This window comes from Carica papaya, chromosome 2 (assembly GCF_054855325.1).
Source record: "Carica papaya isolate Zhongbai chromosome 2, ASM5485532v1, whole genome shotgun sequence".
NCBI classification, from domain to species: Eukaryota; Viridiplantae; Streptophyta; class Magnoliopsida; order Brassicales; family Caricaceae; genus Carica; species Carica papaya.
In genome coordinates, this window is record NC_142310.1 from 4,196,568 (window position 1) to 4,263,890 (window position 67,323).

The 67,323-nt window shown below is 36.7% G+C and overlaps 9 protein-coding genes across 12 annotated transcripts in view; 4 read left to right on the forward strand and 5 right to left on the reverse strand.

Annotated features, from left to right (window-relative positions):
- The first annotated feature begins 6,829 nt into the window (after nt 1-6,829).
- Nucleotides 6,830-10,112, forward strand: LOC110819345 (protein yippee-like). 2 transcript variants are annotated; one of them, XM_022048502.2, is made up of 6 exons: nt 6,830-6,964; nt 7,228-7,352; nt 8,829-8,872; nt 9,278-9,386; nt 9,484-9,539; nt 9,835-10,112. In XM_022048502.2, exons 2-6 carry the CDS (start codon nt 7,257-7,259, stop codon nt 9,917-9,919), a joined length of 390 nt encoding a protein of 129 aa, XP_021904194.1. In that variant the 5' UTR covers nt 6,830-6,964; nt 7,228-7,256; the 3' UTR covers nt 9,920-10,112. The 2 variants fall into 2 exon arrangements, with proteins under 2 accessions (XP_021904194.1, XP_021904195.1); XM_022048503.2 differs by lacking the exon at nt 6,830-6,964 and having other exon boundaries at nt 6,974-7,352.
- A 14,348-nt stretch (nt 10,113-24,460) lies between these two features.
- LOC110819329 (arginyl-tRNA--protein transferase 2-like) lies at nt 24,461-28,644 on the reverse strand. The gene is given in 6 exon segments (XM_022048485.2): nt 24,461-24,807; nt 24,809-25,046; nt 25,834-26,967; nt 27,280-27,430; nt 28,135-28,173; nt 28,353-28,644. Coding segments are annotated over 6 exon segments (1,866 nt in total). The 5' UTR covers nt 28,471-28,644; the 3' UTR covers nt 24,461-24,621.
- On the reverse strand, nt 28,553-34,169 carry LOC110819384 (arginyl-tRNA--protein transferase 2-like). 3 transcript variants are annotated; one of them, XR_015816834.1, is made up of 7 exons: nt 33,573-34,169; nt 32,784-32,822; nt 31,989-32,217; nt 30,552-31,688; nt 29,772-30,118; nt 29,412-29,467; nt 28,553-28,692 (listed from the first exon to the last, which is right to left on the reverse strand). XR_015816834.1 is itself a non-coding variant. In XM_088212827.1 (5 exons), the coding sequence occupies exons 1-5, from the start codon at nt 33,895-33,897 to the stop codon at nt 29,815-29,817; spliced, it is 1,956 nt and encodes a 651-aa protein (XP_088068953.1). In that variant the 5' UTR covers nt 33,898-34,169; the 3' UTR covers nt 29,525-29,814. The 3 variants fall into 3 exon arrangements, 2 of the variants coding, with proteins under 2 accessions (XP_088068953.1, XP_088068952.1); XM_088212827.1 differs by lacking the exons at nt 28,553-28,692; nt 29,412-29,467 and having other exon boundaries at nt 29,525-30,118; nt 31,989-32,139; XM_088212826.1 differs by lacking the exons at nt 28,553-28,692; nt 29,412-29,467 and having other exon boundaries at nt 29,525-30,118.
- A 740-nt stretch (nt 34,170-34,909) lies between these two features.
- On the reverse strand, nt 34,910-40,046 carry LOC110819342 (arginyl-tRNA--protein transferase 2). Its single transcript, XM_088212828.1, has 6 exons — nt 39,765-40,046; nt 39,230-39,268; nt 38,502-38,652; nt 37,077-38,219; nt 36,038-36,365; nt 34,910-35,219 (listed from the first exon to the last, which is right to left on the reverse strand). The coding sequence occupies exons 1-6, from the start codon at nt 39,904-39,906 to the stop codon at nt 35,103-35,105; spliced, it is 1,920 nt and encodes a 639-aa protein (XP_088068954.1). The 5' UTR covers nt 39,907-40,046; the 3' UTR covers nt 34,910-35,102.
- A 1,362-nt stretch (nt 40,047-41,408) lies between these two features.
- LOC110819327 (flocculation FLO11-like protein) lies at nt 41,409-46,574 on the forward strand. Its single transcript, XM_022048483.2, has 5 exons — nt 41,409-42,131; nt 42,380-42,491; nt 43,953-44,067; nt 44,662-45,756; nt 45,997-46,574. The coding sequence occupies exons 1-5, from the start codon at nt 41,942-41,944 to the stop codon at nt 46,258-46,260; spliced, it is 1,776 nt and encodes a 591-aa protein (XP_021904175.1). The 5' UTR covers nt 41,409-41,941; the 3' UTR covers nt 46,261-46,574.
- Nucleotides 46,575-47,661: 1,087 nt separating this feature from the next.
- Nucleotides 47,662-50,600, reverse strand: CLC2 (Clathrin light chain protein). Its single transcript, XM_022048540.2, has 3 exons — nt 50,192-50,600; nt 49,094-49,247; nt 47,662-48,202 (listed from the first exon to the last, which is right to left on the reverse strand). The coding sequence occupies exons 1-3, from the start codon at nt 50,512-50,514 to the stop codon at nt 47,861-47,863; spliced, it is 819 nt and encodes a 272-aa protein (XP_021904232.1). The 5' UTR covers nt 50,515-50,600; the 3' UTR covers nt 47,662-47,860.
- A 1,540-nt stretch (nt 50,601-52,140) lies between these two features.
- On the forward strand, nt 52,141-56,563 carry LOC110819243 (uncharacterized). Its single transcript, XM_088213543.1, has 3 exons — nt 52,141-54,871; nt 55,579-55,936; nt 56,419-56,563. Exons 1-3 carry the CDS (start codon nt 52,156-52,158, stop codon nt 56,561-56,563), a joined length of 3,219 nt encoding a protein of 1,072 aa, XP_088069669.1. The 5' UTR covers nt 52,141-52,155.
- A 2,893-nt stretch (nt 56,564-59,456) lies between these two features.
- LOC110819133 (Pleckstrin homology (PH) domain superfamily protein) lies at nt 59,457-60,247 on the forward strand. The gene has a single exon (XM_022048213.2). The coding sequence runs from the start codon at nt 59,576-59,578 to the stop codon at nt 60,005-60,007; it is 432 nt and encodes a 143-aa protein (XP_021903905.1). The 5' UTR covers nt 59,457-59,575; the 3' UTR covers nt 60,008-60,247.
- A 2,839-nt stretch (nt 60,248-63,086) lies between these two features.
- The window catches only part of LOC110819369 (anthranilate synthase alpha subunit 1, chloroplastic-like), a 6,939-nt gene continuing 2,702 nt past the window's right edge, over nt 63,087-67,323 (reverse strand). The window contains exons 4-11 of the mRNA XM_088212830.1: nt 66,489-66,640; nt 66,011-66,126; nt 65,664-65,910; nt 65,497-65,553; nt 65,169-65,321; nt 64,889-64,969; nt 64,276-64,362; nt 63,087-63,785 (exon numbers count right to left, since the gene is read on the reverse strand). Of these exons, the coding sequence (XP_088068956.1) occupies nt 63,462-63,785; nt 64,276-64,362; nt 64,889-64,969; nt 65,169-65,321; nt 65,497-65,553; nt 65,664-65,910; nt 66,011-66,126; nt 66,489-66,640 (1,217 nt within the window). The 3' untranslated portion in view covers nt 63,087-63,461. The remainder of the gene's footprint in view (nt 63,786-64,275; nt 64,363-64,888; nt 64,970-65,168; nt 65,322-65,496; nt 65,554-65,663; nt 65,911-66,010; nt 66,127-66,488; nt 66,641-67,323) is intronic.

The following is a 67,323-nucleotide window of genomic DNA, read 5'->3' on the forward strand; positions in this document are numbered from 1 at the left end:
ATAGGTGGAGAATGAAATTAAAAATAATTTTAGGAGAAAGTGGTGTAAATTTAGGTTCTGGGAGTATTTTTGAAAGAAAAATCGGAAACTGAAGGTCAGAACATAATTTTTAAAAAATATACCACGTAGGATGTCCAGTCAACAGCCCCGACGAGCCGGAGCACGCCGCGTGGCAAGGCATGCTGACGCGGTGCCACGTGGGAGGTCACGCTGGCGATCCACATGTCTGCGATCGGACGATCCGGATCCATTCACTCCTCAGACGAGATCAGACAGTCGTGATTAAACGCGATGAACGGTCCAGATCCACTTCCTATTTAAACGTGATCAGATGACCTATATCAAATCGCGATGAACGATCCAGATTCACTCCTATTTAAATGCGATCGGACGGTCCAGATCAAACGCGATGAACGACCCATGTAACACCCAACATTTACTTTTATTTTTATTTTTATTTTTTTTAAATATAGTTATTTATTTATTTATTTTATTTTATTTTATTTTAATGAAAAAAGAGGTAAAATTTTGTTAAGGATTAAATTGAAAACAATTTTGGAAAAAAAAATGATGAAAATTTGAGTTCTGAGAGTATTTTTGAAAGAAAAATCGAAAATCGGGGGCAAAATATAATTTAGAAAAAATTATGCCATGTCAGATGCCCGGTCAGCAGCCCCGACTAACCAACACGCGCCAGGTGGCAGAGGCGCTGATGCAGGAGGCCACGTGGGCGATCTACGTGCGCGCAATCGAATGGCTGAGGTCCATTCCCGCGCGCACGGATGGTCCAGATTGAATCGTGCATGGACGGTCTAGATTGAATCGTGCACGGACGACCCAAATTGAATCGCGATGAACGGTCCAAATTCACTCCATATTTAATCACGATTGGACGATACAGATCTCAAAAGCGATGGACGGTCCAGATCAAAAGTAGATGGGTATAAATAACCCCATCTGCACCTAAACTCAAGCCCTAGCCGCCATAATCCCTCACCGGAGAAGACAATCCAGCAGCCGGGGAGCTAACAGTTGCCACCCGCCACCGCACCGGAGCAATTTTCGACCGTCAAACGAGGTATAAATTTTACTTTTTGCTCAAAATTTAATTTTAAACACACCCATGACCAAATCAGAGCAATAAGATCAGTCGATTGGCCAGAAAACGTTGGCAAAGCCCAGCGGCGCTGACGCGGAGTATTTCAGAAATCAGTTCCGATGAGGCCCTTCCTGATTCTCGTTCAATGTAATTTTTCCACCGTTGTGATCACCATTTCCTTCTCTACAGGTTGATCGGAGCAAAATACCCAACCGCAATGTGAGCCGGAGGAGCCACCGCATCCCCATTGCCGGTGAGTTTTGATTTTCTACATTTTTTCGGCCAATTGAGGGCCTTAAGTGTGTTTTCTCACAAGAACTGATGTAAATTTAGCTGAATTCGGCCAAAAATGACTGAAAACAGCCAACCCGAAGTAGATCGCAGCCGCAAGCGGCGGCACCATCGTCAGAGTACGGCGGAGCCGCCGTGCCAAATTTTTGAAATTGGCCGAGTAGGCCATGAGACTGATTTTTGGATTTATTTGGGATATTTGTAGGTACCGTAAGTGCGTTTCAGTTCCCGAAGAAAAATTTAGGGAAACCAGGGACCACCCGTAGGCGCAGTAAACTATTTAGCTTTTCGGTGTCAAATTAAGTAAGGATCCCTCGTCCTATTTCCTACAATGGTATTGAAGTTTGAATAAATAATAATATTGTATTTTATACAAACTAAATAGATGTGCATAATTAATTACAGATTGCTAAGAGAGCGCGAATCGGATATCGTTCTCTGTTGATTTCTGTTGACTTATTTTACGATCTAAAAGTATGATGGTATCTATTTTATCTATTTTAAGGTTTAAATGCATGTATTACTGTCTTACTTGATCATTGTTTGATTTTGAGATTTGAGACATGATTGCATTACCTGATACATGCTTATCTGTTTATGTGATTATATTTGATTTGGTAACGAAAACTAAGAAAAAATAGGAAAGAGGTGTGATCAAATAAACATATAAGACGACAACCACACTAGATATCCTGAGAGATGGTAGACAGACCGAGTTCATAGAGAACCCTACTGTAAATGTTGTCTCATACCGGATGGGGTATGGAGACTTGGTTATTTGGCGCCCATACCGGACGAGGTATGGGGGCGGCTGCTTCACCCTCATACCAGACAGGGTATTGAGATTTAATATCTTGGTGCTCATACCGAGCGGGGTATGAAGTCGGCTATGTAATTAAGATTGTTAAGGAAAAAAGTTCACGTGTAGCGGGGATACCTCTATGGATCCCCATGGATACTAATAGGCTGGTGAAACGAGAAATAGTTATGATTTAGTTTTTTGTTAATAAATGTAAATTTATGATATGTTCTATGTTGCTGATCGTGCATGAAGTTATGATCTGTTTGATATTATTGCTTCTATAATTTGTTTTCATAAATTTCCCAATGGTAAGTAAAATGGTAAATGGTTTTATTTTTAATAAATGTATTAGTTTAAATTTAGTGCTCCATTGGTTGTTTTCGATTTTCTACAAACATTTACTTCTGTGTCGGTGATATAGTGTGATGTCTTTATTGGGCTAGTATAACTCACTCCTTATTTAACCATTTCAGATCAAGAGGATTTGGTTCCCGAGCCCGGTTCGCAAGAAGATTGCGAATAGATGCTAGATACTTTATATTTTTCTTTACTTTTCTCATTTCTTGTGTTTCTTTAAAAGGATTCATTATATGATGTTTGTTTAGTACTTTTAAATTATTATGTAAGGAATGTAAACTTTAACCTTTTATTTCGTTTCTGCACTTAAATATTATATATTTCTTTTTGGATTTTCGGATTTGTTACAACCTAGATTAAAAGGAAACGGATATAAATACCTCTCTACACACCAAACCATAATCCTAGCCACCAGATCCCCCTACCAGAGAAGAAAAGTCAGTCGCCGGGAAGGAAGTCGATCGCCATTGCGCTAGAGCCACTTCCGACCGCCAAAAAAGGTAAAAAAAAATTTATTTGCCCGAAATTCAATTTTGAACACCCTTATGGCCAAATCAGAGCAAAAGGACCAGTGGATGAGTCAAAAACTGTAGGTAAAGCCCGGCAGTGCTGCCGCAAAAAAAAAAACAAACAAAAACCACCTCTGATGAGACCCTTCTCGATTCCCGTTTCATGTAATTTTTTCACCATTGTAATCATCATTCCTTTTTCTACAGGTTGACCGAAGTAAAACACCCAACCGCGAAGATGAACCGACGGAGCCATCGCACCGAAAAAATCCACCGCCGATAAGCTTCGATTTTTTGACTTTTTTTTACCAACGGAAGCTCCTTAATGTGTTTTCTCGCAGAGATGGGTACAAAACTGGCTGAAATTGGCCAAATATGGCAAAAAACGGCCAACCCAAGGTGGCAGAGATGCCATGACAGAATTTTAAAATTGGCCAAAAGGGGTTTCTAACACTAATTTTGGATTTTTGGAGGGTATTTCTAGGTATTTAAAGCGTGTTTTAATTCTCGAAGAAAAATTTAAGGAACCAGGGGACCACCAGTAGGTGCAACTGAAAGTTTAGCATTTCGGACATCAATTTAAGTGATCTATCATCTTATTTTCAGTTATGGAATTGAAATTTAATTATAAATAATATGGTATTTTATGTAATTTAAAAATATCGATAATTAAAGGTTACTAATAGAGCCGAAACTAGTTATTTATTACTGTTTGCCATGTTTCATTAATTGATTGATTTTATAGTTTCAAATGCATGATAATACATTAGAATTTGTATGATAATTCGATTGTGTTTTCATGATCCATGTATTACTTGTTTTACGTGATTTATAGTTGATTGGGAAACTGGAAATTAAAGGTAAATGAAAAATTATTTGATTAAGTGAATGAATGAATGGTAACCTTACTGAATATCTTAGGAGATGGTGGACAGACGGGTACATAGGAAATCCTACAGTGAACGTTGCCTCATACCAGACGGAGTATTGAGGATTGGTAATTTGGTGCTCATATCTGACAGGATATCGAGGATTTGTAATTTGGCGCTCATACCGGATGGGGTATGGGGACGACCCGTTTTACCTTCATACCGGATGAGGTATTGATGGATGATATTTCTTGGCGCTCATACCGGACGGGGTATAGAGACGGTCCGTTAGTTGAAAATGTTAAAAAATGGTTCACGCGTAGTGGAGACATTTCTATAGACCTCAATGGATACCAGTAGGCTGATAAATGAGAAAATTGTTGTTCTTGCTGATTGAATATGAAATTATGATATGTTTATATTATTGACTCTATAGGTCGGTTTTAGAAATCTTATTATGGTAAACATGCGGTAAATGATTTTATTTATATAAATGAATTTTATCTAAATTAAGAACTTCATTAGTTGTTTTATGATTTCTACCAACCTTCATTTATGTGTCGACGAGTAATGTGATATTCTTACTGGGATAGTGTAGCTCACTCTTTCATTAACAATTTCAGATTAAGAGGACCAAGATCTAGAGTCCGATCCACAAGAGGGTTGCGAGTAAAACGTTCAGTTTGTTTACTTTTCATTTATTTCTTTGATTATTAGTTGTTCTTTTAGAATGGACATTCTCGTAACCCTATTGGGTATCCCGTTTATTGTGTAAGGAATGTAAACCTTAATTTATTATTTCGCTTCCGCATTCAATTTATAATTTATTTCATTTCAAGTTCACGAGACGTAACAAGAATGACCCCTAAAATTTCTCTTAACTCATGCCTCAGTTGCCTCTTAACCTTTTTAGAGAAAGAGATAGTAGATTTCTGAAATTTATGTACTAGACGAAAAAATGTGACTACATGAATAAAATCTTTAATACTCTCCTTACTTTTTTGTGTGTGGTACGATAAAAAAATAATATCATCTACAAACACATATGTGTTAGATAGGTGATACAGATCAATAGATTTTATTATCATGTATTAGTCTGTTTCTCTCTACTTAACATAACATAGATGAAAGAAATAAAAAAGTATTTACACATATTTTATTACTAATGTTTCAGAAAAATTATTTCTTTTTCTTAAAGGTGAATTTTATGAGATAATAATGTTAGAATAATCATGTTTAAATGTAATATTTTTTTTAATTAGTTTAAAATTCATTTTGTATTTACACAATTTTCTCTTTTTTTTTTTAATTTTTAACAATTATATTTAATTTTTAACAATTATATATAATTTTACTCTATAAAACATATATACATTTAAAAATTAAAAACTGAAATAATTTCTTACAACTCAGCCCAAATGATTTTTTAACTTTGTATAAGACTTTAGATGATTCATTATTAATAATTTGATTTTGAATTTTTTATATTATATTTGAAAGTTGTTGAATATTAAAATTATAATATTTATTGATAAATAGTAATATTTATCTAAAATAAAAATAAGATTTATAATATTTTCAAATTAATAGAGTTAAATAAATATAATAAAATTAAAATTTATGTTTCCATGCTTTAAAAAAAAAATATATTTCCACTATATTTTAGAATTATATTTTTATGATTAGAGATCACGTGGCAAGCTGGAGATGGGCCTCTTGGGCTGCTTGGGACACCAAAGGAAATTTAAATGCAGCAGACAACTCGACCTACTTTCATTACCTCACATACATGTATATATACACACACAAGTACATGTATATATATATATATATATATACACACACACACATATACATACACACATATGATATACATACATATGTAACATGTGTTCCACTTTACATTAATTCTTTTTTAAAATTAATTGTATATATCTTGTCACAAATTTAAATAAAATTTTCAATTGAATTTACCAACTATTCTCTTTTTTTTTTTTTTTAATTTTTTCAATTCCTTTTAGATAATAAAACGTTTATATTTAATTACTTTTTAATAGAAAAAAGTATCACTCCAAAATTAGATGGTATAATTATTAATGTTATTATTTTTGTTCCATTTTACTTAACCATGTTAATTTTTAGTGGTAAATCGGTATTTAACTATTAATTTTTTAATATTTATTTCAAACATATTGTCAAATTTGTATATATATTTAAAATATATTTATGTATTTATTAATTATATGACATATATATTAATTATAATACAGAATATAAAAATAAATAAACTATATATTAATCATACAACTATTAAATTAAATATAAATTAATCATTTGTATATATTCGAATTTATGAAAAAGTATGATGGCTCTTTTTATATTTAATTTTCAAATTGAAATGAGATATACAACAAATCTTTTTAAGCATGGTAGTAGAATAATTATATTGAACATGTATGCATTTTTAAGAAAATAATTAAATGTTTTGAGAAATTAAATTAATTGAAATCTACATTTCATCTCCAATTGAATTTCTCATTATACATTAACCATAATAAATTATTAGTTTAAAATTTAAATATTAAATTATGAACTTTGAAAATTATTATTATTTAGATATTAATGTTACAGTATTAGCTACAAAGATTAATATTTTAATTATTAAATTATTAAACTACAATATTTCAAAAAATAATAAATTATAAAATTTAAAAGGATGAATTACAATCAACGTTCTTATATAGTTATATTACAATTTTGGATTTTGGTTCAGTATTTTTTGGGATTTGGCACATTTATTTTTTAGTAGCAATTTTAATAATTTATTAGGCAGTAACCATTTTAAAATTTCGTAATTTTTAAAAATTTATAATTTGTAAAATTAATATATGAGAGTTATATTTTTTTTAAAAAATGTATATTAAATTTCAATTTTTAATAATTTTTTTTTTTCGGGTCAGGTTCTCTGCTTTAAACAGAACGTGATGGCTTCTCGGTCCACATTTCTTGCAAGCTACACAACGAGACCAAAAGCAAGGTAGGCAACAAAATCCAAGCTAATTTTATTCAACGATTCTTCTCATCGTCTCTCCGTTTTCCCCCTTTTCTTCTTCACTTCTGCTTCGTTTTCTCCGTCAACACCGCTCTTCCCTCTCGATTCCATTTCCTATTTCTGATATACACTTGTGTTCTTCTTCCTCAATCTTTCTTACCCTTTTGATTTTCACCGATTTTCTAGAGGACCCAGTTGTTTTTTTTTTCCTCTCATAATTTGTTCTGATTTGATCTTTATTGGTTTAGAGAGGTGTAGGTGGGAAGAGGAAGAAGAGATGGGGAGGTTGTTTGTGGTGAATCTCGAAGGGAAGATCTATAGTTGCAGGCACTGCAGGACCCATCTTGCTCTATGTGAGGATATCGTCTCCAAGGTTGTGAAAAAAAATAATAATAATAATAATAATAAGAATAAATCACTGTTTTTGGAATTTCGAGAATCTGATCTTCTCTGGTTTTTGGTTGTTTTGAGATGCTCTGGTAAAAATTTCACCTGAGTAGTGTCAATTTGTCTTGGTTTTATGTGGGTTTGCTTTGTGATGGATGGGATTTTCTGTTTATGATGATTTAGGTTAAACTTTGACTATGATGGATGGATATCTTACTATCTTTGCCCAAAATGGATGAAGAGGAGAAGCTTATATAATTAGTAAAGGATATATGTAGTTGCAGCAGTGTATAATAGTGGAGCATTAATTGTGCGGATGGGCATGTTTTTTATGAATGAAGGACCTAATTGGGTGCCTTCTCATAGTTTCTGATGCTCGATTGATGAGCTTTTTCATTTGATTTTCATAGTTGAATTTGGGGTAATTGTAATTGGTCCTTTATAGTTTCTGTAGAAGAGCAAAATAATTTCGGGTTTTGCCGCATCTATGACTTTATTGTTCCTTTCTTTGGAACTCAATGCTGGTTGTATGTTCAGATATTTATTGTAAAGTGACATCTGAATGCCAGCAACGTAAGGATTTATTTCTTTTCTCAAGGATTTTACTTGTGTTTGATTGTTGTTCATGATTGTGATGGAAATTTATTTAAATATATGGATGTTGTAATCTTCATTACAATCACCTGTGGGTTTTGCACTTGGCAAGGACTGTAAATGATTTATCTCCCTTGGCTTTGGAAAGAATGTAATAGTTGTTTGATTAGATTCTGAATCTTAACTGAATCATGAAGAATGTGATGATTAATACCCTGTTGAATGTCTCTCTTGACATGTATTGAATTTCCAATCCTGATTAATATTTACCATGACTGAAGTGGATGATATTACATTAGCAAAACATGCTGGTTGCATGTACATCAAGTGCATATATGATGTGTGCTTGAGAGCAATTCGTGTGTCTTCTTTTCTGATTTTGATGCTGGTGTGGTGCGTAATGGCTTAAACATTGTTAATCAGAAATGATCACTTTTTATATATTCACATCTTTTGTGGGGTCAAGTTGTGTTTTCCTGCTTCAAAGCCTGAACTTGGATCTAGTTTCACGTCAGTCACATGCATTAGTCTGATTTTACATGCATTTATGCATTCATGGAAATGTGCATTCATCTATATTTATGTCGTTATGGTGCATTTTTTGACAACCATTGTTATAATACTAATGGTGGGTGTTAAGTAGAGGGAGTTGCAGCGGGCTTTAGCCTGCAGCAGCTTCTATGTTTTGATGAGCCTCAAGAATTTATGCCCTTTAGACACATCTTGGTGATAATTTGGCATCTAGGGTCCCTTTTTCTTTTGTCATTAACATTTGAAAAGTTTGCAACACATAACAAATATTGATTTAGGGTATATACAAAATAACATACTGACAATTTGTTTGTTTTGCCTGTTGTCTTTTATTCAGTCTTTCCACTGCAGGCATGGGAAAGCTTATCTCTTCAATAAGGTGTAAGTTTTCTTATTTTGGGCACCTTATCCTTATATAGCAATTGGAAAGTCATACAAAAACATTGTGTTGAATGAGACCTGTATTTGTTGATGCCATAAGGTGCCACTTGTGTTGTGTGCTATTGCCAGCCAGCCAGCCTGTAACAGGACAAGGAAAAAGGAACTTTTGTATATGTGAAGATGATTGTCTCTATATTTCGTATGAATAAGATGTTAGTAATAGTCTCTTACTCAATTGACATCTATCTGCTGATCTACCCTTTGAATTCACCGAATAAGCTCTTACCATCTTGGATAATTTTGTATGTCAATGGATATCTGGCTGACTGTTCTGATGGGATAAGCTGTATTACTTGTTCTCAATTGGTCGATTGATGGGTGAATTTTCATCTTTCATGTTGACAGTGTGAATGTCTCGGTTGGAGAGAAAGAAGAAAGAATGATGATGACTGGACTGCACACTGTGGCTGATATTTTCTGTGTCGGGTGTGGATCAATCGTGGGGTGGAAATATGTAAGAATTGGTGGAAGAGACTAACAAATAAGTTGTAACTAAAAGGAAATCATGGTTATATATGTTCGTTGTTAGTTACTTGGCTGGTTTGTTTCAGGAGACTGCCCATGAGAAGAGCCAGAAGTACAAGGAAGGAAAATCGGTGCTTGAACGGTCAGTAGACCACTAGATTTTCAAAGAGAGAAAAGTTATCAAAAGTTCTGTTTAGATAGTGTCATTGTAAAGCTCGAGCTGACAACAGTAATCTAAACACTAGTGTTATAACCGTTAGCTCACAATTTATGAAAACTGTTGTTTTTTGGATATCAACATCTAACGGGTAAAAACCTAGTGATCACAGTTAATGTTGTGAGCTCGAGTTTACAGTGACATTCTCCTTGTGGTTTTAGCCGTATAGGTGATGTTCTTGACTGAGGTTGTGTCTTTGGGATATTATAATGTTGAGCAGGTTTAAGGTCTCAGGTCCTGATGGAAGCAATTACTGGGTTACTCATGAAGCTCATGTTGGTGGAAGTGATGCAGATGATGCATGATGACTACATTTACTTCAACCCTAAATTGTACATTCTTTGATCTCCAACCCTTCACCCAGAATCCTGCATCTTCTTCTTTGTTAATTCTGAAAACTGATAGATTCCTCCATTTAAGCAGCTTGCTTAGTTTGCTGTGAATAACATCATTCGTAACATTCTATTGTCAATGATGATTTGCTTCGTGTTTAAACTAGAGTTGATCTTGTTATTCTTGCCAGCATATTATCTCATGCTTCTGATGGCCAGAAAAGAATGTGAGGAAATGGATTATATGTATATATATTATTGTGGAGAAAACTTTGAAAGTACATCTTGAAAATAATGGAACTTGAAAAAACAAAAGCATATTTACTTGAATTAGCAATGATTAGTCAAGGTTTCACAAGGTTTATATTCTGAAGTTATTAGATTTTTCCATCCAAGGCGAACCCGTTGTTAGAAGAGTAAGGCATTGTTTGGTAGATTCCTTTTATTTCACGTTTGCAGGCAAAGAAAGGTGTTAATAGAAATGATTTGTTTTGTTCACGTGAGAGGTTTAGTTGTTTCCTTGCCATACACGTCTTAAAAACTTGGAAGAACAGGTTGGGGTTTCTAAAAAGAGTAACCTTTTGACCATGTTCAATTCACTGAGAAAAAAAAAAAAAAAATTTGTTATAATAATGTGATTGAGTAAATTTATTCATCATAATACCAATTTAATCCATTATTTTTCAAAAAATAAATTAAAGAGTTGAAGTTATTCAGATTTAATACATAATAATAATAATAATTATTATTTTAAAGGGGTGCACAGATTTTGGTAGGTGGTGTTGTTTGGTACGTAATATATGGAATTAATGGAGGCATATGCTGATCTTATCCAAAATTTTTAATTAACTAATTAATTGGCTTTTCTGTAAACACCATGATGAATCCACCTAATCTGGTAAGGCCTTGTCATCTTTTAATAATTATTCCACTTAAAATAAATAATATTAATTGCTTTCTTAATTAATGAAAATTTTGTTAATGAAAACTATGGAATACAAAGTTTAATAACAAAATTTCTTATTATGCTATGAACAGAGTTATTGTTTACTTAAAAGAGGAGTTATAGGGATTGACATTGCGTTTACTATTATATTCTGATTCAACTACTATATTTTAATATGTAAAAATTATCATAATTTACACACCCATTGCATAATTAAATAAAATTTATTTAGATTTTTAATTAAATATTAACCTATTTTTTTGTATTCCTAGTTGTCAAAGTACTACACTGGTCGTATGCTATATTGAACAAGTAAAATGACCAGAGTAATGTTCCAAAAATTTATTACTAATTGAATTGGAAAGTAATGTCTTTCTCTTGATCATCTCCAGAGTTAGAAGATTTCTTTAACACCTAAGTTTTGGATTGGTTTAGAACTCAATTTGGTGTTATTAAAGCTTCCACTATAAAGTATACACCACTCTTGCTAACAGTATCTGCCCCACAGTTTGATGACTTGATCAATAAGTAAAAAGCATCCTCCGGCAAGGCACTAGCGGCTAGGGTTTTGTGGTCAGGTGTGGGTGGGGTTATTTATACCCTTTGCCTTTTAATCTCAACCGTCCATCAAGATTAAATGTAGACCGTCTGATCGCAATTTAATTGGGATTAAATCTGGACCGTCCGTGCGCACATTTGATTTGGGCCGTCCGTGCGCGCGGGAACGGATCTGGGCCGTCCGATCGTGCGTACGCGGATCGCCCACGTGGCTCGTCCCATGTCAGCGTTTTTCTTGCCACGCGGCGTGTCCTGGTTGGCCGGGGCTGCTGACGTGGCACAACTTTTTTAAATTGCGTTTTGACCCCCAGTTTCTAATTTTCTTTTCAAAAATACCCCTAAAATCTAAATTTTCACCCATTTTTCTCAAAATCAATTTCAATTAAATCCAAATAATAATTTTACCCAATTTTATCATTATTATTATTTTTATTTTTATTTTCATTAAATTAAATTAAATTAAAATCTAAAAAATTCAAATACAAAAAAAATAAAAATAAAAAAAATAAAAAAAATAAAAAAAATAATACAAAAAAAAATAATTTGGGTGTTACAACTCTCATCCTCTTAAGGAAATTTGGTCCCCCAAATTTATCTCTCACTCTTGGTCGAACAAATGGGGATATTGAGCTCTAAAATCCGATTCTAGCTCCCAGGTAGCCTCCCTGGGCTTGTGGTTCTGCCACACGACCTTTACAAATGATATTTCCCAGTTGCGCAGTATCCTGCTCTTTTGGTCCGTGATACCGATTGGTACTTCTTCATAAGACAAGTCCTCTTGGAGTGGAAGCGGTTCATGAGCTAAGACATGAGAAGGGTCCGGGTTGTACTTACGTAGCATGGTTACGTGGAACACATTGTAGACTTTGGAGAGCTCTGGAGGCAGTGCTAGTCTGTAGGCAGCAGTACCAATCCTGTCTAAAATTTCAAAAGGTCCGATAAATCGGGGGTTTAATTTTCCCCTCCTGCCGAACCTACTAATTCCTTTGAAATGAGTGACCTTAAGAAACACCCAGTCGCCTTTCTCAAACGCTAGGTCTCTCCTCCGGGTATCTGCATAACTCTTCTGCCTACTCTGAGCTGTCTGAATGTTCTTTCTGATTTTAACTATTTTGGACGTGGTCTCCTCTACCAACTTCGGGCCGAACAATATTCTATCATCCACTTCCTCCCAACAAATCGGTAATCTGCACGGGCGCCCATATAACGCCTCATATGGAGCCATGCCGATGCTTGTTTGGTAGCTGTTATTGTAAGCAAACTCTATCAGGGGTAGATGGCCGTCTCAATGGTCCCTAGAGTCCAGGACACAAGCTCGGAGCATATCTTCAAGTATACGAATTGTCCTTTCTGATTGTCCATCAGTCTGGGGATGGAAGACAGTATTAAGAGACAACTTTGTTCCCATAGCTTGCTGAAAGCTACTCCAAAATCGAGAAGTGAACCTGGGATCCCTGTCGGATACTACTGTCACTGGAACTCCATGTAATCTGACTATCTCTCGGATATACATCATTGCCAACTTGTCTAAAGAATCGGTCATCCTGATGGCTAGGAAGTGGGAAGACTTGATAAGTCGGTCAACAATTACCTATATGGCATCATGTCCTGAATGTGCCTTGGGTAGCCCCGATACAAAGTCCATGGTGATATGTTCCCACTTCCACTCCGGGATCGGTAAAGGCTGAAGTAACCCACCTGGACACTGATGCTCTGCCTTGACCTGCTGACATACCAAGCATTTAGATACAAAGTCGGCTATGTCTCTCTTCATCCCATTCCACCAAAACCGGGGTCGCATGTTTTGGTACATTTTAGTGCTTCCTAGATGCATGGTAAACTTCGAGCTATGGGACTCTGTCATGATGTCTCTTTTTAACTCACTGTCATCTGGGACACACACCCTGTCTTGGAAACGAAGTAATCTATCGGCAGAGATTCAGAATTCTGAGCTCACTCCCTGTTCTGCATCCTTCTTGCGGGCTACCAGGGTGGGGTCGACTGACTGGGCTTCCTTTATTTTCTGGATTAACTCGGGCTAGACTGTTAGGCGGCCTAAACATGTGACTCTCTTCAGATCCTGAAGTCAAACCTGTTGCGTGGCCCCAATTGGCCTACATTCTGAAACCATCAAATGGGCTAAGATACCTGCACTTTTTCTGCTGAGAGCATCTGCTACCACATTGCCCTTACCCGGATGGTATAAGATATCACAATCATAGTCCTTAAGGAGTTCTATCCACCTTTTCTGACGCATGTTAAGATCCTTATGAGTGAATAGGTGTTTCAACCTCTTATGATCGGTATAGATCTGAAAGGTCTCTCCGTATAAATAATGGCGCCAGGTTTTCAAGGCGTGTATGATTGCGGCAAGCTCTAAGTCATAGGTGGGATAGTTTTTCTCATGATTCTTTAATTGTCTGGACCCATATGCTATAACATTTTCATGCTGCATCAGAACACAACCCAACCCTACATAGGAGGCATCACTATAAACTGTATATCCTCCCGATTCACTCGGTAAAGCCAGCACGAGTGCAGTAGTCAGCCGCTTCTTTAATTCTAAAAAACTTCTTTCGCAGTCCTCATTCCACTCAAACTTGGCATTCTTCTTTGTGAGTCGGGTTAGGGGAGCTGCTATACTAGAGAATCCTTCAACGAACCTACGGTAATAACCTGCCATCCCCAGGAAGCTATAGATTTTCTTAACTGATGTAAGCTTCTCCCAGCCAAGTACCGCTTCAACCTTTTCGGGATTCACTGATACTCCTTCCTTCGATATGATGTGTCCTAGAAAGGCAGTCTACTCAAGCCAGAATCCACACTTACTCAACTTTGCATATAACTTCTTGTTTCTGAGGACCTACAAAACTTGGGCAAAATGGTGAGCATGTTCTTCTCGGCTTTTTGAGTAGACTAAGATGTCATCAATGAACATGATAACAAATTGATCCAAGAACTCTCTGAAGACCTTGTTCATCAGATCCATAAAGATTGCCGGGGCATTGGTTAGCCCAAATGGCATGACCAGAAACTCATAGTGTCCGTACCTGGTTCGGAAGGCCGTCTTGGAGATGTCTTCTGTTCTTATCTTCACCTGATGGTAACCTGATCACAGGTCTATTTTAGAGAAGACCTGTGCACCCTACAACTGGTCAAAGAGGTCATCAATCCGGGGAAGGAGATACTTGTTCTTGATCGTAACCTTGTTCAATCCTCTGTAATCAATGCACAGCCTCAACGTTCCATCTCCCTTCCTTGCAAAAGTGACTCCGGCACCTCAAGGGGACACACTGTGTCTAATAAAACCACTGTCTTGCAATTCAGTGATCTGTTTCCTTAGCTCTTCCATCTTAATGCGGCTCATGCGGTAAGGAGCAACCGAAATGGGCTAGGTACCTGACTGTAAGTCTATAGTGAACTCGACTTCTCTGTCCACTGACAGACTGGGCAGTTCGTCCAGAAACACATCTGGGAAGTCTCGGACTACCGGAATCTCTTGAATACAAATTTCCTTCTTGGGCTTGCCTAGTCAAAGAAAATAGCAAGATTAAGGCATTAGAAGTCAAGAAAACTAGCCATCAAGGAATAAGTACTGAATGATTTTATTAATTTGTAAATGGCTCCTCGTTATGAGGATTAAATACAACTTTCTTGTTAAAGCAATCTATGGTGGCGTGATATGCCGCTAGTCAATCCATTCCTAAGATTACATCAAAATTCCCCGTGTCTAACCCTATCAGGTCTACACTCAGTTTTCTATTTGCTATCTCCACGGCACAAGCCCTGTAGATAACTTCCCCTAGTAGTGTTTCACGTCCGGCAATAAACACAAGCAACAATGAATCAAGTTTATTAGGTGATACATTAATTTTGGAAGCAAAAACATGTGAAACAAAGGAATGCGATGCACCAGTGTCAAATAAAACATGAGCAATATGGTCACATATAGTATACATACCTTGTACCACATCCAGGTCAGCGTCGGCATCCTGCTGGGTAAGGTTGTAAACTCTGTCCTGGATAGAAGGCCTTCCTTGATTCTGGTTCCTTGGGCATTCTCTTGCATAATGCTGGGCACTGCCACATATGCGACAAGTGTTGTTGAGGCGGTAGCATGGTCGGTCCCCGTTATCTCTGCCGCAGTGCTGACAGATCTTCCCATGTGCTGCCCCTGGAGCCTGAGGAGGGGCCTGGATGGCTGGTCTGGGCCTTTTATTTGGTTGGGCAGGTGCAGTAGGTGTTGGCCTGCGAAACGGAGCTAAGGGTTGGGAACTCCCTCCTGGCTGAAGACGGGTGTTGAAACTCCTTTCCACGATCTGTGCCTTTGCTAGAACTGCTGAATATGTCTTGAGCTCCAGTACCAACAAGTGTTGCCTAATCTCTGGGCGGAGGCCCCACTGGAATCTCCTGGCCTTTTGGCCCTCATCCATCAATGTCTCCGGGGAGTATCGGCCCAGCTCTAGGAACTTACGAGCATATTCCGATACTGTCATGTTTCCCTGGACCAATTGAACAAACTCCATTTCCTTTAGGTGTCGGATGTGCTCAGAGAGATACTCTGCATGGAAGGCCGCTAAGAACTACTCCCAAGTGACTGGTGTAGGCAGGGTGGTCTGCTTGAGCTCCCACCAACGTCCTACTTCTCCTACCAGCATGTAGGAAGCAAGGGCAACTCTCTGCTCAGGAACTACTCCCAAGGTCCTGAAAGCTCTCTCAGTCTCTGCCAGTTAGTACTGGGCCTCTTCAAAAGAGGATCCCCCTGCAAAAGTGGAAGGGTTCAGTCTCCTGTACCTCTCTATGTAGCATGGGTCGATCAAGGAAGGAGCAAGGTCCTGTGGAAGAGGGACTGGGCCCGGCTGGGATAGACTGGGGGGTCCTGTGGTGGCACCTACTGATATGATGGGGGCACTGGACGGTACTGTGGTGGTGCTGGGTAGTACCGTGGCTGGGGCACCGGGTTATACTGCGGTAGTGGTGCCAGGTGGTACTGTGGAGGAGCAGGCTCGTGCCGAGGTGGCTCGGGATCAGCCTGCTGTAGCAGAGGCTCAACCTGCGATAGTGGAGGAGGGTCGGGTAACTCCCTTATCTCCTCTCGCCCTTGCTGGGCAGCTATGAACCCGTCCATCATCTCAAAAAACCTATCTACATCCTCCCGAAGTGAATTATCCCGGGCCGCTCGGTTTAGTGGGGGTCTTCCTCTCCTCATTTCTCTACACCTGTATTTTATAAGGAATGGTTGAGTAACGATTTATCGGTGAGTATTTCTCTAAGTATTATTGTGTAAGGGATGGGTTCGAGGAACGCAACTCTGATACCAACTGTAACGGCCCCAGAATTTTTTAAATGATATGTATGTATTAAAAATCTTAAATGCGGAAGCGTAATAAAAATTTTGATTAATATCCCTTACACAATAACAAAAAACGTACTCAAAACGTGAAAGAATAAGTTAATTAAAAGACAGACTCGAAATGGAAACTATAAATAGAACTATAAAGTCTTTAGGCGTCTAACTCGCCGTCTTCCTGAGGAACAGGCTCGGGAACCACGTCTTCCTGATCTGAAATAGTTAAGTAAGGAATGAGCTACACTAGCCCAGTAAAGACATCACACTATCTCACTGCCACAGAAGTAAAGATCAATAGAAAACAAAAACGACCAATTGAGCATAATTCGTAACAACTCATTTATTAACATAAAAACCTTTACTGTCCACTTACCTCGGTGAGATTCATGAAAATAACCTATGAAAACAATAACATGATAATCATCATAAAATCATATATACTTTGTAACAAAACACATGTCTGACTTTTGTACTTCAATAATCAGACAATAAACTTCTTCTTTTACTAGCCTACTAGTATCCACGGGGATCCATAGGGGGTCCCCGCTACACGTGAATCAGTACCATTAATAATCTGATTCCAGGGCCGTCCCCATACCCTGTCCGGTATGGGCGCCAAAACCATGAACCTCAATACCCCGTCCGGTATGATGGTGAAACGGGCCATCCCCATACCCCGTCCGGTATGGGCGTCAAAACACATAAGGTCTCCACACCTCGTCCGGTATAAGAGACCACGTTCCTGGTAGGGTTCCCTACGGACCCGGTCCGTCCACCATCTCCCAGGATATCTAGTCAGGTTGTCCACATTATCCACTTATCAATTCACATAACATTTTTGCCATTTTTCTTGATCTCAATCATCCAATCATACATAAACATGTAAACCAGTCATTGACACCAAACAAGACAACACCGTATCGGGTTAACCATAATACCAACCATAATAAAAGAAACCATGATTCATGCATACGAGACCATAAAATAAATACATCAAACATCATACTGCATTTAATACTGAAAAATAGATCAAACAACAACTGACCAACAATGTACCAGATTCGGGCTCCATTGGCAACCTCAATCAATTATACATCTATAAAGTCTCAAAATACCTTTTAATTATTTATTAAACTTTAATACCGTGATAGGAAATAGGGTGAGGGGTTCTTACTTGTTTTGAGGTCTGAAATCGGCTCTACAGTGCGCCTGCAGGCTGTCCCTAATTTTTCTAAATTTTTCTCCGGAAAACTGAAACGCACTACTGGTACCTGCACGTGTCCCAAAAAGTCCCAAATCAGACTTAGGGCCCCTTTCGGCCAATATCAGAATTTCAGCACGGCGGCTCCGCCATGGTCCGGCGACGGCGCCGCCGCCTGCGGCGGCAATCCGCCTCAAAACGGCCAAACTTGCATTGGTCCCTGCGATAAAACAAACCTAGGGCCCTCGGTGGGCCAAAAAATCATGAAAAATCGAGACTTACCGGCGGCGGTGCTCTCAGGTGCGGCGGCTTCTCCGGCGTGAGTCGCGTTTTGATGTTTTGCTCCGGTCAACCTATAGAGAAAAGAACGGTAATCATAGTGGTATAAAAATTGCATCGAACGGAGACCGGGAAGGGCCTTATCGGAGGCAAAAACAGAGGAAAGCCGCGACGGCGGCGCCGGACTTCGGTGGGGTTTTCCGGCCGATTGGCCGGTGGTTTGGCTCCGATTTGGCCATAGGCAGATTCAACATCGAAAAACGAGCCAAGAGGAGAAAATTTACCTCGATTGGATGTCGGAAAATTCTCCGGTGCGGCGGCGGCCGGCTCATCCGGCGTCTGGTTCTTCTTCTCCGACGAGGCACTGGCGGCTAGAGTTTTGTGGTCAGGTGTGGGTGGGGTTATTTATACCCTTTGCCTTTTAATCTCAACTGTCCATCAAGATTAAATCTGGATCGTCCGATCGCGATTTAATTAGGATTAGATCTGGGTCGTCCATCGCAATGTGATCTGGGTCGTCCATCGCAATGCGATCTGGGCCGTCTGTGCCTGATTAAATCTGGACCGTTCGTACGCGTGAAATCTGGGCCGTCCATGCGCGCGGGAACAGATCTGGGCCGTCCGATCGCGCGCACGTGGATCGCCCACATGCCCCGTCTCGTTTTAGCGTTTTCCTTGCCACGCGGAGTGTCCTGGTTGGCCGGGGCTACTGACGTGGCTGCTGACGTGGCACAACTTTTCTAAATTGCGTTTTGACCCCGTTTCCGATTTTCTTTTCAAAAATACCCACATAATCTAAAATTTCACCCCTTTTTCTCAAAATCAATTTCAATTAAATCCAAATAATAATTTTACCCAATTTTATTATTATTATTATTTTTATTTTCATTAAATTAAATTAAATTAAAATTTTAAAAATTTAAATATTAAAAAAAAATAAAAATAAAAATAATAATACAAAAATAATAATTTGGGTGTTACATCTTCCGATCCATCAGTCGGCAGCTTCCTTTTGGCTCCTAAAACTCTTTTGACAGAAGTTTTCGGTAATTGAATACTGGAAGGAAATTCTCCACTTTCGAAGCTTGCAGTTACTGCAGTCTATTTGTTCGGACAAATACTTTGTAATTGATTCTTCTTTCTTTTCGTCATTCTTAACAGAGAAGGATTTTGTTCCTGTTGAGTTTGTAACTTCACGATGGACGTGATTATTATTAGAAGTATTTGGATCGTCTGTATTCTCAGCAGGCTTTTTCCCATCCAATGTGCCATCGAAGAATCGGAGAAGGTTTAAACGTTAGCAAATCAGACAAATGAACTTCAAAAATAAAGAACAAAAATTGGAAAAAATATTAACAAAAAGAAGAAAAATAAAAAGAAGGGACTTTTGTCGATACTGGTAGCGCTAGAGGATCCACAGTAACCGCAAGGGCTTCGAATCCATATGCTCATTCTTTATTCACTGTTGTCGCCGCTACTGTTGCCACTAGATTTCCTTCCCATTTCCGATTTCTTCGCAGAAACAATGGATGAAACGACACCGTATCTTGCTCTCCCTCTGTTTCTTTATCGACTTCCAGCCTATCGACGAGAATAGTAGTTCAGAGGGGACACGCGATACGACGCCGTAGACGAGATATCTGCTGATGATATTGGCGCGCTTCTGGAGTTGGTGAGAGTTAAAAGAAAGAAGCAACGGCAAAGAGAGAGACCATCAGCTGACCGTTACGAGGTAAGGATAACGTGACCTGCGAAAAGATATCCCCACCAATTAACACGTCGCCAGCATAATATTTATAAAATATTATAAAATTTATATTTCAATTAAATTAAAAACAATAAATATCTATTACATATAAAATTTTGTTTTAAAATCAAAATAATATAATATATTTTCTTTTTCATTTTTAATTTAAATATTAAATTATATAATCTAAATGTACATAGAAATGCTATAACAAAATTTGCGTACTATATATAATTTGTGCAAATTTTTATAAATAAATTTTATAATTTTGAATATATTTTAAAATAACCTTAAATTTAGTGAACAAATTATTTAAAGGTCAACAGCTAATACTATTAATATTAAAAATATATTACATTTTAAAATAAATTTCCAAACTTGAACACTAAATTTTAAGTAATTGCTTTCATATATAGCTAAAAGTTCCTTTTAAGTTTGATTTAAATTTAAATTTATAAAATAAATATAAATATAAAATACATACTAAAAATTTTTTAACAAAAATAACATTTTAATTTTACATTCAATTTAAATTAAACACGTCTATAATTCTGTTATTAATTTATAAGAATATTAATATTCTATAATAAAATTAAAAACATAAATATAAATATAATTTGTAGCACCCGGAAAGGAGGAAAAAAAAAAAAAAAAAGGGGGGGGCCACGTCAGCAGCCACGTCAGCAGGCCCGGTCAGCAGTCCCGGCCAACCGGGGCCTGCCACGTGGCAAGACCACGTCACTCCGAAAGGAGCCACGTTGGCGATCCGCGTGGGTGCGATCCGACGGCCCAGATCAATCGCGCGATCGGACGACCCAGATTCAATCGCACGGACGGCCCAGATTCAATCAAAAACGAACGGCCCAGATTAGAACGAAATGAACGGCTGTGATCAAAAGGCAAGGGGTTATAAATAGAACCCCCACACCAGACCACAAACCCTAGCCGCCCGCCGCTCGCCGGAGAAGACGAACCAGAGGCCGACCGCCGCCACCCGCCGCCGCACCGGGGAAATTTTCGATCGCCGATCGAGGTAAATTTCATACCCCCGACTCGTTTTTCTCTGCTGATTCCTCCTATGGCCAAATTGAGGCCGAAATTCTGGCCAAACGGCCGGAATACGCGGCCGAAACCCAGCGGCACCGCCGCGCCCCTCTCGGTTTTTGCCTCCGACGAGGTCCTTCCCGGCCTCCGTTCGATGCAATTTTTATATCACCGTGATCACCATTCTTTTCTCTACAGGTTGACCGAAGCCGAATCACCAAAACACGAACCTCGCTGGAGAGCCGCCGTACCCGAGAGTGCCACCGCCGGTAAGCTCCGCTTTTCCGTGATTTTTGGCCCCCCGAGGGCCCTAGGGTTGTTTTCTGACAAGGACCAATGCGAGTGTGGCTGAATTCGGCCGAAAACGGCCGAAAACAGCCAACCCGAGGCGACTCGCCGCCGCCAGCGGCGGCGCCGTCGCCGGAGCACGGCGGAGCCGCCGTGCCGGAGTTGCGATTTGGTCCGAAAGGGGCCCTGGGCCTAATTTGGATTTTTTTTGGAACACGTGCAGGTACTGTTAGTGTGTTTCAGTTCCCCGGAAAAAATTCAGGGAAAATTAGGGACGGCCTGCAGGCGCACTGTGAATCGTATTCGGATCCCGAAAATAAGTAAGGACCCCTCACCCTATTTCCTATCACGGTATTAAAGTTCAAAATGATAAAACGGTATTTCTTGAATTAACGAATGTGTGAAATTGCTTAAGGTGACTAATGGAGCCCGAGTCTAGTGTGATTGGTGATTTACTGTTATTTAGCCTGTTTACAGCTTTAAATGCAAATGAGGTTTGATGTGTTCATTTTACAGATTTGTGTGCAAATACTGCGTTTTTATTAATCATGGGTTGAATGACTGAAAAACTGATACTGTATGTTGTCTGTTCGGCATGAATTACTGTTTTGCTTGTTTGTATGTGAATTGATGATGCTGACTGAGGAAAAGGAAAATGAAAGATTGTGTAAACTGATAATTGTATTATGAGGGTCAGCCTAACTAGATATCCTGGGAGATGGTGGACGGACCAGGTCCGTAGGGAACCCTACCGGGATTGTGGTCTCACATACCGGACGGGGTATGCAGATCTTATGGTTTTGGCACCCATATCGGACGGGGTATGGGGACGGCCCGTTTCACCCTCATACCGGACGGGATATTGAGGTTTATGGTTTTGGCGCCCATACCGGACGGGGTATGGGGACGGCCCGTTTCACCCTCATACCGGACGGGGTATTGAGGTTCATGGTTTTGGCGCCCATACCGGACAGGGTATGGGGACGGCCCTGGAAACTGATTATGAATGTTAAAGGTTAACGGGTAGCGGAACCCCTATGGACCCCCACGGATACTAGTAGGCTGGTAAATGAGAAAAAGATATGTTGTACAATGATTGAATTACAAGAGGCGTGATAAGTGTTATGTTTTACAGCTTATATTATTCTATGATTATGATAATGTTATTATTTTTCTTATATTGTTTTCATAAATTCCACCGAGGTAAGTGGATGGTGAAGGTTTTCATGTTAATAAACGAGTTTATTGTAAATTATGCTCCATTGGTTTTTTTGTGTTTTTCTACCCACCTTTACCTCCGTGACGGTGAGATATCGTGATGTTCTTACTGGGCTAGTGTAGCTCACTCCTTATTTAACCATTTCAGATCAGGAAGACATGGTTCCCGAGCCCGTTCCGCAGGAGGACGACGAAGGGGATGCCTATAGACTCTGTAGTCATACTCATAGTTTTATTTTCGAGTTTCTCTCTTAGTTAGTTTAATCTTTTATATTTTAAGTACGTTTTTGGTTTTTCGTGTAAGGGATGTTAACTGAAATTTTGATCTCGCTTCCGCATTTGATATATTTAAATACTCATTTTATTTTAATATTTCCGGGGCCGTTACATAATTAATTCAGTTGTATATCAAATATATAAATTATAATTAATTTTTAACGTCTCGTATTAGTCAAATTTTAAAAATTAAATAAAAATAAACTAATCTTGAACCGAATACAAGATAAAAATAAATAAGTTGCATAATATTTATTTCAGATGTTTCTAATCTAGGTTCTTATCTTAATTAAATTTTCATTATAAGGTAATTGTATACACCAGACTGTTAAGAATGATCTAATTCATAGTTTGATGGATAGATATGCTCTCTTATAATTGGATCAAAGACATGCCTTGTAATTAATAAATAATATTATTTTATTTGTGACAGATTAAAAAATAAATCGTACGTAAAAAAAAAAATCGTGGTTATATATGTTTGGTGTTAGTTACTTACTGCGCAAGAAAAGAGCCGAGAAGTACAAAGAAGGAAAATCGGTACTTGAACGGTCAGTAGACCACTAGATTTTCACAAGAGACAAAAGTTAATATGAATTCTGTTTGGATAGTGTTACTGTAAAGCCCGAGATTGACAACAGTAATCTAAACACTAGTGTTACCTAGTGATCACCATTAATGTCAGTGAGCTCAAGTTTGCAGTGACATTCTCCTTGTGGTTTTAGCCGCATAGGTGATGTTCTTGATTGAGGTTGAGCACATTTTAATGTTGAGCAGGTTTAAGGTCTCAGGTCCTGATGGAAGCAATTACTTGATTACTCATGAAGCTCATGTTGGTGGAAGTGATGCAGATGATGCATGATGACTACATTTACTTCAACCGTAAATTGTACATTCTTTGATCTCCAATCCTCCACCCAGAATCCTGCATCTTCTTCTTTGTTAATTCTGAAAACTGATAGATTCCTCCATTTAAGCAGCTTGCTTAGTTTGCTGTGAATAACATCAGTCGTAACATTCTATTGTCAATGGTGATTTGCTTCCTCTTTAAACTAAAGTTGATTTTGTTATGCAAATCAATGTTTCCAGCATATTATCCTCTTGATTCTGATGGCTAGAAAAGAACGTGAGGAAATGGGTTTTATATATACATATTATGATGGAGAGAACTTTAAAAATGTATCTTGAAATTAATAGAAATTGAAAAACAAGAGCTTATTTACTCGAATTACCAACGGTTAGTCAAGGTTTAACAAGACTTATATTCTAAAGTTCTAGATTTTTTCATTCCCATTTTTAGAAGAATAAGGCGTTGTTCGGTATATTCCTTTTATTTCACGTTTGCAGGCAAAGAAAGATGTTATAGACGTGATGTGTTTTGCTCATGTGAGAATTTTAGTTGTTTCCTTGCCATACACGTCTTAAAAACTTGGAAGAACAGGTTGTTTCCTTGCCATACAAAATAGTATTTGTACTACAGTGTCAAATACTATTTTGAACAAATGAAATATACAAGTAATTTTCCAAAAATTTATTACTAATTGAATTGGCAAGTAATGTCTTTCTCTTGATCATCTCTGGGTTGGAAGATTTCTTTAACACCTCAGTTTTGGATTGGTTTAGAACTCAATTTGATGTTATTAAGCTTCAACTATAAAGTATACACCACTCATGCTGACAATACCTACCCCACAGTTTGATGACTTGATCAATAAGTAAAAAGCATCCTATACATGAGAAATCAGACCTTATAAAGAATACAAAACATTCATCTCCAGTACCAATTTTCTTCCTTCCCAGAAAACCGGTACCATGTCAACTGGCTGTTCAAAGCTTTTCGGTCCTGAAACAGGACTGGAGGTTCACGATGTTGGATTATTGGTTGCCTGAACGAATTAATCATTGGAGCTGTCAGAGTCAGAGTCAGAGTCAGATTCAGATTTAGATTCCGATTCAGATCCGGTCACTTCTTCATCATTATCCATAAGCCAATCATCCAAGTCGTCATCATCATCCTCCATAAGCAACTTAATCAAGTTTGCCTTGCTGAAATCAATATATGGTTGCTCTTCCATGTCACTTTCGGATAGAGAAGAGGGCGAGGATTCTCCATCTTGCGAAGAGGCAAAATCTGACAAGACAACATATCCCTTTTTATCAAGCAAAGGCCTTGCAATATCAAATGGTATCCACCTGGAAATATCACTTTGCTCATAAGGTTTCAATAATTAATTTAAAATAAAACGACATTATCAATAAATAACGAAAAAGTTTCATTCAAATTGTACATTTCCAGAGCTGACATCAAGGACAAAATCATTTAGTTGCACATGATATCATATTGGCGCAAAAGAAACTCGGGAACATAGCCAGAGTTGGTTTTTTGTGGTTAAAACAGATAGTCTTCAATTTTGGTATAAGTGCAAAAAGGTCAATTACTTTTCAAAAATAACATTTCTAAATCATTGCGTTATTTTTCAGTTGCAGAAATTTCAAAGACAAATATATACAATAGGTTCCATGTAAACTCTTTATTCTTACAGTTTTTCCTTCTTTACCATCTTAGTTGAAATCCTATTTTGCTTGTGTTTTCTAAGCACAATCATTTTTCCTTCTCTTCTTTAACCAACTTCTGAAAACTATAATTGATTTGCAAACCACATACATTCAAGCAGGATAAAGCTATCTTATTATCACTCAATAACTGGAGGAAATTCATGATGCACAATAACTGATCTCTATAATATATATCAAGGATATTGCGGATTACCACAAGATTTGAAGCTTTTTAACAAGAAATCAAACTCTAGAAACATCATATGAACATGATATCAGAAATATAAATAAAATAAAAAAGGCTCGAAAAACCAAATGAAAAATATAAACCAAGATTGTATTAGATCAAATATATCAAACCACGTATGTAATATGCAACTAGCATGATCTAGCATTCACTGAGAATACCTAAATATTAACTTACCGGTAACGAAGAGGACAGAGAAGCTCTGATGGATGATATGCTGTTTTATATCTCATCTTACTGCAGGAGTGCACGTAATAACCGAGATAATAAAACTGAAGACTAGGACAATGTGCTTGATTCTCTTTCACCCAATCTATTTCTGTTAGAGCAGAATACTTTCCAAGCGAAAGAAAGGCATACTCTGGGTCCCAGAACAAGTATTTACTTGACAAGCATCTAGGAAGGATGTCTAGGACACCAACTGCAACTAGTTGCCCATCAATCAAATATTGCTGATGGAAAGAGCCAAAGCCACAAGGAGGAACTTTACGATCATCAGATGGTGGAACAAACAACAAAGGAGTATCAACCAAGAACTCTCTGTATGAGTCCTCTGTAACAGAATCTGGAGGCTCATTATGCACTTTTATCTGGTAACGTCTATACAATGAAAACTCTTCTGGATCAAAACTGGACCTTTTCAAATGGATCTCAAGCTTCCGCCTTTTGAACTGAGAACAGTGAGAAAATTTTCTATAGCAGAGATTTTTTCTTTTCCTGCCTACGGCAGATTCTTCAGATGCATTAACAACTGGAACATCTTTAACTGGTGAAGCATCTCTTGCAACAGAGTAAAAGTTGATATGTCCATTGCAAGCCCTTGTACAAAGGCCAAAAGTTTCTTCCAAATGATACATCAAACTTGCCAACTTTTCAGCAATTATTACGGGAGAGAGACTGTTTTCTGCATTATGTATCGGCATTATTAAGTCCTGAACGTCCTTCTCTGCCAACTTTGCTCTTTTGCAAGCAGCTACTATTTGGAATGCAATGTTGCTGGAATACGAAAGATCTTCCGATCCCTCAGTCAGCAGTTTCCTTTTGGCTCCTAAAACTTTTTTGACGGCGGTTTTCGGTAATTGAATATTGGAAGGAAATTCTTCACTTTCAGAGCATGCAATTACTGCATTGTCTATTTGTTCGGACAAATAATTTATAATTGGTTCTTCCTTCTTTTCTTCATTTTTAACAGAGAAAGATTTTTTTCCTGTTGAGTTTGTAACTTCATGATGGCCATGATTACCATTAGAAGTATTTGGATCGCCTATGCTGTCAACAGGCTTTTTGCCATCCCATGGGCCATCTAAAAACCTAAGCATAGATCATTATTAGTACTTAATGTGAAGCGGTAATCAAGCTCCTAAAAGTTGAAGAGAAGAACAAATTCCGTGACTGTGAGCCAGATAGCAATATCAATGTACTCAAATATGGATGGTGCAAATTGTTGCCATCTAAAGGGCTTTTTCTACTTGAGATGATATAGCTAAGGAAATTTGGCCTAAAAATGATAAAGCCAGGAAACGAAGGCAGACTTTTCATTTTAAGGTGTTCAAAAATAGTATATATGCCATGTAACCAAAAACTAACTGGGAAGAAAATGAGCGAAAAAAAAAGTAAGTATACCTTTGCATTCTTCTACGCGCTCGAACTTGCTCCTTCGAAGGAACAAAATCACTTGCCCTCAATCGAATCGTATAAGTTGGGCAGCATGTCCTCCTCATATCAGATTTGTAGAGCAAACAGCCAGATCTCTCCCAGCCTCGATCAAGATAATCTACCCATTAAACAATCAAATAAAAACATAACAAATGAACCATTAGTAATAGTTCACGTGGTTACATTACCTCCTCCTCTCTCCATAAAGAGACTTGAGTGTTCAAATGCCCCTATCATCCGGCTTTAGAATTACCGGAAAAAAGAAGAGAAGTTTCTGACAAATGAAAATACTATACCACACCAAAGGCCACATAATAAGGGATGTTATGCTACGATTAAAAGTTATCAATTAAGAAATAAACTAGGAAAACTGAAGACAAGAACATAGGCTTGTTTTGAAATGTTCACCAGATGAACGAACATCAAGTGAAGAACTCAGAAGTAATTCGCCCAACAAATCGACTCAAGAAGAAAAAATTCACCCGCGAAAAGCTGGTGAGCTCTCTCAATTTTCACAGACCACTACTCATTTCATTCTCCTAGTTACGTCAGCCATGATCATATCACGCACAAAAACTAGACCTTGATCAAATTACTGGTGATTAACACAACAGAGGTAAAATTTCAGAGAGAAATCAATAGAATGCTTTACAAACAATATGCTGGTTTTCTGCAAAATATTAGAATTCATAATCGATCAAGACCACCGCAAGAACTCATAATAGAATTAGAAAATATGAGTCAACATCTACCATACTTGAGAATAATTGCAAGTGGAACAACTGTTTCCTAAACCATAGTGAAAGGGGGAAAAAGACCAACCTTGATAATCATCAACTGAAATGGTTTTTATAGAAAAACCTGCAGAAACAAGCACGACATATAATAAATAAATGAAAATCAGAAAAATACCATTAATTCGAATAATCGGAGATGGTTTACACATTAGCAAATCAGACAAGTGAACTTCAACAATTAAGAACAAAAATTGGGAAAAATATTAACAAAAAAGAAGAAAAATGAAAAAAAAAAAAACAGACCTTTGTCGATACTGGTAGCGCCAGGGGATCCACAGTAACCGCAAGGGTTTGGAATCCATATGCTCATTGTTTCTTCACTGTTCTTGCCGCTACTGCTGCCACTAGGTTTTCTTCCCATTTCCGATTTCTTCGCAGAAACGATAGATGAAAGGACACCGTATCTAGATCTCCTTCCAGCCTATCGCCGAGAATAGTAGTTCGGAGGAGACATGCGATACGACGCCGCAGATGAGATATCTGCGTTAATATCGGCGAGCTTCCGGAGTCGGTGAGAGTTAAAACAAAGAAGAAACAGCAAAGAGAGGGACTATCAATTGACCGTTACGGGGTAAGGATGGACCTGTGAAAAGGCGACCCCACCAGCTAACACGTCCCGCCAGCATAATATTTATAAAATATTATAAAACTTATATTTCAATTAAACTAAAAGTTACAAATTTTTATTTTAAAAACAAAATAATGTAATATATATATATTTTTTAATTTAATTGAAATATACATTAAATTGTATATTTTAAGTGTACATAGAATTTTTATTATTCTATAATAAAATTTGCTTACTATATAGTGTGTGTGTGCAAATTTTTATAAATAAATTTCGTTGTTTTAAATTTATTTTAAAATAACCTTAAATTTAGTGAACAAATATTTTATACTTTAAAAAAAGTTTCTAAGTTCAAACACCAAATTTTAAGTTAGTGTTTTCAGATGTCACTAAAAATTTTATTGAAAATAGTTAGAAGAAGTACAATGCTATAAGTTGCAAATTTTAAATTTTTAAATAGTTTTTTTTAGTTTGATTTAAATTTTATTTCTATAAAATAAATATAAAAATATATATATATGAAAGAAAATTTTAAATAAAAATAATATTTTAATTTTACATCCAATACAATTATAATTTTTTAATTAATTTATAGAAATATAAATATTCTATAATAAAATTAAAAATATAAATATAATAATTACGTATCATATTTTTGAACCAAACACAAAGAAAAGATAAACAAGTTGCATAATCTCTCTTTCAGATGTTTCTGATCTAGTTTACTATCTTACCTAAGGGAGCTTTCATGACAAGGTAGCTGTAACACTGCCAAGAATGATCCACCCCACTGTTTGATCAATAAGTAAAAACATACCACACATCAGAATCAAAATTTAAAGACAGAATAACAAATTTGCTCTTTTTTTATTGTTCAAATAATATTTCTTATCAGTTCTCAAGACCCATATGTATTTTGTTGCATGAATATACGTAAAAATTTGAAAAATGACAATTCAAAACAGTTTTTAATATATAATAGAGCCTCAAGTTTTCATTCCAGCCACAAGAAACTGGAGGTTCAGAGTTATAATTGGATCAAAGATATGCACTTGAACCCTTAAACACGAATAGAAGAATACTAGAGGCATCACCTCCTAAATCCCAGATCCAGGTTTTTGCGATGAACTTGTTATTCTAGTTATCGGATTCAGATTTGTTCATTTCTTCATCATCATCATCCATAAGCGACTCATTAGAGTCAGATTCAGTCATTTCTTCATCATCAGAATCATCATTTTCATCACTCATAAGCCACTCGATGAAGTCAGGTTCAACCATTTCTTCATCTTCATCATCATCATCATCCATAAGGTGTTCTATCATACTTTGGAAGATAGAAGCTGCTGAGGTCTCCCCATTTTGTGGAGGGAAAAAATCTGACAAGACTACATATGCCTCACTATCAAGCAAAGGCTTTGCAATATCAAATGGAATCCACCTGGAAATATCAAATGCTCATTAGGTTGCCAGCATTGAATTTAAGAGAAAATAACACTACTAATAACAAATTATATATTCAACGTAAGTAGGACATTCCAAGAGCATCCATATCAAAGACAAGATCATTCAGTAGCACTTGATATTGAGTAACAAAGAAACTCGAGCCTGTGGAGCTAAGGAATTACTGAAATCACCAGCTTCTTCCCCTTTCACTTTCTGTAATGATGATTACTAATGAACCAAACACATTCAAGCTGGCTAAAGCCACCTAATTATCCCTCTTAAAAAACGTAGAACAATAGAAAAAGCTAGAAAAACCAGATGAAAAGTATAGATCTAACTTCAATTAGTTATAGTATATTAAAATCATATATGAAATAGATAATAACATGACTTAACATTCACCGGGGACGCACTAAGCAAGAACTTACTGGTAACGCAGAGGACAGAGAAGCTCCGATGGATGATATGCTGCTTTATATCTCATCTTGCTGCATGAGGGTATGTAAGAACCCAGATAATAGAACTGAAGACTAGGGCAATGAGCTTGATTCTCTTTCACCCATTCTATTTCCTTCAGTGCTGAAAACTTTCCAAGAGAAAGAAAGGCATAGTCTGGATCCCAGAAAAAGTATTTACTTGACAGACATCTTGGGAGGATGTCTATTACACCAACTGCAACTAGTTGGTCATCAATCAAATATTGCTGATGGAAAGAGCCAAAGCCACAGGGGGGTACTTTACCGTCACCAGATGGTGGAACAAACACCAAAGGGGTATCAACCAAGAACTCCCTGTATGAGTCTTCTGTAACAGAATCTGGAGGTTCATCATGCACTTTTATCTCATAACGTCTATATAATGAAAACTCTTCTGGATCAAAGCTGGACCTTTTCAAACGTATTGTAAGCTTCTGCCTTTTTAGCTGAGGACAATCAGAAATTTTTCTCTTTTTGCTCTTGCTGCCCGTGACAGATTCTTCAGATGCAGAAACAACTGGAACATCTTTATCCAATGAAGCATCTCTTGCAGCAGAGTAAAAGTTGATATGTCCATTACATGCCCTCATATGAAGCCCAACCATTTCTCCCAGTTGATTCATTAAACTTGCCAACTTTTCAGCAATTGTTTTAGGAGATAGACCATTTTCTTCTGAAATATGTTTTAAATTTTTTAGACTCTGCACATCCTTCTCTGCCATTTGTGCCCGTCTTAAAGCAGCTGCTATTTGAAAGGCGATGTTACTAGAGTATGAAAGATCTTCTGATCCCTCAGCTAGTAGTTTCCTTTTGGCTTCTATAACTTTTTTGACAGAAGCTCTGGGCAACTGAGTACCAAAAGGAAATTCCCCACTTGCAATGCATTTGCCTACCACATTGTCTATTTGTTCAGTGAGAGAATTTATAATTGATTGTTCCTTCTCCTTTTGTTCATCTTTAACAGACAAGGATTTTGTGCTTGTGGGGCTTGAAACTTCATGATAGCCACAGTTTTGCGTACCCTTTGAAGTGTCTGCATCCTCCATTCTGTCAATGGGCTTTTTCGCATCCAAAGTGCCATCTAAAAACCTAGGCATGCACTGTTATCAGTACCTAATATGTTATATGTAAATATGGATGAGCTCCTAAGTTGAGCATGCAAACAAATTCCACTTGTGTCAGAGGGAATAGTAACACCGAATACGTTCAGATGGCAGTGATGCACAATGCTAGCTAAGGGGCTTCTTTCTCCTTGATAACATGTAGGAATATTCAGCTCAAACATGACAAAACCAGGAAAGAGCAGTGGTTTGCATTTTAAGGTGTTTAAAAATTATATATATGCCATTTAACCAAAAATTGAGGAGAAAAAAGGCTACATAACCATACCTCTGCATTCGTTTGAGCACTCGTAGTTGCTCTTTAGAGAGAACAAAATCACTTGCCCTCAGACGAATTGTATAACCTGGGCAGCATGTCCTTTTCATCACAGGTTTGTAGATGAAACAGCCAGATCTCCGCCAATTTCGATCAAGATGATCTACCCATAAAGCAATCACGTGAAAATTTAACAAATGACCCACTGGGCAATAGCTGAAGTTACCCCCCCTCTCTCTTCCTAGAGAGAGTGAGAGTTAAAATGCTGTTACAGCTTTACAATCAACAAAAAAGCTAACAAATAACTACAACTGATAAGGCAGCATATAGTTTTAAATTTAGGAATATCAAGAACCATAACCAAAGTAGGGGTGTGTACTTAACTAAAATAAGGGAAAGAAAAGACCACAGCTCAACTTCAAAATGCTTACTACGTAAACAAACGGAAAGCAGAGAAACATTTCACCTAAAGAAACTCGATGAAGGCTCCTAAATTTCCAATACCAGTACTCATTTTAATATCCTTGTTAGCTGACCCATGCTAAATACAGGTAAAGACATAGGAGCTTCTGGATCTTCATCTCGTCATTTTACTTCTGATTGACATGATATAGTAAAAATTAAGGGAGAAATCAATATAGTGTTTACAAACAATATGCTGATTACTGCACAGTATTTGAATTGTCTATTAATTTAGAACCAAAAAATATTAGTCTCCCAGCTTTGATATCATCTTCCTTTAAGGCAATATAACCAACAACCAAGCAAGAAGTGGAGAACCATGAGTTAAAGACCAAAAAGACCAACCTTGATAGTCATCAACAGTAATGAAGTTTGCAGAAAAACCTGCACTAACAAGCAAATGAAAAATTATTAATTATATTCTTCCGAAATAAGGAATAAGAATCAAAGCATTTAATCATGCACGAGAAGGCGAAAAAGAGAGACCCATAAATAAAGTTTCTTCCTTTTCAAGCAATTTACTCTCATACATCTTTGTGCTTTGTGTTCTCTTCTTTTAAATCTTTTCTATCAATACCATGCATTTGAAAAATCCTAATCCATCTCACATTACTAAATCAAACAACCAGCCAGATCCATAAATGAAGTTTCTACTTTTTCAGTCAGTTTACTTGAATGAATCTTCGCACTTTGTGTTCTCTTCTTTCGTACCTTTCCTATCAATACTACGCATTTGGAAAATCTAATACTTATTCCATTACTAAATCAAACGCCAACTTCTACTTGCTTCAATTCAAGAAGAATAAAAAAGCTACACATTCATAAATTTCTCAGCATTGAAATCAAACCCGAGGAAAACAGAATTGCCCAATTAAACAAAACGGATAAGAATCACCTTAAAACACCTCACAGAGTCCAACTCACTTTCGATCAACTAAACGTGAAATTGAATTAGCAAAAGAATGTCACCTTTTCAGCCAAATTCTTGTCACTCATATGATCAAATCACTAACTAAATATAACAATGCCATAAAATCGACGAATCAAAAGAAATTTAGAAGGTTAGATAAATCAGGATCAGTGCGTTTCATCAATGAACATAAAAATTGAGGAATCTTTTTGGAATGAACAGACCTCGTAAGATACTGGATTTATCAGTCGAGGAACAATAACCACAAGGGCTTCGATATCGAGAACAGTCAACCCAAAACCTTTTTCCTCTGTTGTTACCGCTACTGCTGCCATTAGGTTCGCTTCCCATTTTTTCAATTTCTTCCTTCTCCAATCGACCAACAGCACCGTTTGTTCTCCCTCTGTCTTCCTTCCCCTTCAACTCTGCTAAACCCAGTGTATCTATCGGCCAGAGAAGCAGGTCGAAGGAACCACAGGACGTCGTTAATGAGAGCTCTGTTTTGTCGCTCAACTTCTGAGTTTCGCGAGTGAATGCAAGGGGAGTCATCGAAGAGAGAAGCCAGCACGTCAGTTTTCACCGGCCAAAGTTTCCGTTACTGGTAATGATAACTTCACCAGCGAGTCAGCGTCACCGCTTCATTTCGGTTGGCTGTCGCCGACGGAAAAACTCCGTGGTTTACACTTTTGGCGCCAGTCGGGGGGGAGTGCCAAGTGTGGTTGACGTGGCGGGCTGATGAAGAATTGATATGGTTGGCTCTGGGTTTGAACCATTTGAGTTTTGGGATTCGGAGGGCAACGACTTGATTTATCTTAAAATAAAAATTCGTTTATAAATGAATTTCTTTCGCGATTTATATACAAATAAAAATAAAGCTCTTTTTATTCATTGGATTTAAACAAATTATAATTGATGATTGGTAACTGAGAGTTGACTACAAGATAGTCAATTGAGTTTTTTATTTTATCTAAATAATGTAAAATATGAACTTGTAAATTTCATTTTTTAAAAATTAATATAAGGGGTGGGTTTATTTTTCTATATTACGTTAGCAGTGCTTTTCTTAATATAATAATTTAATGGAATTAAAATAATATAAAATAAAAATAAAAATAATACATTTTTTTTAGCTAAAATAATTATGTTAAAATTTATTGTAATAATAATAAGAATTAGAGTATTTTATCACTTATTACAGCTTTGTTCAAACATATAATTTTATTGAACTAAACATTTATTAAAATTGTAATTATACTAATGAACTAAATATTATAGTACACACACAATTTCATTATAAATATTATTTCATTCTTCTCTAGTATTTTTTTTTTTTTTTTAATATTCTAGCTTCATTCTACTCAATAAAAAGCCTGCCATTTTAATTGGTGAAAAGTCTATACATACATTGTACAATTATTAAATATAAATATAAATAATTTCAAATTTTGATAATAATTTCCACTGTCATTTTCTTAGATATGAATTTAAAAAAATAATATGTATTTTTATATAACCAATATAATCTTTCTTTTACTACTTCCACTGAAAAGTAACATACATAGAAACAACAAAATCAAACTGGATTAAGAATCTATACTTCCACTAGAAATGAATTAAACAAAAACAACTCCGCCCATCCCAATCCAAGAAGAGAAACCTGAAGAAGATGATGAACAGACTCAGATTCAGCTGCAATTGCAGACTGCAGAACATACATCTTCAACTTGGTGAGGCCTGCAAAAATGATCAAATTTTTACCCAATTGAATAAGTCATCTTCTCGGATAACGCAGCACCAACAACCCTCCGGTATCTACGTAACTGAGATTCCATGTAACTCTTTTCAGTCCGACCAAAAGCTCGTTGGATATCCTTCAAAAAGTAGCATGTTGTGACAAAATAAGATTACAAGTTACATAGAAAAGTAACCTTAAACAACTGAGATTTCACTACTTTGATCACAAGCTATACCCCAGTAGAAAAGTATGGAGTATGGTCATATGCACTAGTTAGTTTCTTAAAGGTTATGTTTGGAACAAAAGAACCTTGTTTCCCTTCAAGTTTAATTTCCCTACTACATGTATAAAAACGTTTAATTTCCCTACATGTATAAAAACTGTGTTAAATCCATCTTGAAACATAATGTAGAATCAGACCTAAAGAGAACGGAAACATTTGAAAAATGATGAAATCTGATATGTTAGAGAATCCAAAGTTAAAACTGAAATTAATATATTTCAAACTCCACAAACTTTGAAAAGAATTTGAAAGAATTTAGAATGTATTATTTATATTTCACATAAAATTTTCTACATTGTCAATTTTCATCATTTTATAAGTATTTCCACCTCCTCCTAATTAAAACTAGGTGTAGATTTTCAATAAATTACTAGAATAAAATCCATTTGGTCCAAACAAAATCTAAGTTAAGCTAAACATGCTTTACCTAAGATTCCATCATAGAGTACATCCCAAACTGCCAAGAATTGTTACCACATTATTTCACCAACAGACACCTCTTCGGCAATACTAATCATCATTTAGAAAAGCAAATTATTTTGCCATAACAGATTCTCCATTCCTGAGAATTACTGGCATAGATATCAACTAACTGAAAAGGTTTCGGTCACCACTACAAAGGGTGGATGATTCAAGGTCATTGGTGCAAAAAGTTTTAACTACATACATACCTTGTATCTAAACCGTGAACCTTTCAACCCAATTAGAATGTTGGTGACATCACCATCAGCTATTCCAGATGTTTGGTCACTGGTTTCTGGGCCCAAATCATCATCAGAGCTGTCAGATTCAGGTTCAATCATTTCCTCGTCATCTTCATCATCCATAAAACACTCGTTGAAGTCTTCTTGGCCACTGTGATCAACACATGTCTGCTGTCCTATAGTTTCTGAGACAGAAAGTGGTGATGAATCCCCATTTTGTGTGGTGGCAAAATCTGACAAGACAACATATTTTTTTCTATCTAGCAAAGGCCTCACAATATCAAATGATATCCACCTGGAGATATTATTTAAGTTTATAAGATTCCGATGTTGCATTTACAAGCAAATGAAATTGATAGTTACTGAAAACTTAAATCAAATTTATGCACTTCCAGGACTGAAATCAAAGACGAATCTCCCCCCCCCCCCCACCAGAAATCAGGTGATTGGCCCAAACGAAAATCAAGCTCACGAAAACCAGGATCATAGCTAGGATATTTTTCCTGCAATCACAGGTCAGTTCCCCTTTCTCCTCCCATTCATTTGTTAACTTCCTTTAGTGACTAGTAACCAACCAGACACAGACTCTCTCTCTCTCTCTCTCCCCCTCTCTCCCTGTGAGAATTAATCAACTACACGTCCTCAAGCTGGTCTAAGCAACCTAAATGATCACTGAAAGTAATGTAAACATTTGGACACAAAAGAGCAATTTGATACACCTAAGATGGATTCTTAATGTTGTTTTTAGGTGTATAAGGAAATTTTTATATTCTCTGATGACTCTGCATTAGTACCATATTTTGAATTAAACAAACAAAAAGGAGTAACATCATTTTTCTAAAAAGATCACATGATTATGCCATTGGAAGTCATAAAAAACAAGAAAGACTTGAAAATCCTACCAAAAGTATAAAACTCGGATGAATTAGTGCAGTGTGCTAGACCGTAAGAAAGAAGTAATTATATGGCCTAGCACACATTGGAGAATGGCCAAAGATGCACTTACTGGTAGCGAAGAGGACAGAGAAGCTCTGATGGACGATATGCAGCTTTGTATCTCATCTTGCTGCAGGAGTGTATGTAATAACCAAGATAATAAAACTGAAGACTACGGCAATGCACCTGATTCTCTTTCACCCAACCTACTTCTTGCAGTGCTGAATACTTTCCCAGAGAAAGAAAGGCATAATCTGGGTCCCAGAACAAGTATTTACTTGACAAACACTTTGGGAGGATGTCTATCACTCCAACTGCAACTAGCTGGCCATCAATCAAATACTGCTGATGGAAGGAGCCAAAACCACAAGGAGGAATTTTGCCATCACCAGATGGTGGAACAAATACTAAAGGAGTATCAACCAAAAACCTCCTGTAGGAGCTTTCAGTAAGGTGATCAGGGGTATCATTATGCACTTTTGTTTGATAATGTTTATATAATGAAAACTCTTCCGGATCAAAACTGGACCTTTTTAAATGTATCTCAAGCCTCCGATTTTTTAATTGAGGGCATTCGGAGGATCTTCTACAGCAACAATTTTTGCTTTCGCTACCTGTCATAGATTCTTCAGAGGCAATAATAACCGAAACATCTTTATCAGAAGAAGCATCTTTGGCAGCCATATAAAAGTTGATATGTCCATTGCAAGCCCTGATAGAAAGACCAAAAGTTTCTGGCAGTTGATTTATCAAACCTAACAACTTTTCAGCAATTATTTGGGGAGATGGACCATTTCTTTCTGCATTATACCCTGACGTTCTTGACTTCTGCACATTCTTCTCTGCTGACTGTGCCCGTCCCACTGCACCCACAATTTGGAATGCAATGTTGCTGGAGAATAAAAGATCTTCAGATCCTTTAGTTAGCAGTTTCCTTTTGGATCCTACAACCTTTTTGACGGAAGCTTTTGGTAACTGAGTACCGGAAGGAAATTCCCCACTTCCAATACATGTATTTACCGCATTGTCTATTTGTTCAGACAAATAATTTATAACCACTTCCGCTTTCTTGTTTTCTTCATTTTTAACAGATGAGGATTTTGTGCTTGTGGAGCTTGAAACTTTACGATGGCCACATTTACATGCACCCTTAGTACTATTTGGATTGTCCCTTTCCTCAGGCTTTTTTGCATCCAATGTGCCATCTAGAAACCTAGGCATACACCATTATCAGTACTAGTGGGCATAGAGCTAGGTTCATAAAATTTGCGTACATAAAAATTCAGCGAGTGTATGAAGGACAATGGAAACACTAAACGTATTTGGATGTGGATGACGCATATTGATGCAAGCTAATCAATTTTTCAGATCAAACATGATAAAATCATGAAAGAAAAAGGACATAACTCCGAACTGAAATATGTTTAAAAGTTTTTGTGTGCAATTTAACCAAAATCCAACCAGTAAAATGAAAAAGAAAGACTTTTTAAAATACCTTTGCATTCGCCTATGCACACGAAGTTGCTCTTTGGAATGAACAAAATCACTTGCCTTCAGACGAATGGTATAAGCTGGACAGCATGTCTTATCCATCTCAGGCTTGTACAGGAAACAGCCAGATCTCCTCCAGCCTCGGTCAAGAAGATCTACTCATAAAGCAATCAATGAAAATGTAAATGAAGTTGTTATAAGGCATAAAGACAATAAACAATTTTAATATCACAGAGAAGATACCAAGATCCATGATCAAGTACGAAACAAATTAGTAAGGGAAGGAAAAACATAATATCAGTTTCAAATCCTTATCACAGTAACAAATAGAAAAGAGAGAAGCATTGCAATTGCACAAATACAGTGAAGGCTCTTAATTTTCACAATCAAAATACTCATTTCATCACCATTGTTAGTTAGGCCATAATTGATAAAGTCATCCATTTACTTATGATTTCACCACATAGAATTTCAGGGATAAATCAAGATAAGGCTTATAAATGATATGCTGGTTGTTGTATGGCATTAGACTAATATCCATCACGTCCATGGCATGCATATTATAAAAGAAGAAAATATGAGTGACACCTTTAGCAGAATAATGTCAATTATCATTTTCCACCAATATGACCAGAGAATAACCAAAGAATAACCACATATAGCAGGCTTAAGTATAACTGATAACTAAAAGTATAGTTTTGTAAACGATAATGAAAGGCCAAAAAGACCGACCTTGGTAATCATCAACTGCAATGCTATTTGCCCATAAACCTGCATCAGACAAACCGAAAAAATATCAAAAAATCAAAAGACGCCTTTTATCTAATAATGCTCACAGGAGAGACACAAATACTACGCATTTGAAAATCCAAATGCCATTTCGCATCACTAGACCAATATACGTTAAAAAATGAGTGCCATACTCTGCTCAAATTCAAAGATGAAAAAAGGAAGTCTACAAAATCATAGATTTCTCATATTTTAAAATTAAAACACCGCGAAAAAAAAAAGAGGAAAGTTCGCAATTCCCGATTAAACAGAGTGAACAAGGATCAATCATCATAAGAAAATTCACATAACTTAATTCCTTTCCATAATTTTACAAAAACCGGAAATAATGGCAACAAACATAGTCATGTAATTCATATCCTTCCCATAAGCTAACCAAAAACAGCATCAATCAACAAATTAAGAAAATAACGTTGACTAAACCGGATCAGTGCAATTCAACAAGAAGCAGATAGAAATGGGGAAAAATAACACAGACCGTGCGAGATACTGGTTCGACCAGAGGATTTACAATAACCGCAAGAGCTTCGACGCCTCCCACAATCAACCACCACGCTCTCTCCTCTGATGTTGCTGCTATTGCTGCTGCTAGCTTCGCTTCTCATTTTCGACTTCTTCATTCAAAACGATCAGGAAATTTTCGGTCTCCAAGTTCTGTATTAGCACCAGTGAGACGACGTCGTTCTAGTCCCCGAGTCTCCTTCCCTGCAATTTTATCTCTGTATATATCCTATGTCTATCGATTTTTCTTTTATAATTTAAAAATCTAGCAGAAGAAGAAAAGAGAAAAAAGAAGGCAAGTGGGAATATGTATAAGCGATGTACGTAATATTAGTACCCCTGGATATTCTTTTCTTTAAATCATTTTATCGCTTGCCACTCCCTGTTTGTTCGTGTGTTTATTTATTTATTCCTTTTTTTTTTTTTTCCCCCAAGAGCGAATGGTATCCTGAAACGGCGGCGTTTAGGTCGTGTCGGAGAATTGTTCACTGTTACACCTACCAGGATATTGTCTAACTTCGGGCCAATGTGAAAATTACACGTAGCTCTCTTTTGAATTGCTTACGGATTGGGCCTGCAATGGGCTCTATTAAGCCAGTGCCCAAATTTTGTACCAAATCCTCCTTTTTAAAGAAAATAAAAATAAGATATCATTCATATTTGATGTTTACATGGCAACTTAGGTGATGAAAAAAAATGTTAAGCTATAAATGGTAGGTTATTATTTGATGTCTATACAAATATTAGTAATTAAGCCATAACATTTTTCCAATTAAATTGAAGTTCAAAAGGTCTTTTATATCCTAAAGGATTAAATATTTTAAACAATTTAATATCAATAAATAATTTTGATTAAATTTATATAATTTTTTATTTTGTTGATTATTGTTTTTATTTGATTAACGCCGCCACCGACAAAATATGCACACAAAAAAAAAAAAGCTTAGCTTTACAAATATTTCAATTATTATTAATTGTTTACTAATTTAAGAAAATCTAATTAGATTGTTTTTTGAAAAGAAAATCTAACTATATTTAAATACAAAAATATAGTTGTCTTCAACGAAGTTAATAACTAAAGCGACTTCATACTTGTATTATTATGCTTTTTTGCACTATTAAAAAAAATATATTATAAAATAGGATCAAGATAATTTGGCATCAAATCAAATTACTATATGGTTTATTTTTGCAAAATGTAGCACGAATAAGTTAATCATGTGAGACATAATAGATACAAATAACGTAAAAGTTAAAAATTTAGTTTAAAAAGTTAAAAATTACGGAAGAATTTGTGAGTTTTGTGTTTAATTACAATTAGGTTATTAATTTAAAAAATTTACAAAAAATATGGGTTAATTTATTTTAAATAAATAAATAAAATTTATTAAATTAAAATATAATTAAGCGTATCATTATGTTTTAAACTAAGTAATATATCTGGAATCTGGTTGATTAGATTCAAAATAATCATTTATTCTTTAAAAAAATAATAAAGGGCATTACCGTGATTATCCATCCACCTAAAAGCAAAAAATCTGAAAACGTAGGCTTTAAGTGAGAGAAACGACGAGAGCTTTTACTTACAGTTGATCCATCGCTCACAAAATTATCGATTTCCCCGTTTTACCCTTCCAACCGCTTCTTAATTACGCTAACTGCCACTCCTTCTCTGTCCTCCGTGTCTCCTTACTCCGCATTTTCAATCTCTACGATCTCTTTCTCTGGCTCAACCTCTCTCTGTTCTCTCTCTCTCACCCCTAGATTTCTGCTTCCAATGCAACGACAATGGCGCTCTCTTCGAGCTCGTTTTAGCTCTCGGTCTCTCTCGACTTCTACCTCCGTTCTATAACAATGGCGGTGTGTTCGAGCTGAGTGTCGCCCTTGTCTTTCTCATGGTTTAAGCTTCCGTCTGAAGAAAAATGCCGAATTTTGTTACGTTATTTGCGATTTTTGAGCTCGGTTATGGATCTAATTGTTTCTATTTATGGCTAAAACAAGCCTCTTGAAGATTTCGTTTGTTGAGAATACTGTTGTCGTTGTTAAAGGCGTTAACGAGAGAAGCTTAAGTTAGGCTTTAGACTGATTTGATCTACGACTTCTGTTTTTTCTTGTTCCTGTTTTTTGGAGGAGTTGTGCTCTGGAATTTGAGCGATGAATCGAAGCTTTAGGGCTCAAGACCCGCAAATGCAAGCTGCAGCCGTGAAGCAGAGGCAGCAACTTAGGGCTTCAATGATGAAGGAGAAGGAAGACGACCTCGCATTGTTTCTCGAGATGAGAAAAAGAGAGAAGGAGCACAGTAATCTTCTCTTTAACAACTCCGAAGAGCTTGAGTCTCCATTAGGTGTCATTTTCTCGCTATCTTTTCTTTGAAAACGATTATTTTTCTTCTCTCTTTATGGTTCTGGTGTTTCTTAACGTAGAACTCTGGTTCAAATTTTTTGGTCCTAACTTCTAATTGGAGCGTGAATTAATTCTTAATTGTTGCGTCCTATAATGGGTATCGGAAATTTCTAATTTGGGGGCAAAGTTATAATTCTGGTCTGTTTTAGCTTATGCTTTCTTTTTCATCTGGTGTTTTGCCCCCTGCAGGATCCAAACCTGGCACCTCTCCAATATTTAATATCGCATCATCAACGCCTGCACGCAAGACTGGTGCTGATGATTTTCTCAACTCTGATAATGATAAAAATGACTATGACTGGTAATTGGGTACCGTCTTTATTTGGTTTATCTTGTGTTCTTTTAATTGTTCACTCATGCTGATAGAAGTTTTTGTCCTTGTGTGAAGTGTGTAATTACTCTTAGCTCAGGACCCAAGAACGTACGCACCCCAGCTTAATTATTATATTTCAATGTAGGAACGGGGAAATTGGCAATTTACCCTGACATCATGTAGTTTTTGGTGTGTATTTGGGGAAACATAGGTTGCGATATGAAGGGTCTGGGATGTCTGGCAGTGTATAATACGATGGTTATTGATGAGATGCATAATTGATGAAAGAGAATTCACTTTCTTAATGGAAACAAAGACCCTTTTTTTTTAACTTGCCAAAAGTCACTAGTAGAGAAGTCCCATATTATGTCACAGTAAAAATTTAAAAACTTCATAAGCTGAGGAAATCCCAGTTTTTTTTTTTTTTCGAAGAGTCAAGAAATTTTATTAGATAGGTAAGTTATTACATAGGGAAAACAAACGTGATCAGGGATCAAACCTCATACTTATGTATAATAACCCAATTAGCTATAAATGGGCTACAAATTGTCCTTGTAAGGAGTCCTACTACCATGGCTTCTCTGATTAAGTTGGATATTGCAACTAAAGCAAGCCTTAAAATTGGGGTTGACAATCGCTTGAGTTATTTTTTACTACTTCTGACCTGATGTTGCCACCGTTTGAGTCCAACCTAGTGTTTTCTTTATCCATGTTTCTTTGTCAGATCATTCCCTAAACAGAAATTTAAAGACAGTTGTGCTCTAACCTTTGCAATAGTCTTCTCTGGTTTTCAAGGGGAGACAACTAAAGTGATTTTTGTGAGGGTAGGAAGAACAGGCGTCCGAAGATTTGTCCCTAGTGCTGGAAAGTTAAAAAAGGTTCATTAAGTAGTAACAAATTTGCTCTTTTATGGGTTCGGAAGCTGTACTTATAGTATTACAATTAAGTATATTCCTTTCCAGTAATCAAATCTCTGAAAAAGGAACTTTAATATTATAGTAAATTTAATGAATCCCATCCACCTTAGATGTGGATAATTATGTTCTGAAAGTTTGGATGCTCGGAACTGTTAAATTGTGACTTTAGTTTGTCTAAATTTTTTGACTTTATGAAACTTGAGGAACCCGATAATGTATTTGAATTCGTTATTTCCCATACCCTGGTCCTGCTGCCCGTTTCCATTTTAGTTTGTAATGCCAATATTCTTTTTTCTTTCCTTCCTTTGTTGGAGGGAGGGGGTTGTATTGGCAGTTCAACTACTATTCAGAGTTTGCCATGATGTGATGTTCCTCCTATTCTGCATATGCTTCTTTTTCCATCCCTTAAGTGGATGAACATGTAGTTTCATCTTGTATTTTTCCATACTTGTGGCATTTTTTTTTTTTTTGCAGATAATTGATGGTTCAATTATTTTATACTTCAATTTTAAGTTCTTCAATCATTTTTCAGGCTTCTTACACCTCCTGGTACACCTCTTTTCCCATCCTTGGAGATGGAATCGCACAAGACTGTTATGAGTCAGCTTGATGCTCCAAAGGCTCGACCAACTGCCTTGAAATCTAGAGTAAGTGCTAATAAACACTTTTTTTACGATAGACATTGTTATGAAGGGTTTGAGTTGGCATTTAGTAGAAACTGGAAGTTTTCTCTCTCAGATGGTGTAAACGGAAATTTTTGCTTATTATGGTTTAATTTTCTTCTCGAGAAGTTAGTGTATTCACCATTTTAGTTGCAAATCAAACTGCTGTTTGCCAAGCTTTTGAGGTAAAGACTGTTAGAAGTGGCAAGATTGCAGAAGGCTCTGTGTTCTTATTTAAGTGCATGTCAGTAAAGGGAGCCTCATGGTGATCAGGAGCTTCATATGCAGGACCACTTAAAATGCTTAAATCCCTGGAACACCCTAATTTATGGATTTTAATTTTTCCATGTTGTTATGTATTACACGTGCCATTGCATTCTGCATGCACCTTTTCTGTGCATCTAAGTTCTAGAAACAGTTTTGATTTTGAGTTTTACAACCATTGTTTTACCAGTTAAGAGGTTGATTTTACTAGGAAAATAAGGATGATATCATTGGTTATCTTTTGATCTTTGGCTTCTCAAGTTGCTTCATTTCATTGATTTATTGTACCTTGCAATTTGTTTCATTGTGCTATAGTTGGCAAATCCTCAGCTGGATCCTACTGCAAGGAGTAACTTAGTATCCAAACAGATAATTTCTTCACCTGGGTTGAACTCTTCAATTGGAGGGACTCGAAGACCCTCATCATCAGGGGGTCCTGGTTCAAGACCTGGAACACCAACAGGACGCCCCACATTGACCACACCTTCTAAAGCTTCAAGACCTTCTACACCCACTTCTCGACCTACATTATCTTCGGCTAAATCCTCTATGTCTTCAAATAAGTCCATAGCTGTTTCTATTAAGCCTTCAGCTACTGCAACTAGGCCTACAGCTACTGCAACTAGGCCTACAGCTACTGCAGCTAAGCCCACTGCTGCTGCAACTAAGGCAGTGGCTGCCCCAACTAAGTCCATGATTCCAACAAGATCAAGCACTCCTTTATCAAGGTCTGCTGAAAGATCTTCAAAGCCAACTTCGAGACCCTCTGTACCTCCGTCAAAATCTACATCAAGGGCTGCAACACCAACTCGTCGACCATCTACGCCATCCAGTGCGCCCAGCATAACTTCTCCTCCAATTAAATCATCTCCTACAGTTGTCAAGCCGAATCCTACAGCATCAAAGAATCCTGTTCCCTCCCGTGGCACTTCTCCAACAGCAAAATCAAGGCCATGGAAGCCTTCAGAAATGCCAGGTTTCTCGCTAGATGCACCACCCAATTTAAGGACGTTGTTACCTGAAAGGCCACTTTCAACTGCAAGGGGCAGGCCTGGAGCACCAACTTCTCGGTCTTCTTCTGTGGAACCAACTCCTATGGGACGACCAAGACGACAATCATGCTCTCCATCTAGAGGACGAACACCGAATGGTGTTCTGATGCACACTAGTGGGAGCTCTGTTCCTGCTGTCAGTCGTGGGTATTCTAAGTCTAATGACAATTTGAGCCCTGTTGTAATTGGAACAAAGATGGTAGAAAGAGTGATAAACATGCGAAAATTGGTACCGCCCAGGCAAGATGACAAACACTCCCCTCATGGTAATCTGTCTGCAAAGTCTTCATCCCCAGACAGTTCGGGCTTTGGAAGAACACTCTCAAAGAAATCATTGGATATGGCTATAAGGCATATGGTGCGTATATCTTTGCACTGTTTGTGGTGTTTTCTTCTGATTGAGAATAGGATACTTTCTTCTTCATATTGACCCTGGAAATTGCAACCTGCAATTTATTTTTTTTTTCCAATTCTAGTTATTTCACTGTGTTTGAAAACGTTCATCTCCATGATCTTGATACTCGTTAATAACAAGTGAAAGGAGATAGATGATATGAATTCAAAAAGTTTATTCTGATATCATTCTCATCTTGAGCAGGATATAAGGCGAAGCATTCCTGGTAACTTAAGACCCCTGATGACAAATATTCCAGCATCCTCTATGTACAGCGTGAGATCTGGACATAATACACGAACCAGAACAGTTAGTGTTTCAGATTCTCCTCTTGCCACAAGCAGCAATGCAAGTTCTGAAGTGAGTGTCAACAATAATGGGCTATGTTTAGATGGGAGTGAACTTGAAGATGATATTGGCATAGAGAGATGTGGCCGGTCTCCAAGAAATGCACGTATGAGGGGATGAGTAAGAGCTAAATTCCCGAGATACATAAAGCTTAAATTCATCTTACATCATTATTTTAAATCTACAAAGCTTGACAGTTGAAAGAGAACCAATTTCAGGGAAGAACTTGATCTGAGTCACGCAGGCGTTCACTATAACCTAAATCCGATTAGATTGTTGTGTAATTCACGGTCTCTGTATTATTATTAGGAAAAACCCAGTTAGATACAAAGAAGTTGTGAGCTAGCTTTAGACAGTTTGCACGAAATGTTGTCCTCTCCTCTCCCTCCTTCCTGATTGAATTTGCTTCTGCAATGAAGTTAAAGTTTGTCCAATCTTATGAACTTTCCAACTCTTAACTGTATTAACAGACACTGGGAATCAAGCAGGAAGTACTAACAACTAAGACTAAAGTTCTCTGAAACACTCCTGAACAAGCATAACTGGCAGATACCCTTGGAAGGCGACTTTTACTAGGAACATTGAGTAGGGCCTTGCTGCCAACACACCTTTTTGGATAAATGTACTAACATAGGCTTTGTTTATATCCTGAATTCTTAAGTAGCCATAAGCTAGATTTCGTGGCAGTAGCTTTCATCTCATTTTTGCAGTTTTGTCAATCTAATTTTCACTTGGAGGAAGTCCTCTTCTCCACTCCTTTTATGGCTTTTTCCATTGAAAATATCTTTTAGTACTCTACTAGGTTTTCTATTTCGTCCCGGACATTGATGTTGGTACGATTTATTATCACTGAAGAGGATATGGTAAACCATAAAACGTAAGATTTGTCTCCAATATTGGGAAATATCATGCTTCTACTCAGACTTGTAGTTTAATGCTGTTATTGAATTGCTTTTAAGGGAATCTAATGATGAATAATAGAAGGGGACCAATATCTTGCAGACCGGCCTCGAAATTATATATGTAAAGAATTGGCTAAGTCTCTTTCTTGGTTCTGATAGATAAATAGTGATGGGCTCACAACTTCACTTTTGAGCATGTGAGCATGTGAGCATGTGATTCAGATTCCCATTTTGGCAGGGCTGTCCAACTGTGTCATTATTGAACTGTATAGATTAAATATACTCTTGATTGATTGCAGCCTTCGACTTTGGCTGAAGAAAGACGGTAACCACCAGTTGCCTCTTCTCATCACTTGTGGCTCAAGTATCATTTAGAAAGAAAATAGTATAATTACATAGAGAGTAAAATATCCGCTCGGACTCTTCTGACAGAAAACTCAACAGACCAAATTGTATCAATGCGTTTTATAAATTAACCCCCAGATCCCCTTTTTTTTATATAACCTAAGGGCCCGGCTTCTTTCAAATTACTTACAGAAAGCCCCACGTTAGCATATTTCCTTTACTCATTCCCAACAAGCTGCAATGAAATGGAAAGAAAAAGAAAAGAGTGTAAATATGAAAACCGAATTAATCCTCTTTAAGAATAAAATTCTAGATAAATAACAGGGTTCTGGCCCTGAAGCTCCTGTCAAAGAATTTACAGAGAAAAAAAAAAAAGATTGCTGGTATACGAGTTTCTCAATAATAGAGTTTGCAGAGTTCGGCATCATTGACAAATCACTCTTTATAGAAGCCAGGAAATATCAGAAGAAACATTAAGCAGCAACAACAGCCTCTAGAGCGGTGGTCATGGTGGTGACTTTAGGAGGTGAATCAGTTTTTGCATCCTTTCCAGTGTCTGGTGCAGGTAGTGGAGAAAGCTTCAGGTGTGGAGGGGCGTTGTGCTTCAGTTTTAGGAGTATCTGACGCATCCTTGCAAGATCAGTAGGTTTTCCCGGCTTTGGACCCTGAAGAATGACGACTGAAGGCTTCTTCTCCTGATCTTTCTTTCCTCTTTTGTCGATGGTAGGGACCTCGTTTGGAATGAGCTCTGCAATTGCCTTCCAATAATTTTTATCAGCCTCGGCGTGGAACTTTTCCAGGTTGGCAACAAAGAGCTGATACAGGAGAAGACATAAACAATAGGTCTAAGATTCTTTTTGGAGAAAAAATTCTTTCTGATTAATGAAATTCCTTCTTAGCCATAGGAATTGTTGTACTTAAAGCCAATCTAACAATAATGATAGATGATGGTTGGCTATTGGTTAATCAAATTGTGATGTTTAAGCTTGCAACACCAAGGTGCCTATCTAACCTCCAAGGCGCATTGTGTTGCTGCAGTCGCTGCAGTCAAGTTCCTCCGGAAGGAAGAGATGCAGTTCTTTGACTTCTTATTATCTTTAATTTTAAAGGTTGAGAATATAAAGAACAAGTTGAAAATTATAGCCCTGAAATCTAAACTAAACCAGATTATCGCTGAAAGCCAGACGCCAGAATACATGGCTAATTTATGCAATATTTGACTAGGGTAAGTAACTAAGAAATCTAAAAACAAAATTTTTCATCTAAAAGAAGACTTCACTGGCTGGATGGAAGATGATAATGGAACCCCTTTTTCAATTCTCAATTTCAATTATAAATATTATAAATAATGGGTCCCCCGGTTATGTAAAATTCTCACTCAAAAAAGAAATATTTGTTCTCCTCTATGAATATGAAGAACCATTTTTTCGTAAAATATCGTAGTCAAATCTGGTATACTAATATAAAAACTAATAAGTTTTTATTTCAACGCGGAATGAAAAGGACAACATACAGGATAGGTAGAAGAAGTTATGATACTTGGCTCGACTCATGAGTCGAAACTTACAAATCATAAGCACATTAGAAAAACAGAACATAAGTGCAAATGTAGATGACAGATGGCAAACACGAATGAGCCAAAGGAAAAACATATTAAAACAAAAAACAAATACATTCCAAAGAAGGAAATAGAAATCAAATCTTACCTTCTCCTTCTCTCTGTTGGTGGCTTTGTTATGTTCACAGGTGATCTCTATCTTCCTAAGGAACTCAACCTTATACCGATCTGCTTCCTCAATTATCTTACTCAACAACTCTTTCTCTCTCTTCTCCTTTTCTGCCAGTTGGATAGCATTCTGCCTGTGGACGTTACAGCAACAATGCCAACCATGAATAATTTAGATGAAGAGAAATATTATTATTAGGAGGAGGAGAAAAAGTATAAAACCAGAGGAGAAAAACTCATCCTAACAAGAAGAAATGAAGACAAATATATCAAAACAACAAAACATTCTAGTATCTTCGCAAAATAATCAAACAGACATCCCTAAAATAATCAAGAGACTTGGACCCGCAAGGCAGAATAAGTAACAATTCATTCCGAAAGGAAAGAGAGATGATCATGATGAAGATTGACTAGTAAAGAAATAAGACCAAACCATCTTTGCTAATGAAAAAACAACCAGTCTGGAGCAGTTAGCCAAAACAATTCCAGATAGCGAAAACATGAAGAATTTCATTTTCATCATCATCAAAATCTTGTGAATTTACTCACAAATCAATTATACAGCTTTAGCTACAAAACTTTTAAAAAAAGAATCATAATCCATATAACATAGCTGAAGTTTTCCATCAAAAGGACAAAGAACAAAAATTTACATCCAGAAGAACCCACCCATGAACTGCTTTGCTCAACAAAAAACACACATAGAATTTATAGAAAAAAGCCCAGTTCTAGTCCACATGAAACAGTAACGTACAGCTGATTCAAGATAATATCTCGAATTCTCATTACTGAAAACTTGAATAGAGTTTAGACATTCCCGGATTCCTGATATAAAAACTAGGAACTTGAAGCCTCAATTGCTAGTGCTATTTCACTATAACAAACCAGAGAAATAATCAACTCCTCAATTATCTAGATTAGTACAACTGATTTCCGCATGACCTAAACTAGAAAAGCATAAAGAAAACACAAAACTCAAAACCTTCACATCTAATTCCTCCAATTTTCTCACAAAGCCAAACGAAAAGTTAGTTTAAAAACACAGGAAAATAAAACAATCAAAATTGAGTATACCTACCTTCTCCATTCCCTGAGAGCAAACCACTCTTCCGGCTCCATTTCCATCGGAGGCGGCAAAATTGGGCCATCGCCATCGAATCCCGTTCCATTCGAGTAGTCCCCATAGATCGGTGGCTGAGAGACGAACACATCGTCAGCTTCGTCCTTTCCCGAGTCAACCTCAGTAAAAGGCTGAGTTTCGGGGAAGGAGACAATCCGCTTCCAGTTGTAGCCTACAAAGCCATTATCATCATGTTCGTACGGAGGAGCAGAGTCGCCAGTAAGGACCGGGTCGAGTGAGTCGTCGACAAGTTGAGCAAATGAGTCGTCGGAAGTAGACATCTTTTTGTACGGACAAGCAAAAAATCTCCCCCTTTCTTTTTCGTCTCCGGCAACTGCCAAGCGAAATGATGGCGAAGAAGAAAAAAACAGAGATATGCGGCGGAGAAATCCGAGAGTATTCGGCTTTTGTGGGCCTCGCAATGGGCTTTGATGGGGCTAATCAAGGCTCATTAGCAATGCCAATTAATTTATCATAAATGGATTAACAAAATAATTAAGAAATAAAAAAGGCTCGCAATGGCCTTTGTGGGCTTTGCTATGGGCTTTGATGGGCCTATCGAGGCCCATTTCCAATGGAGATTATGTTATCGTAAATGGATTAACAAAATAATTAATACTCCTGGCCCGCTATGGGCTTTTGTGGGCCTCACTAATTAGGCCCATTAAATGCCATTTAAACTATCATAAATGGATTAATAAGATAGTTAAAAGTAATGATGGCTCGCTATGGGCTTTGATGGACCTAAACGAGGCCCATTTCCAATGCCAATTAATTTATCATAAATAGATTAACAAAATAATTAAGAAATAATCCATAATGGCTCCACGCGTGTTATTAATTGAGAAATGATATATATATATATAATTAAAGAAAATAAGTGGTACGATTTGATATATATAGTTAAAAAAATAAATAAGTGGTACAATTAATATTAACTCTCTGATTAGTTTGCAGATGTTTTTTTATACAAAATTTTAGGCAACATTACTTCCATTTTTTTATGGAATTGGATGGTACAAAATATTTTAAAATTCATTACCCAGATTATTGCTAAAATAAATTAAAAAATTCTAGTGAATTTATTTAAAAATTTAATCTAATTTAATAAAATTAAACTAATAATAAAATTAACTTAATGTTCTTTTATAATCAAATTAATAATTTAATCTTCTTTCAATTCAAATATGTGTATTTTCATTTTTTTTTAAATTATACTATAATTATCGTCTATCAATTACTTCATTAATAAAATATGTCAATAAAATAAAATTAATAGTTCAGTTTAGTCCAACCAAAATCGGGGGCTTGTAACAAAACGTTGACAAACTTTTGCTTCCTTTTCAAGTTATTTCATGAAAAATCATATATGCTTTGGCAGAAAGAAATGTTAACGAACTATGAATATCGAAAAACATTATAAATGCTTTTTGACTATGCATGAGAACCATATACTTAATTTTTAAAATAAGATTTAGTCAACGTTGACACTTAATTTTGTATTTGACAGGGGTAGCGACAAATACTCAGCAACTGCAACTTCCACCGGATAAGCTGTTTTGCAACACTAAGAAGAAAAAAAAAATAAGCAAAGTAAAATTTGACCTATTCTTGGGGTAGATTTACATTCACTTCATTAATGATATATATAAATATCTATACATCATCATCATTATTATGCATTTATAATTTAATAATCAGCTTCTTTAGACCATAAGGGAAAGATCACTGTTTTTTTATAATATTTCAGTTTCAAAGGAAAAAAACGAACAAAGAAATTTACTTTTTGACTTTGCCATTCATCATTCCTGTGTTCAAACATGAAGCAATCTACACCAGATTTTGCTATAAAAATTCATGCCAAATGAGATCTTCTGAATTCTGATGATTCGGTTTTAAAACAAACTGATTTTATTTCAGAAATGAAGTTCTTAAACAAAAATATTCCAAGAAGAGCTTGCATACCTGTTTTGGATTTATTTATTATTATTTTCTTGTTTGTAGTTCACTTATACTCTCTGTCTTCATCTGCCATGCTCACGAACAAAACCGATCAACTTGCCTTGCTTGCCTTCAAGAAAGATGTAACTGAAGATCCAGAACAAGTTTTGACTTCATGGAATAATTCTCTTCACTTTTGTGAATGGCCAGGTGTTACGTGCAGTCACCGTAGACAACGTGTCATAGTCCTGGACTTGCAATCTCGGAAATTCGGAGGCAGACTATCTCCGTTTTTAGGTAATCTCTCCTTTCTCCAAGTCCTAAACCTTGGTGGCAACAACTTCCGCGGAGAAATCCCACCAGGAATTGGCAATTTGTTTTGGCTTCGGTATCTTTTCTTGAATGAAAATTCTCTTGGAGGGGGAGTTCCAGCAAATCTAAGTCATTGCTCAGAGCTTAGAGTCCTCCATTTAAACTTCAACAAACTGACAGGAAGAATTCCAGAGGAGCTCAGCAGTTTGCCAAAGCTTGCTGCTTTGCATATTGCCGCTAATAATTTGACAGGAGGCATACCCCCTGTGTTGGGTAACATTTCTTCACTTTTAAATCTCTCATTAGCGCGAAATAACCTAGGTGGAAACATACCAGAAGATCTCAGCCGACTGTCAGCCCTGAGCTTTTTCCAGGTTGGTGCAAATAATCTGTCCGGTATCATCCCCCCATCACTATTCAATCTGTCAAGAATTACTATATTTGCTGTGGCAGATAACCAGTTGACAGGGACTTTGCCAGAAAGTCTAGGAACTAATTTTCCCAATCTCCAAATACTTGCGGTTGGAGTAAATCAGTTTTCAGGGCGAATTCCATCGTCATTATCCAATGCCAGTGGTCTCCAGCAAATTGATTTCCCAGATAATCATTTTTTCGGGGGAATGCCTAATGATATAGGAATCTTAAAGGGTCTTCGAAGTTTAAATGTTGGACGAAACATGCTTGGGAATAAAGAAGAAGCCAGCAACCTGAACTTCCTGAATTCATTAATCAACTGCAGCAAAATGGAATTGCTAGGCATCGATAGTAACCAATTCAGTGGAGAATTGCCAACTTCAATAGCTAATTTCTCCATTAACCTCAGAACAATGCTAATAGGAGACAACAGAATATCGGGAACCATTCCTGCAGGAATTGTGAATCTCATAAACCTGAGCAGCTTATATCTTCAGCAGAATTTATTCAGTGGGCAAATTCCCCAGGAAATCGGAAAACTCTCAAGCCTGAGACGTCTACTTATGAACGGAAACAGACTATCTGGCAATATCCCTCTCTCCATTGGCAACATCACTGAACTTTTTGAACTCCGATTAGATGGAAACATCCTAGAAGGAAGTATCCCTGCAATTCTTGGAAACTGCCAACATTTGCAAGTTCTGAACCTTTCTCATAACAAACTTAGCGGCAACATACCCAAGGAAGTTATTGGCCTTCCCTCTCTGTCTATTTCTCTCAATCTTGCAGAAAATGTTTTGAGTGGAAACTTACCTGTTGAAGTGGGTAACTTGATAAATCTAAAAGAATTAGATCTATCAGAAAATAAACTTACCGGAAACATCCCCAGCACGCTAGGCAATTGCTTAACCTTAGAGCAGCTTTCTATTAATGGAAACTTCTTTGAAGGAGAGATTCCTTCAAGTTTCAATGCTTTGAAGGGTCTACAAGACCTGGATCTCTCCAGAAACAACTTGTCTGGGACAATCTCAGAATTCCTACAGGATATTGTCCATTTGAAACACTTGAATCTGTCTTTTAACAATTTTGAGGGTGAAGTGCCAAGAAAAGGAGTCTTTTCAAACATTTCAGCCAGTTCACTTTCAGGGAATAGCAAGCTCTGTGGAGGTATCTCACACCTGAAATTGCCTGCCTGCCCAACTCAGGAACCCGAAGAAGAAGAAACATCTGTATCCATTAAAGTGATCATAGTAATCACTGTAAGTTCTATTTCAGGTTTTTCTCTACTAGTTTGTATTCTCACAATTCTTGTCCTAAAAAGGTTAAGAAGGAAAACATGTTTCACATCTCCTATGGTGGAACGGTGGCATTCTGGTATTTCTTACAAAGATCTGCATAAAGCAACAGATGGATTTTCCCAGGCTAACTTGATAGGAGCTGGTAGTTTTGCTTCCGTCTACAAGGGAATTCTCAATGACAGCACACAGCATATTGCAGTGAAGGTACTAAACCTTGAGCAAAGAGAAGCAACCAAGACCTACATGGCAGAATATGAAGCTTTGAGGAATATCCGACACCGGAATCTTGTAAAGATCTTAAATTCATGCTCCAGCATCGACATTAGAGGTAATGAATTCCGAGCTCTGATACTTGAATTCATGTCTAATGGGAGCCTGGACAAATGGCTGCACCAAGATACAAGTGAGAACAATCAACAGAAGTTGACCTGTGTTCAGATGCTCAACGTTGCAATAGATGTTTCTTCTGCACTGGAATATCTTCACTATCACTGCCACACCCCAATTATTCATTGTGACCTCAAACCAAGCAATGTTCTTCTTGATTCTGATTTATGTGCACATATTAGTGATTTTGGCCTTTCAAAGTTTCTCACAGAATGCACAGATTTTTGTCTTTGGAATGAGTCTAGTTCAATTGGGCTAAGAGGATCTATTGGTTACGTCGCCCCAGGTATGCCTCCTTTCTGCAGCAAACTATCCTTGTGCAAATAACAATAAGAAAATATTTTATCAGAATTCAGTTTTATGCACTCCAAGTGATTTCATTAACTAAGCTGGCCAGAATTGAACCAATTTTTCCCAAAGCTTAAATTTCTAAAGATGAAAGCAATCTATTATTTATATAGTTAACAAATTCCACCACATTCAAGCCCATAGGTGGATTGGTAAATATAGCTCCTCCCTATTCGAAATTAATTAAATAGAAATGGGACAGCAGTCAAGATTCAAACCTAATATCTGGCTCCTATACCATGTTCAGTAAAAGAGTTGAATCAGTATTTCTAAAAACTGATAGCTAAAGCGCAATATATTATTTATACATTAATAATTGGCTCTCTCTTTCATTAATGTCAAGATCCCCTTAGATGCTGTGGGATTTAGGTCTAAGTTCTTCTGCAAGAGAAAGTGATAATTAAACTAGTTAATACCCACATCATCATGTTCAGAGACATTTTAAGCTTGTGTATGCGACAGAGAGTCTCTTCAAGACCAAAATAAGAATCAAAAGAGAAGGGAAAGCAATCAACAAATCAACATTGTAAAATTAATAGGTAAACATGTAATGTTAGCCAAAGCCAATAGCATTTTAATTTCCTATATGCGTTTGATTATCTTTTGTATGTCATGTGAGTACTTATTAATAATTGTGATATGCAGAGTACGCCATGAGAGGGTCACCTTCAACATCTGGTGACGTCTACAGCTTTGGCATCCTGTTGCTAGAGATGTTCACAGGAAGAAGACCCACAGACACCATCTTTGAAGACGGAACAAACCTCCACATGTTTGTAAAGAATTCTATACCAGAAAAAACTCTGGAAATCATAGATCCCAAACTACTGCATATTGAAGAAGAAGACAACGAAATTGAAAGCAAAATTAGCAGAATAGAACAATGCTTCATTTCCATATTTAGGATTGGAATTGCTTGTTCTGCAAGTCAACCTAATGGCAGAATAACCATGAAAGACGCCACCAAGGGCCTGATTTCTATCAGGGAAAGATTTTCTTTCAAGTAAAATCAAGTTATAAGTAGTACTAATTTCTTGGTAGCCTAATCAACAAAGTACATAATCAGGAACTGTCAATCTCTCAATTAACTATTTGCCTAATTCTTGGATTGATCTTAAACTTGCCTTTATCATGTATTTTGTCAATATATTTTAAGATTATTATATTAAAATCTTAACTATAATATCTAAAAAGTATTGTGATAATTTTTTACATGTATAGTATTCTATTCACCCTCTTATTCAACAAGGCTACTTCTGTATTTGGATACGGTAGTGAGTGGGGTAGGATACAATTGTTTGAGATATTAAGGTACTTATAATAAAGATTCTTATGTTACCATCTGTTTGAGATGATTAAGTAAAGAACTGAACAATATAACACAAAGATCATATTACTCGTTTCTTAATTCATACTTATAATTCAGAGTCGTGTGTAATACTACTCTTACTTTTATTTCAAAAAAAATAATTCAGAGTTGTGCAGTGGTGGCAGCAGCAAGAGTGACAACAGTACTGATGACAACATGTACAACAATAGTGGGGGTGGCAGTAATGATAAGGATGGCAGAACAAGCAGTGACAATGTCGTGGTGGCAGTAGAAATGGTGGTGGCAGCTGAAGGTGGCTGAGTGTAACACTCTGAACCCAGTAACCACTAGCTCAATAATTTTTGCATTAATTTAGAATCATTGAATTGACACATATTCTGATACTATTTATAACATTCTGAATCCAACAACTTTGGGACCTAAATCACTAGTTTTCAAAGTTCAAATTCAAATTATTGGTAGTTTGTGACATGAGCTTTTATATGAAATCTAACAATCACATATTATCCTGATGTAAAATTGAAGTATCACATTATGAATTTAATGGAGATTGGATGATGATAGTGGTGGTCAGTAATAATAAGAGTGTCAGTGGAAGTGGGCAGGTGGGACCATGGGAGAGGCAATGGTAACAGTTATGGTATTCTTGGAAAGATATATATGAGAAGAAAATTAACAAAATGGACGTTCTAGCCTTTTTAAAGCACTATCTAGATATACACTGTTTAGCTACCTCTCATGGAAGGAATAACGCTACCAACCATTTTAAGATGGGCAATATCTTATCCTACCCACAAATATTTCCTACTAAATATTGGGTGGGATAGGATGAGGAAGCTTCTCTGAAGTTTACTCTGTTTTACCCAATGTATCAGTCATAGCCTAAATTAAATACTTATCTTACTCATCACTATTCGACAATAATGTAGCCTAAGTATCAGTCATAGCCTAAATTAAATACTTATCTTACTCATCACTATTCGACAATAATGTAGCCTAAATACAACGACGTCCCACGACGCATTTGGAAAACAAAGAAAATTAATCCACGGATACCTAGAAAGCTTAATTGCAAATTCGGTCCACCAACTTTTGCTTCATTCTCATTTTGGTCCCTTATATTTCAATTCTTAAAAGTAAGACCTAATATGTTTATTTTCCTGTCTGTTCTAAGAGACGACCTTTCACTCTCTTCTCACAATAGGAGATGTATCAGCAGCTTCCATAATCTCCTATATCTAGTTCATTTTACAAACTCTGGTTCACAACTGGTAACATTGACCCGCAGTCGTTTAGGGAGTAAAACATAGATATACAGGTTACATTTCAAGTTCTCAACCAGCAAAACACATAAATTTTCGTTTAATTGAACCCTAAATTCACATAACACAAATTCTCGGTCTTTTAGATTCCAATGGGGTTTCTCAAAGTAACTCCTTACCTCAAAATTGAAGCTTTGTTCAGGGAAGAGGTGGACCTCGACCCACGCTTGAAGCAAAGTCCTTCAGCTTCTAGATCACGCCCCGGAACATCCTCTCTACCCTAGAAAGAAGCCCGTCCCAATCCACATCTGTTTCCCCCACTTCAAACCCTAAGAAGCCCATTTCGCCTTATCCATGTCTATTGCTCGCTGTCTCCTCTCAACTCTCCCTCCCTCGTGTTATTTATCTAACATGATCCTCTCTCCGGCCTTCATCTGCTAGCGAAATGGAAGAAAAATTCTCCATTCCTGCTTAATTTCCTCCATAATTTCTACATCTATGCAAATAGCATGCCCATTTCCAGTCTTCTCTGATCTCTGCATAAGATTTTTAACCCAGAGCAGTATTCGAGATTTCTCGCTTGGCAATTGCAAGACTTCTTCTTCCTCCTTAAATGTTCAAAGTCCAACTCCCCGAACTCTGTCAAGTCCACGCAAAGCTCTCTTTGCTCTGCTCTTTTCTGCTTTCTCAAAGCTGCGCATGCCATTTCACCTTTCCGTGACTTTTTTAACTTCTTTCTCTGGGCGTGAACGTGCTTAGTTAGGTCCACCAACCAGCTGCAGTGACTGTTGCGGGTGTAAGAAGAGAGAAACGTCGTTTGCTGCGAAGAAGACAGGAAAGAGAAACGGGTCGCCGCGGATCGGTCATCAGAGAGCAGTACGAGAGGGAATAAATCGGGTCGGATAATATTTGCCAACCTGAATTGTTGTCGAGTGGTAAACCCGAACCGACCCAATAATGCTTGGAAGGCCAAGCCTGACCCGAGCCCATCATACTGGAATGGGCGGGCCTTTAAAATTTTTCTTAAGTTTGTACTTGACGTAATATTTTCTTAATTTTAAATTTTGTAAATTCACACGAGTTTACCAATTTAAAGTTATGTAAATGAAGTTTATAAGGAATATATTACTAGTTAGCCTAATCTAGTGAGTGAAAAGACTTACCTAACCGTTATTTTTAAGTTAAAATTGGCAAATGTAAAATAGTATATAATAGATTAGGTACTACTAAATAAAGAGTAGGTTAGGTGGTATATCTAAATAAAGACTGCGTGGCCTAACAGGTTTTGAGTGACCATCCAACAGAAATATTCTATGTTACATGCATATATATATATATATATATATATATATATATATATGTACACACACACACACACACCGGTGTTCCAACTATCCAATTCCTCAACTATCAGTCTTCACAAATGACCCATAAAAGAAAGAGACACCAAATAATAGAGCCAAGACCTCTCATTTCTTGAATGTGTGTCTGTAAATATATATATATATATATATACATACATGTGTGTGTGTTTGTGTGAGCAAACATTTTAAATATAATAAACTAAAGAAAATTCCCAACTTGTTCATTGTGGTTCGGTTTTATTTTGATTTAAGTTTAATAATTTGCAATACAAATTCAGAATTTATAATTTTATATTTCATTATTTTGTATAAAATTGTAAACTATGCAAAATAATAATAATAATAATAATTTACACATGTTGAAATTTCTGAACACAAACATATATTAAATGATTCTCATTAAAAATAAATAATTATATACGAAATAATAAGTATTCAACATTCAATTAAAATTTAAAATAAAAATTTTACATAATTAAATCATAAAGATAAAAAATTAAAATTCGAACTTGTTTATATAATTATAAGAGGGCATATTTCTCTTTTTATGTGAATTCTAATCTTCTAGAAAAACAAAAAGTTTGAAGCTTTTTTTAGGCATTTAGCTCCTCCTTCGCTTCCTTCGCCAACCCTGTAACACAAACCCAAACCCAGACCCAGACCCAGACCCAAATCCAGCTCCATCCATGGCTAGCCTGTGGCGAGCCGCGATGGGTCAGACCGACAAATCAGACGAGTACGACGGCGTCGAGTTCTGGTCGAACCCAGAACGCACCGGGTGGCTCACCAAGCAAGGCGAGTACATCAAGACATGGCGGCGCCGGTGGTTCGTTTTGAAACAGGGGAAGCTCTTCTGGTTCAAGGATTCCCACGTCACGCGCGCCTCCCCTCCGCGTGGCGTCATTCCAGTGGCCACCTGCCTCACCGTCAAGGGAGCCGAGGATATTCTCAACAAGCAGTTCGCTTTCGAGCTGTCGACGAGGAACGACACCATGTATTTCATCGCCGACTCGGAGAAGGAGAAGGAGGACTGGATCAACTCGATTGGAAGGTCCATAGTGCAGCACTCGAGATCGGTGACCGATTCTGAGATCGTTGATTATGATAGCAAGAGATAGATTGGAGGTAAAATGAACGACAGCCCTTTGATTTGATCTGATATCTGTGGTTGTACACGTGGCATAATCTAGTGAATTTGCTTGTGTTTCTTGTATATTGTTGTCTAACTGGTAAAGATATATTTTCTTCTTTGTTTTTCCTATTATGGGTTCAAGTGCTTGTGCTTTTTTTTTTTCTATTCAGAAAAGGAAATACTGCTTCCGTTTGGTAAGTAATGATCAAATCATTAATTGGGTGAAGCTTGTTTTTCTTCATTGAAGTGATTATGCAGCTGAATTTCAGTGAGTATTGATTAAAGTTTTGTACTTAATGATTTCTTATAGCTATTTGTATATATATTGTCCGTACAATCTGTTGAATTATGTGGTTGAGTCTATGCTAATCAGCTTTCACGCTGACAAGGGTTGTGTTCTGGTGATGAACGTAGTATAAGAATAAGAATGTGAAGAACAGTGTTGGATACTTTTGAGTTTTTAGACTGATGATTTTGATTAATTGGGTCTGAATTGAATCAAAGTTGTGTTGTGTAAGAGCCTTACTTCAACTGATCTGATCCACTTGCTTCTATAGGAGTGTGTATGTGTATGATGTAAAGTGAGTTTTATGAATTCAAGAATTGGCAATATGGGAAACCAAGATGTAATATAGAAAAAAGAAAAAGCAATCTAGTGTAGATGTTTAGGCTCTATTGGAGTAGTTTCAGGATCAAAGATTCTTTCTCATGCCTTTGTTATTTAATGAAGAAAATTGAGCTAGTAATTGCAGCATTACTTGGTTACAGGTCTCTAAGAAGATTACTTCATCATATGCTCTCATGTCTTCTTTTGTTTAGCCTTATCATCTTTCTGGAGTTGTTTGGTGATGTCTGCCTAGGAATGCTTTCTCCGGCTTAGGCTGACTAAGTCTCTTGTTTCCACTTGACATATGGGATTTCATGAGAAGACAGCTTGTGAAATAGGAATTTAACCAGCTAATTTGTTTTATCTAAAAAAAAAACCAGCTAATTTTTTTTTGTTTCCTTTTTTTGTTCTTCAATCTGCAAAATTCCTAAGGCAAAGGCACATTACTGAACTCACAAATTTAACCTTCACAAAGGGGAAGTATAATCCTGTTTCCACAAGAGTACTTTATGTCAAACACCGAGTCTCATCCCTAACTAATTTGTTACCAGCCAGAAGTTGTTAAGGTTGGCTAGTTTGAAGCCAATATCAGCTGGGAGGTTTACTCCCTTCAACTGGGTTTAGCGCCAATGATATAGAAATGAGGTTTGACAAGGCTGCAGATGCTTGAGGGAAATGTGGCGGTTGGATCATTGTCTGACACTAGGAGATACTACAATCTTAGTGATTTGTTTGAGATCATTTGGACTCTGTCATGTTTCCCTCACCTATCACCCGCAGGTAGAGGAGGATACCAGAGAGGAGAAATTTTCTTGGTTAGTTGGAATAGTCCCTTAGAAATTGTTGTTGTCAAGAGAAAAGCTCCAAATCTTTTGTAGAGAGCTAAGCTCAAGCAGTTTCCCTGGTAGACTCTCAGGATAGAAATGCTCTCATCACCTTTCCTTCCTTCATTCAACTTGACAATATCTGCCTTATCTGTATTTCTGTGTGCTTGTGCATATTGCCTTTGCCCTCTCTTTTAGGCACTTAAGCATCCATTTCTTGTGGTAGCCTAAGTGGTAAAGGTTCATTCTTTTCACTAGAAGATCACGGGTTTGAACCCACGTAAAGGTAGTAGTCAATGTTTCTAGCGACTGTCGAGACAGGGAGTCTTTCTGCTTGGCATTTTGGTAACGGACATCTCATAATAGGTGAGAAATTCCAATAGTTGCATCCAAAGAAAGGCCAAAGAGTTGGCTAAGTTAGTATTCTTTACTCAATCCAATTCAGAGAAAAATTTTGCAATTAGAAAAGAAGACTTTTAAAGGAATTGGTATTCTTTTTCCTTCCAATTTTCTCTTATGCCAATCAACCCTTTACTCTATGTTTGACAACTAGAGAGGAAAGAAAAGACTAGCAGAAAAGAAAACATGAGAAATGCATGCAGGCTTTGCCAATCATGTTTGTTTCGTGATTTTATTTTCTCAGCGTGCATTGTGGGTTGTTGTTTTCTCAAGACATTCTCCCTTGTATGATGAATATAACATTATAATTTTATCAATATGAACTTAATGTCAAATTATTATTGATAAAAATCTTTACACTTGAGTTGTCCTCACTCTGTAATTATTTTGTATAAATATGAACGAACCAACTAAGTTATATTTGTAGTTTAATGATGGTCTATCATGGTGATGTTGTGGCTGTGTAACCACATGATAGCGTGCAGCCAATAGATCAAACTTTGGTCACATCAAAGCACAGTCTACCATGATTGGACAACCACATCATCATCAGTTCATTATTAATGTTTTCGACGAAGTGTAAAAAGCTCTCTAAGATTTGATAATATATAAAGAAAACTGCTATACTTTTTAAAACTTAAATAGAAAAACTTCATAATTACGTGTTGTTATGCAGTTTATGCTCTTATTGCTAAATTTTAAGTTTAAATTCGATAATAATATTCCTTATTTCATTATATAGTTGTTATAAAAATTTATTTAAGTAATAAAATTACATAAAAATTAATAAGTAGATCAATTATTGATATTAATACAAATGACTTAAAGTAATATAAATATATTTTTAGCTATGACTAAACTGTGCTTTCTTTAAGCTTTGTCACAAATTATAAAAACCATGTAAAATTCTTTCATTTAATTTAATTAAATGTGACAGAAAGTACTAAAATATATGAAATTTCATAAGGAAATAGAACACGAAAATCTAAATTTCTTATAAAATTTTATGTAAACTGTGTTAATATCATGTAGGAATTATACTTTCTTTGTAAAAATAATTGTAAATACAAATTTTGGGTTTATTCTGAAACAATAAATTGTAATTTAACTACTAAATGGACTTATTTTAATGTTAAGCCAAACTGTGGTTTTCAATTTGATTCGTATGGTTTAAAAGTTGAATTGGGTTTTTGGATTAGGTGTCCACATCCCTACCTTCCCACACGCGAATGGAGTCAAGATAAGAGTTTTGCATGACACAAAAGTTTATTTATAACAAACAAAGGTTTCTCCTTTCTGTCAACATCCCTTCCCTAACTAAAGTTTTAAACTTATATGCCCTAAAAAGTCTTGTCAATTTACCAAACTGACTTCCCTACAAATCTTAACACTATAAATGACTAAATAAAAACTGTAAATGCAAAAGTTCTATTTTTTCAGCTGAAACCCCCCACCAAGAAATTCCAACAGGAAAACCTGACTGATTTTCATATTGCTAGCCCTCTAGTCTTTTCTTCCTTTTTCTTTTTTTCTTTTCCACAACAAAGTCCCTCAAAAACTCGGGTTGGCTTGAATGTTCACCGATTGTTTTTTGTTAATAAGCTCACAAATCATTTGTTGACGAATGCTGACTCTGCCAAATCAATGGCGCGAGCAAGGCCAGCCACTTTGTTATGGCACTCCTGGTTCTCATCGTCGGGATTACTGTCGGCAACTATACCTGCACCAGCTTGAAGATGAGCAATCCAGTCTCGACGGTTCTCCACATCTTTGTATGAATACATTGTGTTGTAATGAGTCCCAGTAGGGAATACAATTGTCCTGAGAGCCAAAGCAACATCCATGTTGCCAGTAAAGGATATGCCTCCAAAGCCACCACTATAGGGGCCGCGCCTTGTCACTTCCAGCTGATCAATCAACTCCATGGCCTTGACCTGATTCAGAGCCACCAGTGACAATGAGGAAAATAGGAGCAAGGAACCAACTAGTGACAAAATTATGATAGCGGTGCAATCCAACAGAGGAGAATTGTACCATACAATATCAAGACGTAATTAAAAATACGAGGAATGGTGGATATAAAAAGTAGATGACGAAAAATTACATGATAGAAAGTAATGAACTGTTATATTCTTTTTTAGCATGAAGTAAATGAGTAATAGAAGTTTTTAAAGTTAGTAATCACCCCTTGTTCTGGATTTCAGTACACATTTTTGGTCTAGTACCATGTTTTTAAACAAACAAACACACCAGATGATGTTATAATAACTCGTATTCCCTGACATGGTACATTAAACAAACACTATCTATATATTGGACACATTTCACCACGCCAACTTCCAGATTCAGTTATATGGAGACAAGACTTGATTACAACTATGCCAAAATGAGAATGAGATGAAAAGGAGAGCTTAAAATCCAAACCTTTGGTGCTCCACTAACAGTTCCGACAGGAAGTGCAGCCCGCAGCACATCCCAGCAAGTTAGATGATCATGCAACTCTCCTGTGACCTGCATGAATGGCATGACTGTTAATAAATGCCTCAGTCAGAACCGAAATAAATTATTTGAAGGAATATTCACTGGCATTTGAGTGCAGAAATGCAAGACTAGGAAATTATCACCCGGAAGATTGTGTCAGGAAAGTAAAAGCCACTGAATGTGTCCTTAGTTAATCCCACAATTAAACGAATTTCCCACGAGGGAGGGGTGAGAAAGAGAAAATAGATTTATTTTATGTATTTTTCAATGAGTCCCATACCTAACTGAAGAAACAAAGTTAACCTATCAAAGTCATGACCTTAACACTATTTACATGGTAGGTCCACATTTAGTTTTGAATGGAGAAACTTTTGATAGCTTAAACAAACAATTCTGTATCAGTATGTGTGTTTGTATGCGTGTGTGCACGCGCGCGCTTGTGGAAGGTGAACAAAACCGCTGATGATTTCCTAAAGTCCAGTTATGAAACAGAAAACTAGCAACTTACACATAACAAAAGTCATCTGACTCTACTGCTATGAGCATATTTTCTTACCGTAGAGCTAATGTGCATGACATGGGAATAACGTTCAACATTCATAAGCTTTTCAACCTTCACTGAGCCAAATTTTGAAACCTGCATCATAACAGATTATTAAGAATAGAAACATGCTACACCCTGAGGGATCTTTAATTAACAAATAGGACATTCACAATCTTAACCAATAAACAACAGTCTACAGTTTATAATGTATAATATTGAAGGTATCACAAATGATGCAGCATACTATCAACTAAGGAAAAAAATTTGGAGACGACTAGAAATTAAAGGCAACCTTTCCAACATCATTACGTCCCAGGTCAACCAGCATTATGTGTTCTGCACATTGCTTTGCATCATTTAGCAACTGCTTTTCCAACATCTCATCTTCAGCAGTTGTCTTCCCTCTCCTGACTGTCCCAGCCAATGGGCGATTCACTATCTTTTTCTGATAAAAAACATAGAAGCAAAAATTGTTGTCACCTAATGATTACAAATAACAAAACTTTTAGTTGTCAAACCTAATTAGTTGCTGTTCAAAACTAGCGTAAACTTATGCAGGCTATGAGATTTTTCAGCCAGATCTATATCAAAGCATCAAACTGCAGACTGGAGCCCTTTACCTTCTCAACCCGAGTAAGAATTTCTGGACTTGATGCAACCAGGATACACCCTCTAGCCTGATGGAGAAGAAATGTTAATATCCGAAAATGCAATAACCAAATTATTCAGAAAGTGCATGTCAGCTTTATTTACAATAACAAATAGTTTAATTAGATGATGCACTAACTTGTAAGTAGGTCATATATGGACTGGGATTGACAACTCTCAGAGCCCTATAAACTTCAAAAGGATCAGCAAATGTACGGCGTTCAAAACGTTGACTCAATACAATCTGGAAAATATCCCCTGCTAGTATGTGTTCTTTTGCCTCTAGCACAGCCATCTTGTATTCTTCACTTGTCATGGTTGATTTCCTTAAAGAAGGTCCAAACTGTCGAGTTTGTAGGTCTACAGAACCTGGAGACAGCCTTGGCCTAGAAATTGACCATCAAAGTCAAAATATACACACAAAGGTTTAATGAAGTTCATGGAAGGCCAATACACAAAGATCCAAAGAAAATGATAGTTACTGACGGATCAATATCCTGTACTTTAGCCACTAACTTCTCCAAACGTTTCAGTCCATCATTATAAGCTTTCTCAGCAGAGGAGTATTGATCTAGCCTCACCCAATGAATCACATGGGCTTTCTGAAAATAGACAAATCCTTGGATAAAATACCTCAACACTTCACAAGCAAGTCAAAGTAACAGTGAAATAGCTTTGACTCTTTTTCTTAATGCTTTCTCTTTCTAGCCATCTTAATCAAAGTATATACATTTATGCTTTCTCCTAGTTGCGGGTGAAATTTATTTAATTCCAACATCTCCAATATTGTGCAAGGCAACTAGGTAGGTGCTTTCAAACCAGAATAAACAATTGCAGAACAAAATGGAAAAAAAAGGGGGGGAAATAGAAAAGCAAAAAAAAAAAAAGAAAGAGAAATGGAGATGAGGAAGAAATCACTGAGAGAACATATATGGTGGTATTAATGCAACTTATACAACGGTACCTTCTCCACGTGATCAAACACAATGACATCATCATAGAGGCCTAGATGTATGTCCGCAAGGTTTCTGTCGTCTTCTGGTGCCATTGAAAATGGCAGCTTTTTCTTCTCCACATAGCGGATAGTATCATATGAGAAATAACCAACCCATCCCCCTATGCATTGCAGCAGTTTATCACTATGGTTTAAATGAGATAAGGAGAAAATATTGACTAAAGTGCATGCACCAAAGAATCTAATAAAAACAACATCTCTACATTATTATAAGGCGAAATTTCAGTTACATGCTTAACAATGGATCACAATAGAAACAGACTTGACATACTTCTATCTTTAAGTTTAATCTCTACTACATATAGCCATAGTTATTGATAATTTCTGGCCAAATCCAGAACATAGGACTGCAGGTGCCAACATTATATAATAATAGAATCTAATCCTGACCTCTACAAAGTAATTAAAATGCTTATGACTCTTAATATCATTTGTACTACAAGTCATTGGTTGCATTCCTCAGAAATCCCACCCACATAAAGTGCTCGTTTCCAACTGCAGTGGATATTCTTGATGGGCACAATTATGGAAACTTAAGATGGATAAATGAAGCATTTGTCCATATTTTGGAATTCTCTCAAATGTTTCAATTCATAGTTACCTTAAATGGAGTACCCTATATTTTTGGTGCAGGGTAGAGGCACGAAATATGGTAGATGTTTTGAGTTTGGTTTTGATGGGAGCTAGGCTTAACAATTGGTAGGATGATGTGGTTTGAAATTCATTGAACCATATTACTGGTTTGAAGTTCCAATCCAATTTCATGAATAGTAATTCAGAATTA

Coding starts and splice junctions, on each gene's coding strand:
- LOC110819345 (XM_022048502.2), top strand. CDS start 7,257: ATGGGGAGGTTGTTTGTGGTGAATCTCGAAGGGAAGATCTATAGTTGC. Junction 7,353..8,828: donor GTGAGGATATCGTCTCCAAG/GTTGTGAAAAAA, acceptor TCTTTTATTCAG/TCTTTCCACTGCAGGCATGG. Junction 8,873..9,277: donor GCTTATCTCTTCAATAAGGT/GTAAGTTTTCTT, acceptor TCATGTTGACAG/TGTGAATGTCTCGGTTGGAG.
- LOC110819384 (XM_088212826.1), bottom strand. CDS start 33,897: ATGACTCCCCTTGCATTCACTCGCGAAACTCAGAAGTTGAGCGACAAA. Junction 32,823..33,572: donor TAAATCCAGTATCTTACGAG/GTCTGTTCATTC, acceptor TTGTTAGTGCAG/GTTTTTCTGCAAACTTCATT. Junction 32,218..32,783: donor TACTGTTGATGACTATCAAG/GTTGGTCTTTTT, acceptor CACTCTCTCTAG/GAAGAGAGAGGGGGGGTAAC.
- LOC110819342 (XM_088212828.1), bottom strand. CDS start 39,906: ATGAAGAAGTCGAAAATGAGAAGCGAAGCTAGCAGCAGCAATAGCAGC. Junction 39,269..39,764: donor TCGAACCAGTATCTCGCACG/GTCTGTGTTATT, acceptor TGTCTGATGCAG/GTTTATGGGCAAATAGCATT. Junction 38,220..38,501: donor GTGCATAGGCGAATGCAAAG/GTATTTTAAAAA, acceptor GTGTATGCCTAG/GTTTCTAGATGGCACATTGG.
- LOC110819327 (XM_022048483.2), top strand. CDS start 41,942: ATGAATCGAAGCTTTAGGGCTCAAGACCCGCAAATGCAAGCTGCAGCC. Junction 44,068..44,661: donor CAACTGCCTTGAAATCTAGA/GTAAGTGCTAAT, acceptor ATTGTGCTATAG/TTGGCAAATCCTCAGCTGGA. Junction 45,757..45,996: donor ATATGGCTATAAGGCATATG/GTGCGTATATCT, acceptor CATCTTGAGCAG/GATATAAGGCGAAGCATTCC.
- CLC2 (XM_022048540.2), bottom strand. CDS start 50,514: ATGTCTACTTCCGACGACTCATTTGCTCAACTTGTCGACGACTCACTC. Junction 49,248..50,191: donor GCTCTCAGGGAATGGAGAAG/GTAGGTATACTC, acceptor TAACGTCCACAG/GCAGAATGCTATCCAACTGG. Junction 48,203..49,093: donor CCAACAGAGAGAAGGAGAAG/GTAAGATTTGAT, acceptor CTCCTGTATCAG/CTCTTTGTTGCCAACCTGGA.
- LOC110819243 (XM_088213543.1), top strand. CDS start 52,156: ATGAAGTTCTTAAACAAAAATATTCCAAGAAGAGCTTGCATACCTGTT. Junction 54,872..55,578: donor TATTGGTTACGTCGCCCCAG/GTATGCCTCCTT, acceptor TGTGATATGCAG/AGTACGCCATGAGAGGGTCA. Junction 55,937..56,418: donor AGGGAAAGATTTTCTTTCAA/GTAAAATCAAGT, acceptor AGAGTTGTGCAG/TGGTGGCAGCAGCAAGAGTG.
- LOC110819133 (XM_022048213.2), top strand. CDS start 59,576: ATGGCTAGCCTGTGGCGAGCCGCGATGGGTCAGACCGACAAATCAGAC.